The sequence below is a fragment of the Ovis canadensis genome, chromosome 21 (assembly GCF_042477335.2).
Source record: "Ovis canadensis isolate MfBH-ARS-UI-01 breed Bighorn chromosome 21, ARS-UI_OviCan_v2, whole genome shotgun sequence".
NCBI lineage: Eukaryota > Metazoa > Chordata > Mammalia > Artiodactyla > Bovidae > Ovis > Ovis canadensis.
In genome coordinates this window covers 52960814-53030076 of record NC_091265.1, presented here as the reverse complement: position 1 = coordinate 53030076, position 69263 = coordinate 52960814, and the positions used below count along the sequence as shown (strand labels likewise).

The 69263-nt window shown below is 49.3% G+C and overlaps 3 protein-coding genes and 1 long non-coding RNA gene across 7 annotated transcripts; 2 read left to right on the top strand and 2 right to left on the bottom strand.

Annotated features, from left to right (window-relative positions):
- Nucleotides 1–14742: 14742 nt before the first annotated feature.
- On the top strand, nucleotides 14743–30466 carry SLC15A3 (solute carrier family 15 member 3). Its single transcript, XM_069565397.1, has 8 exons — nucleotides 14743–16000; nucleotides 19381–19670; nucleotides 23420–23567; nucleotides 25538–25648; nucleotides 26391–26559; nucleotides 28663–28821; nucleotides 29617–29772; nucleotides 30250–30466. Exons 1-8 carry the CDS (start codon nucleotides 15443–15445, stop codon nucleotides 30402–30404), a joined length of 1746 nt encoding a protein of 581 aa, XP_069421498.1. The 5' UTR covers nucleotides 14743–15442; the 3' UTR covers nucleotides 30405–30466.
- A 1-nt stretch (nucleotide 30467) lies between these two features.
- On the bottom strand, nucleotides 30468–43500 carry TMEM132A (transmembrane protein 132A). Of its 2 annotated transcripts, none has more exons than XM_069565396.1 (11): nucleotides 43232–43500; nucleotides 40431–40645; nucleotides 40005–40223; nucleotides 38784–39115; nucleotides 36887–37036; nucleotides 36308–36506; nucleotides 36081–36224; nucleotides 34364–34566; nucleotides 32759–33035; nucleotides 32179–32370; nucleotides 30468–31755 (listed from the first exon to the last, which is right to left on the bottom strand). In XM_069565396.1, exons 1-11 carry the CDS (start codon nucleotides 43329–43331, stop codon nucleotides 30700–30702), a joined length of 3087 nt encoding a protein of 1028 aa, XP_069421497.1. In that variant the 5' UTR covers nucleotides 43332–43500; the 3' UTR covers nucleotides 30468–30699. The 2 variants fall into 2 exon arrangements, with proteins under 2 accessions (XP_069421497.1, XP_069421496.1); XM_069565395.1 differs by having other exon boundaries at nucleotides 36308–36503; nucleotides 43232–43477.
- A 936-nt stretch (nucleotides 43501–44436) lies between these two features.
- TMEM109 (transmembrane protein 109) lies at nucleotides 44437–53799 on the bottom strand. Of its 3 annotated transcripts, none has more exons than XM_069565402.1 (4): nucleotides 53167–53799; nucleotides 47467–47711; nucleotides 46457–46559; nucleotides 44437–46040 (listed from the first exon to the last, which is right to left on the bottom strand). In XM_069565402.1, the coding sequence occupies exons 2-4, from the start codon at nucleotides 47701–47703 to the stop codon at nucleotides 45649–45651; spliced, it is 732 nt and encodes a 243-aa protein (XP_069421503.1). In that variant the 5' UTR covers nucleotides 47704–47711; nucleotides 53167–53799; the 3' UTR covers nucleotides 44437–45648. The 3 variants fall into 3 exon arrangements, with proteins under 3 accessions (XP_069421503.1, XP_069421501.1, XP_069421500.1); XM_069565400.1 differs by having other exon boundaries at nucleotides 53101–53271; XM_069565399.1 differs by lacking the exon at nucleotides 53167–53799 and having other exon boundaries at nucleotides 47467–47815.
- Nucleotides 53385–65495, top strand: LOC138426697 (uncharacterized). The gene is made up of 3 exons (XR_011251720.1): nucleotides 53385–53472; nucleotides 57228–57273; nucleotides 65243–65495. It is a non-coding gene; the product is annotated as an uncharacterized lncRNA (long non-coding RNA).
- Nucleotides 65496–69263: the final 3768 nt, after the last annotated feature.

Here is a 69263-nt window from a genome sequence, read left to right as displayed (position 1 = left end):
ACAAGGAAAATAATCTTGGAAGGAAAGCATAAGATTCAAGTAGGAATTGTGATCAAAGGAATACGTGAAAACGGACATAAGTTAAATAAGCATCAATGATATAAAATAATTGTAAGAACGTCTAATTTGTTGGATTAGGGAAAAAAAACAAGATGAAAAAGAAGCAGGAAATAATAACAAAGGAATCAGTAAGGAGCAATCAGAGTTTAAAAAGGCCTGTCATTTGCAAGAGCACGAAATTTTGACTGGCTTTTAACTTTGTTGAAGTAAATGTACATGTTAAATTAGTGGAACGATTAGTGGGGAAAGCCTTATATAAAACCAAGAAAGGAAAGAAAAAGAAGTCAAATAAGAAAGGCAGGACACACAGGATGGGTAGCTTTCAGCGGACAGAAACAGGTGTAGGGAGCTCCTGGCAGAAGGCACAGTGTAAGAGGCAGGACCAGATGGCGGGAGCATCAGCGGGAACTGATGTGATACACCAGAAGCAGCTTGTGTTCTGTGGACACAAAATTCCAGGAAGCTGGAAGGTACACAAGCTCGGGGCCCAAAGCCAAGCGCTCATTTTTACAACTCTGGGAGCCAGGACTTCTTTAAATTAATCTTTTCCTTTTTTAAAAAAGTATTTTTAATTGAAGGATAATTGCTTTATAATATTGGTTTGATTGAAGTGCAGTTGCCTTACGATGCTGTGTTAGTCTCTCCTGTATGGCAGAATAAACACCGCTCTGTGTTTACGTGTATCCCCCCTTTTTTTGGATTTCCTTCTTATTTAGGTCACCACCGAGCACTGAGTAGAGTCCCCTGTGCTATACAATAGGTTCTCAGTGGGCTTCCTTGGTGTCTCAGATGGTAAATAATTCACCTACAATGCAGGAGACCCGGGTTCAGTCCCTGGGTCAGGAAGATCCCCTGGAGAAAGGAATGGCTACCCACTCCAGTATTCTTGCCTGGAGAATTTCATGGACAGAAGAGCTTGACGGGCTACAGTCACACTCTTTGGTGTCACAAAGAGTCAGACACAACTGAGCGACTAACATTATGTATTTTATACATAATATCAATAGTGTATTATATATGTCAATCCCAATCTCCCATTCACCCCCTTCCCCTCTTTCCCTCTTGATATCCATATGTTTGATATCTATGTCTGTGTATCTATTTCTGCTTTGCAAATAAGATCATCTGTACCATTTTTGTAGATTCCACATATATGCATTATTATATGATATTTGCTTTTCTAACTTACTTCACTCAGTATGACAGTCTTTAGGTCCATCCGCATCTCCACAAATGACCCAATTTCATTCCTTTTTATGGCTGAGTAATTTCTCACTGTATATATGCACCATACCTTCTCTACCCTTTCCTCTGGGGGACATTTGGGTTGCTTCCACGTCTTTCTTCAAGCCAGAACACCAATTTGCAAGAACACCTCAAGTTTTGGCATCCTGTGGACAGTCCAGGCATTTTTCATCCAGACTGCATCTCTCTCTTGACCTTGGCCCAGCAGAGAGGAACAAGCCACGTTATTGAGGAAAACCTGACTCTGACTGGAAGGAAGGGAGGCCTTGGGGCTGCACCCCCTGCTAAGTGGCACAGGGGAAAGTTCAATGCCTGCTCATACTTGGTGAGCACTTCCTATTGTGCTAAACACTTGACGTGGGATTCCCTCCTCAATTCTCACAACAACTCAACTAAATAGGTACCATCCTTAACACATCCTTGAAGACAAGGAAACTGAAGTTAAAGAGGTGGTTTGCTCAAGTTCCCACAGCGAAGAAGGAGTAGGATTAGGCTCTGAACTCAGGTCTGTCTGACCCCAAAACCTGAGCTCTAACCACAGGCAACTCAGCCTCACTGGGGGTTGGAGTGGGGGAGGAAGAAGTTGCCAGAGAGGGTTGCAATCTTAATTAGGTAGTATCTTAGCCTGCCCCTCCCTCAAATAGAGCTTTGCGTGCAGGTAGGTTACTTGGGAGTGGGATCTCAGGGAGCAGAGAGAGGAACAAGAAGCAGTGAGACAGGAAAAGAAGGAACATCAGTAAAAGGACGCACCGTTGAGTTGGTCACACTATGTGCGACTAGTGCTCATCTTGGACTTATGAAATGGTTCTCAGAAATATCTGACCCATGTGTAGGCTCCATTCCTGCCACACCAGTGTGGCCAAAGGAGGGGCAGGAAAGCCCCGCAGGAAAAGCCAGCATGCCCCCTTGCTTGTTAGATCTCTCTCTGTGTAGCCTTTCTCTGCTGGCCATTAACACAAGAAAAAAAGATTTGCTTGCTTGGGACTTTCCTGGTGGTCCAGTGGTTAAGACACTAAGCTCCCAATGCAGGGGTCAGAGTTCAATGCCTGGTGAGGGTACTAGATCCCATATGCCACAGCTAAAGATATCATGTGCCACAACTAAGACACAGCACAGCCAAATAAATACTTTTAGAAAATTAAAAAAAAGAACTGCATGCTTTGTGCCCACTCCCACAGACTCATCCCTATGCGTCTACCCCAAGTATCCTTTTCTTTGATTTTCCAGTCTGGCTCCTTCCAGCTTGCTGCCTAGGAGTCCTTGTGTATCCTCAGCCCCAGCCACTTTTCTTTCCACGGGCAGTGGACGACCAATTGTACTCTCACATTTTTTCCACAGGAGTATTTCCTTTCATCGTTACCCTTTAGAATTACCTCTAAGTGAGGCTGTTTCTGTCCATTTCTCGTTCGTAACAACCACTGTACTCTCCCCTTTTGTGAAACAGTCTTAAGGTTTGTCGCCTTTAAGAAGGGCAGCCCCCTTGAGGCCAGAAGTTTGAGTTAAAAGAGAAATGTGGAGACCACAGAGGTGGGAACCTTCTGTTTGTGTAACTTACTTGCATCTTCTGGGCCTGGTTGGGCCCAAAGCTGTTGTCCAGTGAATCACTGCTACCCTTCCTCCAGATCTCACAACCCAGTGTGTATGATAATACCCAGACCATGCTGGGTGCTCAGGTTGCTTAGGCATGGGCGTGGTGTTATTTAGTTACTAAGTCAGGTCCAATTCTTTGCAACCCCACGGACTGCTGCACGCCAGGCTTCCATGTTCTTCACCATCTTCTGGAGTTTACTCAAATTCACATCCATCGAGTTGGTGACGCCATCCAACCATCTCATCCTCCATCCATGCTTCTCTTCCTGCCCTCAATCTTCCCCAGCATCAGGGTCTTTTCCAATGAGTCACTGGCAACTCATCATCAAAGTACAGTCTCTACAAGGGCCCAGAGACATATTAGGAGATGATTTTCAAATGACAAGTGATTCTCTGTGGCAGGAATTATGGTATTCCAGGATCCTAAAGTTTCGGGCTGCAAATTTTCCTCCATTAGAAGTCTCCAGAGACTTCACACAGCATCCTTATCCATCTGGGTCTTATGGCCAGGATGGCACAGTGGCTGGTACCACTGCCTGGACCTGATGCAAGAATCTTCTCTTGTGGGACTTCCCTGGTGGTCCTGTGGTTGAGATTCTGTGCTTTCACTGTAGGAAGCATGGTTTCAACCCCTGGTAGGGGAACTAGGATCCTGCATGCCTCAAGGTGTGGCAAAAAAGTAAATAAAAAATAAAAGTTGATACAAACAAAGAGAATCTATAGGCAAAGTAAAAAAAAAAAAAGTTAATACAAAAAAATATCCATAATGAGCAACAAAAAACAAAACTTCTCTTCTCTGAGCCCCACTCAGAATAAGCAGCCCCCCAAGTCACATGATAAGTAGTCAGAACAGAATCCTCAAATGTGATATATGTACCAAAACCCAAAGAAGCTTACCATATACTGCCCCATTCTTACAAGGAGTAGATATAAGGTGCAAAAGATTGCTCTTCATCTTAGAGGTAATGCCCCAGACCTCTGGATCCCCTGAATCTTCCTTAGTTTGGCAGCCACCTAAATCTTCGTGTGGTTATCTCCCACCTTTCAGCACAAATAGCAACTCTCAACTTTTCTGGTCTCAAAGCCTCCTGGTAGTCTTAAACACTATCAAGGACTCCAAAGAGCTTTGTTTATGTGGATTATATCTATTCATATATGCCATATGAGAAATTAAACTGATAAATTTAAAATATGTAATTTATTAAAAAATAGCAATACTGAAAAAGAATATATATGTATAATTAAATCACCTTGCTGTACACTTGCAGTTAACACAATATTGTAAATTAACTATACCTCAAGAAATAAATACATAGCAACAATAAGCTTGTTACACATTAACATAAGTAACACTTTTTATGAAAAATTAATACATATTCCAAACCAAAAAAGTTATTGGGGAGAGTAGCACTGTATTGAATGTTTATCAGTTTCTCTAATGTCTCACTTTGTAGAAGACACTTGGATTCTCATATCTGCTTCTTCATTCATCCTGCTGCGATGTCATTTTGGTTGAAGAATATGGGAAAACTCTGGCCTTCTGATATGCAGTTGAAAAAAGAAGGAATATTTTAATTGCCTTTTTAGGTAATTTCAGATAGTCTTCTCTGATACTACTACAAAACTTGACAAGTGATCATTTCTAAAGGTTAGTTGTAATTTGGAATCTGGAATCAGATCAATGAACTTTAATGCACTGTTAAAATTCATTGGTTTATCTCGCACTTCTAATGGATCTTTTATCTGCATGTGATTCTGAAGTAACATACATCGGTCGTTCCAGACCATGTTGGTTCACAGAGTTATGGTAGATCTTCCAAATTTTACATATTTCATCATACGATGTTAAAAAAAAATCACACTCATTAATGTCATCTCTGATCCCATCAGGAAACTAAGTATAGGGAATCTGTCAAGATGATGGTGGTAAATACAAGTTTTCTAAAATTCCAATTTTTCACTTAAAAGCTCCAATCTTATCACTGGCAACAAATACTGTCAGTTGTTTTCTTTGAAGTGACAAACTCACATCATTGATTTTCAAAAAATTGTCTGCCAAATCCTTAAGTCTGAGTAACCATAGTTTCATAATAAAAAAACTCAACCAGTTATCTGGCAAAGCAAACAATAGCACAGCTGCTCTTCCTGGAGGCAACCTCGATGGTGCAATATTCAGCAGAAGTGTTCTGTGCATGCTTCTCATCTTGTCACATAGAATATTAAAAATTTGTGCACCTAAGAATTGTGATTTAATAATATTCATAATTTTAGAGAGTATGGGTTCAACCCCTAGTCAGATAACTAAGATTCCACATGCCCAGGAGAAACTTGAGCCCTTGCACTGCAACAAGAAAGCCCATGCACGGCAATGAAAGATCCTGTGTGCTGCAACTAAGACCTGATGCAGCCAAATAAATAATATTAGTGATGCTTATTACTTCCTTCAGTTCAGTTTAGTTGCTCAGTCGTGTCCAACTCTTTGCAACCCCATGGCTTGCAGCACGCCAGGCTTCCCTGTCCATCACCAACTCCCAGAGCTTCCTTAAGGACATTCTTAAGTAAAGCTAGCAATTTTTTGGTATTTTTTACTCTGGGTGGATGGGAGTGAAGCATTCAATGGCGACTAGTAGAGTATAGGGCTTCCCTGGTGGTTCAGCTGGTAAAGAATCTGCCTGCCATGTTGGAGACTTGGGTTCGATCCCTGGGTTGGGAAGATCCCCTGGAGAAGGGAACAGTGGCCCACTCCAGTATCCTGGCCTGGAGAATTCCACGGACTGTGTAGTCCATGGGGTCACAGAGAGTTGGACACAACTGAGCAACTTTCACTTTCAGTAGAATATAATGCCCTCACTTTGATTCATGCTAAGACCAGCAGTTTTACCCATCATTGCTTTTGTACCAGCCAGGTTAGGTCAGGAGAAAGGCAAATTATATCTTCATACTTTTGAAATTTAATTAAAATTTTATTTTATACTGGAGTATAGTTGATTTACAATAGTTGTGTTAGTTCCAGGTGTATAGCAAAGTGATTCAGTTACATATATACATATATCTCCTCTTTTTCAGATTCTTTTTCCACGTAGGTTAATGCAGACTAATGAGTAGAGTCCCCTGTGCTATATAGTAGGCCCTTGTAGGTTATCTCTAAGCTACTTCCTTTATGAAAAGAGTTATGACCTCACAGATTCCTGAAAGGGTCTCAGGTACCCATTAGGGTTTCATGGACCTCACTTTGAGAACTGCTGGTTTGACCAGAAGGTCTATGGTACCAAGAGTTGAAACCCAGCATCCTGAGCATCCTGGTTCTCCTCGTAAGCATTGCTGGTGACACATAAGCCCTCATGGAGGAACAGCCTTGTGGAGATTTGACATGCTGCCCCATTGTCTTTCCTCTCCCACAGGCAATATTTCACTGATCACTCCCCAGTGAACCTTGCAGTGTGGTACCTGCTGAACCCAACACTCCATATCCGGCCCGATCAGCCCAGAATCAAGCAGAATGATACCCCAAGTACCAAATTTAACCTTTGTGAACAATCAAAATCTTAGAAGCACTGTAGAGAAGCTCTCTGGAAAATGAAGAAAAGGGGGGGAAACTATAATCTCATCATCTTGACAATCACTGTTAGGTTGTGGCCAAGGGTGACCACAAACAATGTCATTTCATTCTGAATTTACCAGTGATGAAAATCCCCAAGCTTTTTTTGTCCTACTAGTGCTAAGCCACGTCATCCTGGTCCTTTCTAGCTGGCTCTGGGACCCCAAGAAGAGGACCTGACATTCAAACGTGTTTACTTTATCCATATAGAACTGCTCTGCGGACACATGCGGGGTCTGGAGTCCAAACTGGCTAAAGGTTTCACAGTTCTGTGTGATTTGCAAATGGGGGTCACCTTCATGCATATCAACAGCCTCTTTCATAAATTCTCAAATGGAAATGTGAACTTTGGATTGTAACATTTAACAGTGAAACCACACTCACTGATGACATGTCCTTTCTATATGTGTTTCCTGTGGTTAATGTGACAAATTCCCAAAGATTTGTTAACTTAGACAACAGGAATTTACTCGCACAGTTCTGGAGGCCAGAGATCTGACATCGAGGAGTCAGCAGGGCCACACTCCCGCTAGTGGCTCTAGGGGAGAATCTGTCTATTGCTTTTTCCACCTTTTGTTTCGATTTGCTGGTTTGCTTTAATATTTATTTATGTGGCTGCCCTGGATCTTAGTTGCTGCACTCAGAATCTCTAGTTGCCTCATGTGAACTCTTATTTGCACATCCAGGATCTGGTTCCCAGAACGGGTATCAAACCCCAGCCTCCTGCTTTGGGGCATGGAGTCTTCGCCAGTGGACCACCAGGGAAGTACCATCCACCTTCCCGTGACAACAGGAGTTCCTTGGCACTCTTTGTTGCTTCCAGCATCACTCCAGTCTTTGCCCCTCTCTTCCCAGTGCTGTCCCCTCTGGGTGGGTCTGTCTAATCTCCCTCTGTCTTTCTCTCTTTTTTTAATTGACCACCTTCACCCATTTCCCCCACTTCCCACCCCTCTCCTCTGACAACCACCAGCCTATTCTCAGTTTCTATAAATTCTTTTTCTTTTTTCAGAATCCACATATAAGAGGAATCATATAGTACTTGTCTTTCTCTAACTTATTTCACTTAGCATAAGGCCCTCAGGGTCTAGCCATGTTGTTGCAAATAGCAGCATTTCCTTATTTTCATGGTTGAATAACACTCTGCTGTGTGTGTGTATATATATATATATCTATCTCACATATGTGTGTGTATATATATATATATATATACCCCAAGTTTTCTTTATCCACTCATCCATCAGTGAACATTTAGGTTGCTTTTTAAAATTTATTTGTTTATTCTTAAAAAAATAAAATAAAATAAAATAAAATTTATTTGTTTATTCTTTATTTATTTTGGCTGCTCTGGGTCTACCTGTGACTCAACAGTTTCTCTAGTTGTGGCGTTAGGGCTCAATTGAGATATGGGATCTTAGTTCCCTGACCAGGGATCGAACTCAGGCTCCCGGAATTGGGAACATGGAGTCTTATTCACTGGACCACCAGGGAAGTCCCTAAGTTGCTTTCATGTCTTGAGTAATGCTGCAATGAACATGGGGGGTATAAATATCTCTTTAAGACAGTGATTGCATTTCCTTCAGATAGATACCCAGAAGTGGAATTGCTAGATAATCCAATAGTTCTATTTTCCACTTTGTAAGAATACTCCATGCTGTTCTCCAGAGCAGCTGCACCAATTTACATTCCTACCACCAGTGCAAGAGGGTTCCCTTTCTCCACATCCTCACCAATGATTGTTATCTCTTGTCTTTGCCTTTCTCTTATAAAGATACTTGAAATGGCATTTAGGAGCCACTGAGATAATCAGCCCTGGGATTTCTTTGGAAGGAATGATGCTAAAGCTGAAACTCCAGTACTTTGGCCACCTCATGTGAAGAGTTGACTCATTGGAAAAGACTTTGATGCTGGGAGGGATTGGGGGCAGGAGGAGAAGGGGACAACAGAGGATGAGATGGCTGGATGGCATCACTGACTCAATGGACGTGAATCTGAGTGAACTCCGGGAGTTGGTGATGGACAGGGAGGCCTGGCGTGCTGAGATTCATGGGGTCGCAAAGAGTAGGACACAACTGAGTGACTGAACTGAACTAAGATAATCCAGGTGGGTCATAAATGCCATCTTTTGCCCTATGGGATAATATTCACAGGTTCCAGGGGTTAGGACGTGGACATCTCTTTGAAGGGAGGCACCATTCAGCCCACTACACCCTCTCACAGCAGACATCTATCTATGGCCATAGTTCCCAATCAGGGATGATTGGGGCCCCCAGGGACATACAAAACTGTTTGGAGACATTTTTGTTGTCACAACTTAGGGGGAAAGATTCAGCTAGCATCTTGTTGATAGAGGCCAGCGATATTGCTAAATACCCTACAAGGCAGTGTGAGTGAAAGTGCTCAGTTGTGTCCAAACACATGGACTGTAGTCCACCAGGCTCTTCTGTCCATGAGATTCTCCAGGCAAGAATACTGGAGTGGGTTACCATGCTCGCCTCCAAGAGATCTTCCCAACCCAGGGATAGAACCCCTGTCTGTTGCATCTCCTGCATGGGCAGGCGGATTCTTTAACGCCAGCACCACCTGAGAAACCCCATGGCTCAGCAGGTACAGAACTCACCTGCAGTGCAGGAGACACAATGCATAGGACAACTCTAAAGCAAAGAATTAACCAGCCTAAAGTGTCAATTGTGTTGAGGTTGAGAAACCCTGGTTTATAATGAAAGGGAAAGTGAAGTCGTATCTGACTCTTTGCAACCCCCTGGTTTGTAGCCTGCCAGGCTCCTCCATCCACGGGATTTTCCAGGCAAAAATACTGGAGTGGGTTGCCATTTCCTTCTCCATGATTTATAATAAATTATTATTATTGCATATGCTCTAAGAAGCCTCCACGGTCAACTGTATCTCTTTATCCAACTTTATTTTTCATTATCGCCTTTATTATATGTGACACTAAATACTTCCTATTCTGTTTTATTCTATTTTCTTCTATTCATTTGTTTGTTGTCTGTCTCCCTCAACACATCAGCTCAACGAGGGCAGAGATTTGTGTCCGCTTTGTTCACTGCTATATCCTCAGCCTTTTGAACAGCACCCAGAATGTAGTAAGCAATTTCCAAATGTGTATCTAATTAATTTATTAGTTAATTAAAATGAAGACATTTCCTGAGCTCTTACTGTACATGAACATAGTGCTAGGTTATCTCATTTTGATGTTCATAAAAAAAAAAATTCTAGAAGGTAGGAAGTATTGTTATTCTCCTCCATTTTCCAGATAAAGAAACTGAAGAAGTTAAACAGCTTACTGAAGATTACACAGCTCTTAAGAGGGCAAGACAGGAGGCTTCCCTGGTGATCCAGTATCACACTCCCAATGCAGGGGGCCTGGGTTCAATCCCTGGTCAGGGGGCTAGATCCCATATGCTGAAACTAAGAGTTTTCATGCCACCATGAAGACACAAGATCCCACCTGCCACAACTAAGACCCCGTGCAGCCAAATAAATAAATATTAAAACAAAAAAAGAGGTAAAGGAGAGCCTTTCCTCAGGTGTCCAATCCCAGGGTATATTCCCTTGGAGAGGTTGGGCTTACCAGGTGCCAGGCAGGGTACCAGGGAACACAGAAGTGAAGAAGATGCGATCCTTGTCCCCAAGTCTCTAGTCCAGTGGGAGAAAAAGACAAGTAAATAGGCACTTATGACACCAGTCACTGAAGGGGACTCAGGGCTGAACCAACCTCGGAAAATCAGGGGAGACTTGACTGGAGGTTCAGTCAGTAAAGAATTCGCCTGCACTGTGGGGTTGAAAGATCCCCTGGAGGAGAGCATGGCAACCCACTCCAGCACTCTTCCCTGTAGAACTGCCGTGGACAGAAGAGTCTGGTGGGCTGCAGTCCATGGTGTCTCAAGAGTCGGATACTAGCGAGTGGCTAAGCACAGCACAGCACGTCATCTGTGATGCTTTGCCTCCCAACCCATGGATGTTCACACTCATGAGTGCTCAGGGGACAAGAAGACAACTGGAGGACGGATCCTCTACACCATCTGCCCCCTGGGGGCCATGGCCATTCACAGACCAATCTGCATCCATGCCAGACCTTCAGCCCTGCGAATGTCCTGCTTTCATTCATGGCCATGGGAAGGCACCCACTCTGTTCCACTCCTTTAAAGGCCCCTGGCTCTCTTGGTGGTCATGGGAATAGAACAAACCAGCAGTTATCAACCTTGTCCTGAAAAAACCCAACAGAACCAGGGCCTTCCATGTGCTGCTACCCAGTTAGTGGAGAATGCAAGTCCTGCACGAACAAGTCAGCTGCAGGTTACAGGCCATTCCTGAGGTGCCTGCTACACCCCAGGGTGTGCTGGGCGTGGCCACCCCTGCATAGGAAGCTGCTGTGGGTGGACACCTGCACAGCATCCAGGAATCGTCCTGGGCTGTTGCTGTCCTTTCCTCTGCTCCCCCCCTTCTCCACTTTCATCCAGGTCTATTTTGATTCCTGTGTGTGTTCTAAGTTTCCCTGAGCATGCATGCTCAGTCATATTCAACTCTTTGCAACCCCATGGTCTATAGCCCACCAGGCTCCTCTGTCCACGGGATTTCCCAGGCAAGAATACTGGAGTGGGTTGCCTAGGTGAAGCCACTGCCTCTAAATATCCCCAGCTTGCAGACAGAGCCATCCTCCCCTTTCTCACCTTCACCAGTAGCTGTGGCTCCATGCATAGGTGAAAGGCTCCATTAGCAGTCCCCGACGGAGGCATCTGCTGAGCCACTTCAGTGATTCAGTGGTGGCCTCTCTAGATGGGTAGGGGGACTGCCACTTGGCTCCATTTGAGCCTGTGGGCCCAGCGTTGCCAGACTCTCCCCAACTTCAAGAACAGCCCCAAATCCTGATTTTCTTATCTTTTTTATAAAGCAGTCTGTTAATTTATTTACTAATCTGTGTGGGGTCTCAGCTGGGGCTCACAGGCTCTTTGCTACAAAGCAAGGGCTTAGCCGCCCTGCAGCATGTGGGATCTTAATTCCAGTGCAGGAATCAAACCTGCATCCCCTGCACTGGAAGGTGAATTCTTAACCACTGAACCACCATAGAAGTCCCCAGAAATCCTGATTTTCATGTGACCATTTCTGAATTTTTTAAGGATGAAACTCAATTTAAACATTCTTTTTTTAATTGAAAGAAACAAGAACAAAAACTTTGCACCATGGGGCCAAATGCTATTTGGGTCAAACCACATATGCTTATGAGACATGGACATGGGCTCTGAGACTCTTCAGACTAAAATTCTGCTCTCCAGACCTTTATACAGGTAATTGATGTTGACTCATGCCAGGAAAGTAGTCACGGTTGTCTTCAGAACACTATTTCTAGTGTCTGCAGGACACAGATCACCCCGACCCAGCAAATTAGGTCCCTCATCACCTCATCCTAGTTCCTGCCCCCTGTGCACTTCAGGGACAGACACTGGATAGCAAGGAAAAACCGGCACTTTTTTTGTTGTTTTTTTTTTTTTTTTTTTTTTTTGCTGCTTTCTTCTCTTTGTTTTTCTCTGCTAGCCACATTGTTGGTTTCAATTTGTTTTTATTTCGGCTGCTCTGGGTATCACTTGTGGCTTGCAGGCTCTTCATTGTGGCTTGCAGGCTTTCTCTAGTTGCAGCACATGGGTTTCTCGTTGAGATGCTCAGGCTCAGTAGTTGCAGTGTGGGCGCTTAGTTGCCCCCATGGGAAGTGGAATCTTAGTTCCCTGACCAGGGATCGAACCCACGTGCCCTGCATTGGACGGTGGATTCTTAACCACTGGAACACCAAGGAGGTCCTGCCACACTGTTTTTAGGAAATTTCCTTTCACCCACCTCCTCCTGAAGGTCACAGGTGGCAGGTCGACACTCTCATCTGCAAGGCTCAGCTCTCCTGAGCTTTGTCACACCTGCCACCCTAGTGACCTTGTCAAGAGAGGACAGAGTCTGAATGTGACATGCATGTTGTCACCACATCCTGGTGATCCTGAGTGTCTTCCAGGTAGAAGCAGAAGAGTCCAACTATCTGGGAGGGACTAGGAGACTCCAGTCTCTGCCCAACCCATCCACAGCGCTTGCCCCTGACTAAAGTGGCTGAATCCTGGGTGGAGAGCTCTGCTTTCTCTCCATCACCCTCCATTACTCTTATCTCTGCATGGGGTTTTCCTATCCATCACAAGCTTGGTTTCTTGCCTGATAGAAAATTTGAATAACCAGTTTTTTGTGTCATCTACAGCTTTTGCAAGACTCCATTTATTTTAGTTTTGAGCCTTCCTGAGACTATATTAGGCTTCCCTGATGCCTCAGATGGTAAACAATCTGCTTGCAGTGCAGGAGACCTGGGTTCGATCCATGGATTGGGAAGATCCCCTGAAGAAGAGCATGGCTACCCACTTCAGTATTCTTGCCTGGAGAATCCCATGGACACGAGCCTGATGAGCTACAGTCCATGGGATCGTAAAGAGTCAGATATGACTGAGTGACTAAGCAGGCTCACAAGCATGCAAGACTATATAACCCAGTACCAAGTACTGTGCAGTCATTAGGTTAAAACAGTGAAAAGTTAGACAAGTGTCTTCTACAAATAGTGCTGGAACAGCTGGATATATGATCCAGCAATCAAGCTCCTTGAATTTTAACCCAAAGAAGCTGAAAATGTACATCCACACAAAAACCTGCACATGGATGTTAATAGTAGTTTTATTCACAGTTGCCAAAACTTGGAAACAACCAACATGTCCTTCAGTACACGAATGAATAAGTACACTATGGTCCATTAGACAAGGGAATATTATTTAGCACTAAAAAGAAATGAGCTATTAATCAAGCCTTGAAAACATATGGAGGCGCCTTGAATGCACATTACTGAGTGAAAGAAGACAATCTGTAAAAATTACATATTGTACGACTCCAACTATATGACATACTAGAAAAGGCAAACCTATGGAGACAATAAACAAGACCAGAGGTTGCCAGGGCTTGGGGAGTGGGGTGGGGATGAATCGGCAGACCACAGAGGAATTGTAGGGCAGTGAAAATACTCTGTGTGATGCTATAATGATGGATGTATGTCATTATATATTTGTTCAGACCCACAGAACATACAGCGCCAAGAATGAGCCCTACAGTAAACTATAGACTCCGGGTGACTAAAATACTTCAATGTAGGTTCATCTTTGGTTTAAAAAAAAAAAAAGTATTATTCTGGTGAGTGATCTTGATAATGGGGGAGGCTATGCATGTGTGAGAGTAGTGGTGTGTAAGAAATTTCTGTACCATCCTCTTGATATTCTTATAAACCTAAAACTACTCTAAAAAGACAAAGTCTTTTTAAAGAGGTTCAACAAGTTCCTTGACCCAGTGGAACAGGTTCCTTCTACTTCACTGGAGGAGACAATCAGTCATAGAACGAGTATTCTGTGCCCTGAAGACATTAAAATGGGACAATGAGACAGAAAAAGGATGGTGAGAATCCGGTAGACAACTTCTTAGACAGGTAACCAGGGAAGGTCTTCCTGAAGAGGAGATGAAACCTAAATAAAGAGAAGAGACCAATCATGCAAAGAGCTGGAGGAAAAGCAGTCTGGCAGAGGTAAGAGCAGAGACCAAGGTTCTGAGGCAGGAAGGGGCTCAGCGCCTGAGAGGAACAGAAAGGTCAGTGTGGCTGGACGTGAGTGGACGTGGGGCTGCGTGATGTTGGAGGAGGGCAGGGGCCAGACGCCGTGGGACTTTTAGGTCAGGGTGAGGGCTGGCCTTTAATCCAAGGGTTCTCAGGTCTCCAAGGAGGGGAGAGCTGAGGCCTGATTTTGATTTAGTCTGAGGCCAGGCTCTCTCAATCTCGACTCACTTGTGGGACTTCCATGGCGCAACAAGCTTCTTGAAGGTGCCCCCACTTCCTTTTCCACAATAGCTTTTGCACAATCTGAACTGCATTTGAGAGCTTCCTGTGTCTCTCAAGAGACCGGTCAGTGGTTTACCCCTAGTTCAGCTACGGTAAGTCAGTCATTCCCAGACCTTCCTTCCTCTCCCTTCCACCGGGGCCTCAGTCTCTGCATCCACCAAGTGGGAGAGCAGGATCTACGGATACAGGCTGCCTTTCCGGTTCTGTATCTCTAGTTTTGGAAGTGACTGGAAGAGGATGCAGCGAAAGTGGGATCCGAGGGAGAAATGAAAGTGAAAGATGGGAAAACATTCCTCCAGCTTCCAGAGAATTGGGCAGAGCTGGGAGAGAGGCTGATGGGCGGGGAAAGGAGGATTTTAGAAAGCTGGGCAAGCAGGGTCCGTGTGACCCAGGCTTTCGCTTCTCCTAAACAGCCCCGGGGCACCATGTGACGCAGCCGGGGCCACAGAAGCAGCGAAAGGGGAAGCTAGGGGCTCCCCGAGTTTCTCAAGAAGCGGAGAGCAGGACCGAGGCTGAGCTCGGAGGGAGAGGGGCCCGGAGGGCCGGGAGTGGGGGACAGGCTTACAGTCTTGGGACGGGAGGCAGCGGGCGGTGGAGGCAGAGGCAGGCCCTTTGAGGACCCCTCTCCGCGGAGCGCAGGCCAGGTGTCGCCAGGGAAAGGGACAACGGTTAAGAAAGGCAGCCAACCGGGGAGACCGACAGGAAAGGAGGGGGAGGGGCAGAGCAGAGGCGAGATAAAGGGTCGGCAGGGGGGATGGCTGGAGGAAGGAGGAAGAGTTAGGGGCGGCAGGAGGGGAGAGGGAGAGTTAGGGAGCACAGACGTAGAATCCGGGTAGTCCCCCAGGCCCCGTGGGGGCGAGAAAGGCTCCCTTGGGGGGGAGAGGGGACGGGGGAGCAAAGAAGGGGAAAGGGAGAGGAAGGGGGACCGCAAGGGGCTGAGAAAGGAGGGAAGGGAGGAGAGGAGTGAGGCCGCGGGGCAGGGGCGGGGGCTCGGCGGGGGAGGAGGTGGGTCCGAGTCGCGCCGCAGGGGGCCCAGGATGCCCGGGCCGAGCGCCCCCGCGGCGCCCTGGGAGTCGGAGGAACGCCAGCGGCTCCTGGCGCGCAGGCCGCGGGGGCCCCGTCGGTGGTGGCGGGTCGCGGCGGCCGCGGTGCTGGTGGTGGAGATGCTGGAGCGCGCCGCCTTCTTCGGCGTCGCGGGCAACCTCGTGCTTTACCTGAACAGCGCCGAACTCAAATGGGCGGGCGAGCAGGCGTCCCGCGCGGCGCTTGTCTTCCTGGGTGCCTCCTACTTGCTGGCGCCGGTGGGCGGCTGGCTGGCCGACGTGTACTTGGGCCGCTACCGCGCCATCGTGCTCAGCCTGCTGCTCTACCTAGCCGCCTCTGGCCTGCTGGCCTCCACCGCCTTCCCCGACGGCCGCAGCTCCTTCTGCGGAGAGATACCCTCCGCGCGCCTGGAGCCCGCTTGCCCCTCGCCCGGATGCCAGTATACCTCTCGCGCCACCTACTGCGCCCCCACCCTCTACGCGGCGCTGCTGCTGCTCGCCCTGGCCGCCAGCTCCGTCAGGAGCAACCTCACCTCTTTCGGGGCCGACCAGGTGAGTGGCAGAGGGCCGGGGAGTGTGGGGGGAGAGGGAGTGATCTGGGAGTCAGGAGGCTACGACTGCCAGCGTGACCTCGGACAAACCACTTCCCCTCCCTGGGTCCAGTTTCCTTATTTGAAAGAAACGGGGGTGGGGGGTCGAGGTTTGCTTATTCCAATAACTAAAACGACAATAGTGACAACCCAAGGTGGCCTTCTTTGACGATGTGTCACTTTCCGTATTTTAATTCATTTCATCCTCTGAACTACTTACAGGGTAGGTATTATGCCCATTTTACAGATGAGGACACTGAATTTTCAGGACATTAATCAACCTTTCCAAGGTCTCATAGAAAGCAGCTCAAAAGGAGGATACGACTACCTGGACTTCAGGCCCCATCAGGAGCCCCAGCTTTGTGTGTTATAGCGATCTGGGGCCTGCAAGAGGAGCAAGCCTTTTCCTGCCAGCTGTGCCAGAGATGGAGTCAGGCCTGTTTGTCCAGATCTTAGCTCTGCCGCTCTCAAACCCTCGGCACTTGGGCCAATATCCTAACTTCTGAGCCTTTTTCTGTACGCTTTTGGACAGAAGATGGCACATAGGAGAAATTCAATAGATATTTGCTAACTGAATGAGTAATCACCTGATTTATTGTTGTTCGGTTGCCAAGTCGTGTCTGACTCTTTGCAACCCCATGAACTGCAGCACGCCAGGCTTCCCTGTCCCTCACTATCTTCTGGAGTTTGCCCATATTCACGTCCATTGAGTCAGTGAAGCCATCCAACCATCTCATTCTCTGTTGTCCCCTTCTCCTCCTGACCTCAATCTTTCCCAGCATTAGTGTCTTTTCCAGTGAGTCAGTTCTTTGCATCAAGTGGCCAGAGCTTCAGCTTCATCATCAGTCCTTCCAATGAATATTCAGGATTGATTTCCTTTAGGATTGACTGGTTTGATCTCCTTGCAGTCCAAGGGACTCTCAAGAGTCTTCTCCAGCGCTACAGTTCAAAAGCATGAATTCTTGGGGCCTCTGCCTCCTTTATGGTCCAACTCTCACATCTGTACATGACTGCTAGAAAAATACCTAATAGCACAGCTGTATTTTGATAGCTCTACTCAGTGGGATGTTAGACAGTAATTTTTTAAAATATGTAACATGATTTGAAAAAACTCACTTACAATGTTAATGAGCAAAAGCAATGCAGAACTACACACAGAATATGATCACAGCCATATGAAAAGACCAGGTGTCCACAAAAGGAAGAAACTGGGGAAAATCGTAACAGTAGTGGGAACAGGCCACTGGACTGGTTAGTTGTGCTTTTTTTAACCTGTCTGTTTTAAAATGCTCTTTAATTACATGTGTTACAATCAGAAAGGGGACATTTTAGAAAGAATCATTGCATCCAGCTGTCATCCACAGTCCAGCATCCAACATAGTCTCCAGTGTCCTTGCCAAGGAGTGACTCACCCAGCCTGTTTGGATTCCTTTGCTGATGGGGGATTCAGTGCCCCCAGGACAGCCCTCTCCATTTCCCAGCCCCCACTGACCTTCCTTCAGACCAGGAGACTCCCACAATCTGCCACTGGGAATCTCTCATCTTCCCTTAACTCTCCTCTTCACTGACATCCCACCCCATCCCCAGGTGCCCTTAACGTGTGCCTTGACCTCATTGACCTCCAGAGGCCCTCAGCCATCTACTGCCTCTTGTCTCTCCCACCTCTTGGTGGCAGAATTGACTTCTCAGAAGCTCGGCCACTGGGCAACATGGACTTTGGGTCGGGCCAGGCCAGGCTGGAAGACTGCCTGGGGGTCTGGCCTGACCCCTAGGGCAGTTCAGAAACACTAAAATGATTTGAGGCAGGGATGGACATGATTAGATATGAGTACTTTAAAATGGCTCTGGTCACACGGTAGACAGTTGATGGGGGTCACAAGAGTGGGCACACCAGAGCAGTGAGGGGGCTGTTGCAGAATTCAGGGGGACAGTCAGATGGGCAGTGAGGGTGGGAAGGGTTGGTATCGTCTGTCAGAACAGCCATACACAGGAGTCAAGTGTTTTAAGACACTTGCAGGTTTCAGAATGGGCCATCCATCATTCGCAACAAAGTGGCTGTGCATTTTGGGAGAACTCATTTATGTCCTGAATGGGCTGTCTGCTCTTCCCCTTAGAGTTGCAATTGTCATATTCATTTACATCCAATTAATAAATGGAGTGACTGCTCGTTATGGGACTTATTCGATTTTCTGCTTGAAAGCAAGGATTTTCAGTGAGCGGACAGGCCTTTCCCTCTTTATTGCCAAGAGGATCCCTCAAAATCTCCAAAGGGATGCAGTTTTAAATGCATCTGTGTGAACGCTAATCTTACATTTGGAAAAGGAACAAAATATCTAGTTATCTTTTTCCTAGTGCAATCACAGAAGTTAAAGCTTGACAAAATCTGCTTAGCTAATGGATATATGTATATCTGGGTAGAAGAAGAATGATAGGTTCTGAGATTTGGGGAGTTGTTGAAGGGGTGATGGGGTACAGAATTGCTTATTTAGAGAGGTGACTTCCAGAGCTCACTGCTTTTTCAGATTTCAGATGTCTGGGCCCTGCCCCAGACCTGCTGAGTCAGAATCTGGACCAGGATCTAGGAGCAGGACAGCTGCCAGTACAGTTGACCCAAGCCAGCAGACCGGAAGTGGGCCTGGGGCTTGGCTGTCGCAGATTGATCCAAATCCTGGGTAAAGATTTTTCAGCCCTTCTGCCCTTGCTGGGGGGCCTGAATTTTTTTTTTTTAATCAGGCCAAAGTCTGCTCTTGGGGCTGTGTCTGGGATCACTTCTGCTTTCCCTGATTATGCCAACTTTGTTTGACTGGGAGGCAAGTGGGGGTGGGGGTACAATTGAAAACACTATTTGCATCTCCAAACTGCAGAGGAAATTCTCCATTGGACTTTTGTTCTTCCAGTAATACACATGAATCATATTTAATAATGTGGAGCAGACCTGAGATCTTGACTGGCTTTTTTCTGACTGTGAAGGTTATGCACACTATGGTCTGCTCAAACACAAAGGGATAAATCGGCTAGAAATGAACAAAGTGGCATCTGAGACATCTGTTGTGTGCACCACTTAGTGACAATAAAAAAGCAATGTGTGTCAAGGGCATGAAGAAACAGCTGCGCCAAAATGTCCTTATCATTAACAAGTGACTCCCAAGGGAAGGGTTTATTCATTCATTTGACAAATATTATTGGGCATCTACTTAGTGATCAGGGATTAGGAAAGTGCTAGAATGCCCACCCACTGATGCAAGAAGTGTCTCTGTAGGAGGGTCATGCAGTCACAGAGAGTATGTCATGGCAGGGTGCCACCACACCTCCTTGGCCTTCACTCTTACCCCTGCCTGACAGGTGATGGATCTTGGCCGCCATGCCAGCCGCCGCTTCTTCAACTGGTTTTACTGGAGCTTGAATGTGGGTGCCATGCTGTCGTTGCTGGTGGTGGCCTTTATCCAACAGAACATCAACTTCCTGCTGGGTTACAGCATCGTTGTGGGCTGTGTGGGCCTGGCCTTCTTCATCTTCCTCTTTGCCACCCCCAGCTTCATCATCAAACCGCCCACAGGCAGCCAAGTGTCCTCCATGCTCAAACTTGCTCTCCAAAACTGCTGTCCCCGACTGTGGCACCGACACTCTGCCAGGTGAGGAGGGGGCTCTGGGGGGAGAGGCCAGGTGGTCCAGTTTAAAGATACTCTGGATCAGCTCCAGTGATAGCCCTTCATGATGATGGGCACCTCTATGCCTGAGGATGGTGATGGAGATGAGGGGGGTGGTAATTTGACAGTGAACTAACTGTAGAAAGTATGCGGATGTTAACAGTCTTGACAGTGATGGAAGTGGTGAATATAGGGATGACGGTGTTATAAGTGATGTTATAAGTGATGGAAGTGGTGAATATAGGGATGACGGTGTTATAAGTGACAATAACTTCTGGCAATAAATGCTGACCGTGGCAGCAGAGCTGGCGGTTGTGGAGATGATAGCACCAGTGAAGGCACCTGGGACAGAATTCCATACCACCTTGATAGTAAGTATAAGAAAGACTAAGAAGTCAGCCAAACCAGTTTCTTTTCCCAAGGGAGGAAAACCATCCCCAAGAAAAAGAAATGCAACAAGGCCAAATGGTTATCTGAGGAGGTCGTACAAACAGCTGAGAAAAGAAGAGAAGCAGAAGGCAAAGGAGAAAAGGAAAGATATATCCATCTGAATGCAGAGCCCCAAAGAATAGCAAGGAGAGTTAAGAAAACCTTCCTAAGTGAACAAAGCAAAGAAATAGAGGAAAACAATAGAATGGGAAAAACTAGAGATCTCTTCAAGAAAATTAGAGATACCAAGGGAACATTTCATGCAAAGATGGTCACAATAAAGGGCAGAAATGGTATGGACCTAACAGAAGCAGAAGATATTAAGAAGAAGTAGCAAGAATACACTGAAGAACTGTACAAAAAAGATCTTAATGACTCAGATAACTGTGATGGTGTGATCACTCACACAGGCCAGACATCTTGGAGTACGAAGTCAAGTGGGCCTTAGGAAGCATCACTACGGACAAACCTAGTGGAGGTGATGGAATTCCAGTTGAGCTATTTCAAATCCTAAAATATGAAGCAGTTAAAGTGCTGCACTCAATATGCCAGCAAATTTGGAAAACTCAGCAGTGGCCACAGGACTGGAAAAGGTCAGTTTTCATTCCAATCCCAAAGAAGGGCAATGCCAAAGAATGTGCAAACTATTGCACAATTGCATTCATTTTTCACATGCTAGCAAAGTAATGTTCAAAGTTCTCCAAGCCAAGGCTTCAACAGTACATGAACTGTGAACTTTCAGATGTTCAAGCTGGATTTAGAAGAGGCAGAAGAACCAGAGATCAAATTGCCAATATCTGTTGAATCATAGAAAAAGCAAGAGAATTCCAGAAAAACATATACTTCTGCTTCACTGACTACACTAAAGCCTTTGACTGTGTGGATCACAACAAACTGGAAAATTCTTAGAGATGGGAATACCAGACCGCCCTACCTGCCTTCTGTGAAACCTGTATGCAGGCCAAGAAGCAACAGTTAGAAACAGACATGGAACAACAGACTGGTTCAAAATTGGGAAAGGAGTACATCGAGGCTGTATATTGTCACCCTCCTTATTTAACTTATATGTAGAGTACATCATGAGAAATACCAGACTGGATGAAGCACAAGCTGGAATCAAGACTGCTGGGAGAAATATCAATAGCTTCAGATATGCAGATGACACCATCCTTATGGCAGAAAGCAAAGAGGAACTAAAGAGCCTCTTGATGAAGGTGAAAGAGGAGAGTGAAAAAGTTGGCTTAAAATTCAACATTCAAAAAACTAAGATCATGGCATCCAGTCCCATCACTTCATGTCAAATAGATGGGGAAATAATGGAAACAGTGACAGACTTTATTTTCTTGGGCTCCAAAACCACTACAGATGGTGACTGCAGTCATGAAATTAAAAGATGCTTGCTCCTTGGAAGAAAAGCTATGACAAACCCAGACAGCATATTAAAAAGCAGAGACATTACTTTGCCAACAAAGATCCATATAGTGGTTTATCCAGTAGTCATGTACAGATGTGAGAGTTGGACCATAAAGAAGGATGAGCACTGAATAATTGATGCTTTTGAACTGTGGTGTTGGAGAAGACTCTTGAGAGTCCCTTGGACTGCAAGAAGATCAAACCAGTCAATCCTAAAGGAAATCAACCCTGAACATTCATTGGAAGGACTGATGCTGAAGGCAGGAGGAGAAGGGGATGACAGAGGACAAAATGGTTGGGTGGCACCACTGACTACACAATGGGCATGAGTCTGGGCAAACTCCGGGAGATGGTGAAGGGCAGGGAAACCTGGGATGCTGCCGTCCGTGGGGTTGCAAAGAGTCAGACACGACTGAGTAACTAAACAAGAAGGGAGGAAAGTTCTGAATAACCTTGCATCGGCACCACGGCTGCCTTTTGCCCCTCTCTTCCCTGAGTTTACTGACTACTTACGCTAAGCAAACCTGTCTCTAGACCGTGGACCCAGTTACAGCTCCTATCTAGAGTGGCATCTAGACAGAAAAGGTATACAGCATGCTTTCTCCCAACCTGGTACATTGCTGTAAAGTTTTGTTTGAATGATCCGTTGCTGCCTAACGAACCACCCCAGAACTTAATGTCTTAAGCAACCACCTTTTTTGCCTCTCAAAATCCTGTGGTTCACTGAACTCACCTGGGTAGTTCTGCTTCTTGTGATGCCATGGGGGCTGCAGTCACTTGGGGGCTTGTAAGGGTTAGAACAGTCAAGACAACTCACATTCCTGGTTGGCAGTTGATGCTGACTGTCAGCAAGCGCACCTTGGTTCCCCTTTGTGTGGCCTTGTCCCCGGGTGGTAAGGTGTTTGGGCTAGGAAAGAAAGGAAGCATTCCAAGAGAAAATGTCCCAAAGGGCAGGAAGTGAAGCTTCGTGTCCCTTGAAGGCCTTTTGGAGTTTCAGAGCATCACTTCTTCCTCACTCTGTTGGTTAGCACAGTCACAGGCTTGCTCAGATTCAAGGGCAGGGCAGATAAACTCCATCTCTCAGCCAAGAAGCGGCATCATAAACTGGGAGGGGAGAAGCTCATGATGACCATCACACTGCACTGGTATGGTCCCTTTGGGCATCTCAAAGGATGAGCCAAGGCTCTTGGGTGAAAAGGGATTAGAAACTTCTCAAGACAAAGGGCAAAGGGTAAAAGTTGATCTTTCCTGCCTCCTAATAAAGTCCCCTCCACCCCTACCTCTCCATTCCTTGGTCTGTAGGGAGAGGGCTTTCACGTTGCCTGTTAAGGAGGGTGGGCTTGGAGACCACACCTGGGGAACTGGAGTGTCTCAAATTGTAATACCTCTTTCCCTGAGTCAGGCATGAATGGGGGCTTCCCTGATTCCCGAGCAAATCAGCACTATGAGCCAAAAAATCTCCCAAGACTCTGCTCGCCACAGCCTCTGGTCTTACTTCCCCTAGGACCCAAAAGGCTGAAGCTCTAGGATGGAACGAGTCTTGATCACCACCTCTGCTTCAGGGATGATAGTGATCATAGCGACAGTGGCAGTGCCAACACCAAAAAAAATTAATGGCGATAGCAATGAGAACTCCGTGGAGAGGATGGCTTCGGTGGCTGCGGTCACCGCACTAATGATGCTGGTAGGGGTGCAAATGTTGATAATGTCGGTGAAAGTGACGCTGATGGTGGAGTGGAGGAGAGGAGGGCAGTGATTTCCGAGATGGTGGCTGTGATAACTGGTGATAGGGGAAGGGGGTTAAAGTAGGGGATGATGGTGGAGGTGGGAAGGTAGCCATGGTGGTGGTGACGGTAGCTGCCATTTAATCTGCTGCCTCTTTGGCCCCTTAGAGACCCTCCCAGTGCCCAGCTGCTGCCTGACCAGAGGTTGCCCCAGCCTGGCCCTTCCCCCAAAGAGGACATTGCCAACTTCCAGGTGCTGGTGAAGATCTTGCCCGTCATGGTGACTTTGGTGCCCTATTGGATGGTATACTTCCAGGTCAGCACCCGTGCCCTTTCACTCGGGAAGAAATGGCTCCCTAGGCCCCTTAGTAGTCTCATCTCTCACCATAGATGCTCTGGGCACATGGAATGAGTGTGGTGTGGTTCAGTCGCTAGGTCATGTCCAACTCTCACGACTCTATGGGCTGTGTAACCTACCAGGCCTCTCTGTCTGTGGAATTTTCCAGACAAGAATGCTGGAGTGGGTTGCCATTTCCTTCTTCAGGGGATCTTCCCCAACACAGGGATCGAACCCCCATCTCCTGCTTTGCGGGTGGATTCTTTACCATCTGAGCTACCAGCCCCTCCCCCCATCTCCCCTGTGGAATGGGGAAAGGGCTTACAAAGTGAACTGCTGCTGCTGCTGCTGCTGCTAAGTCGCTTCAGTCGTGTCCGACTCTGTGCAGCCCCATAGACGGCAGCCCACCAGGCTCCCCTGTCCCTGGGATTCTTCAGGCAAGAACACTGGAGTGGGTCACCATTTCCTTCTCCAATGCATGAAAGTGAAAAGGGAAAGTGAAGTTGCTCAGTCATGTCCGACTCTTAGCGACCCCATGGTCTGCAGCCTACCAGGTTCCTCTGTCCATGGGATTTTCCAGGCAAGAGTACTGGAATGGCGTGCCATCGCCTACTTCAAACTGCAAGGAGAGAGCCTCACAAAGTGAACTGCTGGCTTGTAGCAGCCAGGTGGGCCCTGATGCAAAGCTGTCCCAATAATTAAATTCACTGAGTGTACAAGGAGCTCTGGAGACAGGTCTGAGGCCCAGTGACTGAATAAATCACCCCATCCCTCCCAGCCTCAGTTTCTCATGTTAGACTAGAGGCTCAGACAGCTCTGAAGCATTCTGATTCTCCGACTTGGCAATGAAGGCCCAGAGAAGGTGGGTCAGTTACCTGAGACCCTACAGCAAGTCTGAGCCAAGCTCAGCACCTCGAGTGCTTTGCAACAGAAGTTCCCAGCCCTGGCTCTGCCTCAGAATCCCCTGCAGAGTTTTTTAAAAATATACAGATTCCTAGGTCTCACCCCCAGATGTGTGAAAGAGAATTGCCAGGGGAGTCTCTAGTGTAATAAACTTCTCAGATGATGCTAACTCTCAGCGAGGTTTGAGAACCACTGCTTCCTCCTGCCCCGCAAAGTGTGTGAGTATGTGGAGGGTGGACAACTAACCCCAATCTCTAAGCCCCAGGCCCCAAAGTCATTGCCTCCCACATCTGCTCTCTAGGAATCTTGTTTCTAGATGCAGAAGATGGGGGTCATTCAGGGTCCGCCTGCTACTTGGGGACAGCACAGAGGTAGAAACTGTCTGGGATGGGACGTGTGTGTCCACGGTGAGCCCCAGTCACACCAGTTGTTAGAACACTGACATCCTTCCATACCAGTCAGCAAACAGCTGCTGCCTTGGTCAACACAAGGGCCCTCCGCTGCCTCCTGGCCCTTCTGTGGGATTCTCTCAGATCCCCCTCCCTCACAGAGCAACTAACAGGGTAACACCTGGGATGGCAGAGCCCCCTGGAGTTTGCTTCTGCCACTGTGTCCAAGGACACTCCGGTGGATCAGTGGCTAAGCATCCCCAGTTGTGTCAACCTGTGTGACTCAGCTTGGCTTCAGTGTCAGATAAGAGCTCCCCATGGGGCCAGCCATGTCATTATCTTACCCATGTCAACAAACATTTATCCACGAGTACTCTATGCTGGCCCTGGAGACATGAACATGAGCCAGACCAGCTGGGACCCCAGCTCTGGAGCAAAGCTGGGCACATAGCCCTCAGGCCTGGGAGCAGAGTGACAGAAGCTCCCCAGGAGCGAGGAGGGTGGTGTGGTCTCTCCTCCCTGAGACTAGGAAAGGGGACAGCTCCTTGGCCGCCCTGTGCTACTGCAGAGGAGTGCCTGACTTGGAGCTGGGAGTGTTCTGGGGTGGAGGTGAGGTGGCCAGCTCTGTTCCAGCCTCAATTCTAGCTCTCTCGGCAGATGCAGTCCACATACGTCCTGCAAGGTCTTCACCTCCAAATCCCGAACATCTTCCCCAACTGCCCTACCAACAGATCCGAGACTCTGAGAGCCCAGGGTAGTATCTACAAGGTGAGAGACACGTGCATTCAGCCCCAATCTCGGGCCGGGCTGGGGGATTCCTCTGAAAAAAGGAAGACTGAAGCGGCCTCCACACTCCCGTCCCCCAGTGGCAGAGCATCCTTGGAATATAGGAAATGCACCTGGAGGTCCAGGCATCCTGCCCCAAAGCTCAGCTGTAGCTTGTATAAGACTTCAGGCCAGCTTCACTCCACTGCTGCTCTGAAGTGGGCCTCACTGCCCAGTTTGCATCAGATCCTCCAGATACTCAGATCTCTGCCTTGCACCAGGACTTTCCAAATGAGTTCCTTGCCATCTCAGAGACTCTTACAATCAAAGACTCTTCAGAACTGGCAGATAAATGACATATTAGGTGGGCAAAAAGTTCATTCAAGTTTTTCTGTAACACCTTATAGAATAACTCCGATGAACTTTTTGACTAGCTGAATATTTGCTACTAAACCTCACTCCTTGCCCATGGCAGACATCACTAATCAATCTCGACATTCTTTCATGCTAAGCCCATGAATGTTCCAGGCAGCCACAGCTAACTGATAGAAGTTAAAGGAAGCTGTTTGCCATCCCTGATCTAATCCATCCTCTAATTGCACAGCCGAGGAGTGTGCATTCAGGGAAGGGGAACAGACTGACTCCGGGTCACGCAGGGACAGTCTGGATGGAGTCCAGGTCTGCCGACTCCAGTCCAGAGCTCCTTCTGCTCTGCTCACCTGCCCCTCTTGGTTTCTTCTTGCAGATTCCAGAAGCCTGGCTGCTCCTGGCCAATGTCATAGTGTTGCTGATCCTGGTGCCTGTAAAGGACCACCTGCTTGACCCTTTACTGCTGCGCTGCAAGCTGCTTCCCTCGGCTCTGCAGAAGATGGCACTGGGGATGTTCTTTGGTTTCACCTCAGTCATTGTGGCAGGTGCAGTGTAGGGCCTGGAGGAGTGGGATGGCCTTTGTCTGGGGCTGGAGGGAGGCTGGTTCCCCCAGGGGCTGATGCTGGGGCTGTGAGTCTGGGCCAAGTACACCCTCCACCTGTGGGTGCCAGTCTTGGTTTCTGGAAGATGTGAGCTGAAAGAGACCCTCCTCCTTGAGTCCAGCCTCCTTTCATTTTTGACAGATGAGGAAGCTCAGGTCAAGAGAGGAAAAAAAGATTCTCCCCAGTGGTATGTAAGCCCCCTGAAGGCAGGGAAATTTTTTTTCTTTTTTATTCACTGCTATGAATAATGAGGGCTTCTCTGATGGCTCAGATGGCAAAGAATCTGCCTGCAATGTGGGAGACCCAGGTTTGATCCCTGGGTCACGAAGATCCTCTGGAGAAGGGCATGGCAACCCACTCCAGTATTCTTGCCCAGAGAATCCCATGGACAGAGGAGCCTGGCAGGTTACAGTCCATGGGGTCGCAAAGACCCCATACTTTGTTGAGCGACTGAACAACAACATGTATAATGAACATAGGTACTCAGTAAGTGTGTAGAATGTGTTTTCCAAAGACACACAGCTGTTCAGTGGTTGGGGGACTTTTTTCAAAAAGTATTTACTATTTATTATCTTCCTTCTTCCATTTCAAAAGGATTTGAAGCTGCGAAGTTGCTTACAAGAAAGGGCTCTGGTAAAAGAAGCTTTGCATGCTACCGTACTGACTTCAGCCCTTTCACTTTGTGACATAATGATCCTGAAGTTTCTTAGTGTCTCTGAACTTCATCTTTAAAAAGGAGAGAGTAATTCATTCAGACACTGTGCAGGGCCTGAACTCTGCCTTCATGGAATGTGGTCTAACAGGAGTGTTGTGAGGATTAAACAAGATGAAGTCAGTAAATCACTTAGCACCATGCCTGGATCATAAGTAGGAGCCAGAGGAATGAAAGCTCAGTAAACAGAATTGTGTTTGTTTACTGAGGATGAAAGGATGAAAACCAAACTAGATTGTTTTTCAACTAGGTACTTTGGTCAATTTTGTCCTGTATCACCCTCGCAAGAATCCTGGGATTTTTTATTCCTGCGTGCGTGCTCAGTCGCTCAGTCATATCCGACTCTGTGACCCCATGGACTGTAGCCTGCCAGGCTCCTCTGTCTGTGGTATTCTCTAGACAAGAATACTGGAGTGGGTAGCCAATACCTTCTCCAGGGGATCTTCCCAACCCAGGGATCGAACCAGTTTCCTGCATTGCAGGTGGATTTATTGCCACTGAGCTTCTTGCATAAAAGTACTGGGTCTCAGAGAGATTAAGTGATTGGCCCAAGGTCACACAGCTAACCAGTGGCAGGGCCTTGACTGGAACCCAAGTCACTTAATTACATAAATGGTTTTCATTCCATCAGAGCACAGCTGTCTCCTAAGCAATGAAGGGAGAGAAAATAAACTTGAAAGCCAGGTTAGAAATGCTACTGTAATACTTGATGCTGCCGCAGAGGAGTCATGTGATATCATGGCAACGGGCCAGCTTTGAAACCAGACACAATGAGGCACAAGCGCAGCCCCAGTTACTTATCAGCTTTGTGACTTGGGTCTGATTGCTTGAAGTTCTTTCTCATTTATAAGAATGCATACTAGGTGTCTCACCCGTAACAGGCTCTCAATTAATAAGAGCTGTTACTGTTATTGAGTGCAAAATCTAGTTCTGAGCTTTCTAGCAGCCAAGGCAAAAAGGGACTAGCTGGAGGGCCAGTATTAATTTCCTTTTCTGATGCCTGGTCAATCACTAGCTACTTAGTGAATACCCACTACCTGCCAAGCTCTGTCATGGACAAAGCTGCCTAAAGGCTTCCCAGGTGGTGCTAATGGTGAAGAACCTGCCTGCCAGTGCAGAAGACATAAGAGACATGGGTTCGATCCCTGGGTTGGCAAGATTCCCTGAGGAAGGGCATGGCAACCCACTCCAGTATTCTTGCCTGGAGAATCCCATGGACAGAGGAACCTGGTGGGCTGCAGTCCATGGGGTCGCAAAGAGTTGGACGTGACTAAAGAGACTAAGCACAAGCTGCCTCCAGTGGATCTGACTGTATTCCTTCTCTCTGCCACCAGGAATCCTGGAGATGAAGCGTTTAGAATACATCAGTAGCAACCAGACAGTGTCCCAGCAGATTGGGCAGGACATGTACTACGCAGCACCACTGTCCATCTGGTGGCAGACCCCTCAGTACCTGCTCATCGGGATTAGTGAGATTTTTGCCAGCATCGCAGGTACCCTGGACCCCTCCCCCGCTCTTGCACAGGTGATGGGCTCTGCCTGGTGGTGCCTTGAAGTAAGAGGTTTCACGGGCTCAGCCTCTGGAGTTTGTCTTCATGGAGGCAGGCAGGATCTTCTAAGCAGGGCTGCAGTCACCCAGTGGGGACTTGTCAGCACTAATTCCAGTGGGGATTAGAGGTGAATAAGACACTTCCCATACCAACTTCCCCCCAGTCCCCCTGGTGCCATGTTCCCCACCCTCTGTGTCTTTGCACTTGCTGTCCCCTCTACTCCCTATTTCACAGATTGGATGTGAACTCCCATTTCCCCTTCAGTCTAAGGGGACTTAGACTTCCCCTCCCAGTCTAACTGCCATCTCCTCCGAGTCCCTCTCCAAGGCTCCTGGGCAGACGGGGGTCCTCTCCGCCGTCCCTTTGTTCATGTGGCCCAGGGCAGAGGGAACAGGGGCAGGGACAGACTTTGGGAAGACTTATGAGGTTGAATCAAAATGATGTTGTTGATGATGTGAAAGCTGGGCAGAGAGGGTGGAGGAGAGAGAGGGTGAAGACCGGGCTGGCTCAGCGGTGCCATCACTGAGGTGGGAGACCCAGGAGGAAGGGGCAGAGGGGAGACAGCAGTATGGGAGCAGCTAGGAGGACAGGTCCAGACAGGGAAGATGAGCCAGGCAGAGTCAAGGGGCCATCTCGGGGAGGCCAGGAGTGGGGTTTGGTGGGGGTGGGTTGGGGGCTGTGGCCCAGTTCTCTGCTCCTTCCCCAGCCCCTTGGGTAATCCTTCCTCCCTCTCTGCAGGCCTGGAGTTTGCATACTCAGAAGCCCCACGCTCCATGCAGGGCGCCTTGATGGGCATCTTCTTCTGCCTTTCCGGGGTGGGCTCGCTACTGGGCTCCAGCCTGGTGGCACTACTGTCACTGCCAAGGGGCTGGCTGTACTGCCCGGAGGATACTGGTGAGTCTGGGGGGCTCCCCGGGAATGGGACACTGTTGGAAGGAGGCTTAGAAAGGGGGTGTCAACTGCTAAGTGCTTTGACCCCAGGCAGAAGGAAATGGCACATTAGACTTAGGAAAATGGGGTTGGAGCCCAAACCTAGCCCACTGCCCACAGCGTGGCCTCCCCTCCATGGGCCTCCATGACCCTAACTATCCAAAAGGAGTCTATGAACTCAGCAGACCTCCAAGGCACCTTCCTGCTTCTGGAACCCTGCCAGTCTAGTTAAGGTCACCTTTCTTGGTCTGTTTTAAGCCCCTAAAAGAACAGCCAGCTAACAGGACATTGTAGACACCACAGGAAACACCCAGGGCAGCCCAGTGCTAGAGGACCATTTGCCCAGTGTGTTCAGATCCCACCCATTGCCCACTGTGACTTCAGCTGCCAGCCCCTTGAAAGCCCCACCTTGACCCAAATGCCAACCCCTCCTTTCTCCAGGGAACATCAACAAATGCCGAATGGATCTCTACTTCTTCCTGCTGGCCGGCATTCAGGCTGCCGCAGCCCTGCTGTTCATCATAATCGCTGATCGCTATGAGAGGGCAGCCAAGAGCCCAGCCCCACAAAGCTGTCCCAGGAGGGACAGTGGCTGAACAGGGCCCCCATCCCCCACCCTCGCCTCTCTTCCCCCAACACAGACAGTGGCAGTCCCCGGCTGGAGTTTCCTTCTCAGTTTATTCCGACGTTAGGATGAAATGGTTCTCATAAATAAGGGCCACGAGCCCTTCCTCATGACCACGGTCCATGACAAGGGGCAGGGTAGAGGGGTCCTGGGTGGGAGTCCCGGCGAGGGACTAGGCAGGGACTCGGATCAACAAGCACCAGAAGATGAACGGGAGGCTGCCCGGGCTGGAGGCCCACGGCGCCGGGCCAGGCAGGCTGGGAGGGTCAGGAGCTGCCCCGGATCCGCTCCATGTAGCTGCGCAGCTCCTCAGGGTCCTTCAGCCCCATGTCCTCACACACCCAGCGGATGTCCTCCTCTCCCGCCACCAGGATGGACTGCACGGCCGGAGCCCCCACCGGCTCCTCGGGCAGCTGGGCCGGGGGCGCTGGCGCAAACGTCACAAACTCCACGCGCTTCCTCCGCCCCCCGGCTTCCTTCCTGGCCAGGGTGCCCGAGGAGCTGGTGGTGCCCCCAGCGGGGGCCTGAGCCTGGGCCAGGGTCAGGGCCTCCCCTCCTCCCCCACTCTCACAGGGGCAGCCCCCCTCCCCCTTGGGTGGGCCAGGGGACTGCCGGTCCAGCTGGCGACTCAGTTCCTCCTGGTCAGTGCCCAGCCAGACCCAGTTGTGGGGCTGGGGGGAGGCAGGGTCAATGGCACCGTCGGGAGGCTCCTTGCGCTGGTAGCGCAGCACGAAGACCACACCATTGACCAGGAAGATGAGGATGGCCAGACAGAAGATGCCCAAAAGGGCATACATGCCCAGCTCTAGGTCGGTGACCCGCTGAGGGGCGGGGACCATCTCCTCCTCTCCTTCCTCCTCCTCCTCCTCCCTAGCTTCTGCCTCCTCCTTCCCAGCTTCCCCCTCTGTCTGCTCGAACTTGCCCCTCACATCCCCACTGCCCCCCATGCTGCCTGCTGCCCATCGTCCTCCACCCACACTGGCCCCTGGGGCTGGCGATGAGCTCCGAGCTGGGCTGGATGGGAGGGCAGGGGCTGAGGTGGGAGCAGGGGGCAGCCCCAGCCAGGCAGTGCCAGAGGCCAGGGGCACACGGTGGCGGCCGCGGCGGCAGGGCTCCGGGGGGTGCAGAGCCACGTGCAGGGGCAGCCCCTCAGTGCCTGCCCCACTCACCACCACCCGGAGTTGGGCACCCTGCTCCTCAGCTGGTAGCACAGCACCAGGCTCCTCGGCCGAGACGGACAGTCCCAGGTCATGGTGGTCGTAGAGCTCAGCGGGGGCCAGGGTGTGATCAGAAAAGGACAGCCACAGGGAGAGGGCCACCTCCTGCGGGGCACACAGACACGGGCAGAGACATGCGAGGGCACGCACGCATGCACACAGAGACCACTCCCACGGACACAGGCCACACGGAGGAGGAGAAGAGACCAGAGAGAAAACAGACACAGGCAGAGAGGGACAAGACACAGGGAGAGAGGGGACATGCGTCAATCACCTGTTTGCTACCTGGCCCGGGGTCTGAGTCATCGGGAGGGTCCTCAGTTAGAGCCCTCTAATAACCTCCCACTGCCACACTCCTGCCAGCTGCTGCTTGATCACCGCCAGCCGCAGAGTGCTCACTACCTTACAGGGAGTCCGTCCTCATCCTGAAAACCCTAAGGTGAAGGGTGGAGGTACCTCCCATCCCTCTGGTTATCAACCCCCAGCTGGAGATGTCGACCTCAACCCCCTGACCCCGCAGCGTGTCACCTGCTTTGGGGCGGGAAGGGCGGACTGCGCCCAGCACGTAGCTGTGACCTCCCCAGGGTGGGCAGTGCCCCGGCTTAGGGCCAGTGAGATGCCCATCACCGGCTGCACTCGCAGCTCCAGCACCGAGACCTTGTCATCCGTCACAGCCAGTGCCTGCTCCCCGAGGATGGAGTCAGACAATGGGGAGCGCACCTGAGGGTGAGAGGGAGTTGGAAGTGGGGGAGAGTTATCATCCACAGACAGCCCCTCCCCTCTAAGAGCCCAGCACCCCTACCGAGGGATCTGGTTTATGAGCTAGGCAGCTTTCCCACTTTCTGCACCCCAACCACACACCCTATACATACCTGGACCACAATCCCACTCCTAAGGGACAGTTTCCTCCTCTCTCAAGACCTGGCCCACACACACCCGACCCCCACCCTTCGTACTTTGAGGACTTCACCCTCGTTTGACCCAATCCCCCGTCCCCCGGGGCTCATACTTCCCCAGGTGCACTCTGGGCCTTTCTGACACTCTTCGCACCTGCCCATTAATATTCTGGGAGTCACCTCCATACACCCTTTTCAGGGCGTCTGCTCACCTCGATGGAGGTAACACCGGGCTCCCTGCCCACCAGGACCCGGCCTCCCTCCAGCGAGGCTACGCGCGGGTCTTGCACGCGAGCGTGCGGCGCCACGAGGTGGGACACGTCCAGCAGCCAGTCCGGGCCGAGCAGATGGGTGAGGCGGCGACCGCCGTCCAGCGGATGGGCCGCGAAGGGGACGAGGAAGCGCACGCCGGCACGCTGGTACAGCAGGCGGCAGCCGCGGGCGCGCCGCTCCGCCTCCTCTACCCCCGCAGCCTCTGGCTCCGGCGCCCTGAGGGAAAGGGCGGCCCGGGGGTGGGGCGTCAGCGCGGGCCTCGCCCCCTCGCTGGCCGAGGGCCCCGCCCACGAGAGGCCCCGCCTCCAGGTTGGGGGGGGCAGGTTATCCAAGCCCCGCCCACAGTCGCGCCTCAGTGGTCAGGTCGTTCCACCTGCTGACGCTGCGCTCCAGTCCCCTCTGGCTCCTAACTGGAACTCTTTGACTATGCGTGAGGCGAGGGAAACAGTGACAGACTTTATTTTGAGGGGTTCCAAAATCACCGCAGATGGTGACTGCAGCCATGAAATTAAAAGACGCTTACTTCTTGGAAGAAAAGTTATGACCAACCTAGACAGCATATTAAAAAGCAGAGATATTACTTTGCCAACAAAGGTCCATCTAGTCAAGGCTATGGTTTTTCCAGTAGTCATGTATGGATGTAAGAGTTGGACTATAAAGAAAGCTGAGCACCGAAGAATTGATGTTTTTGAACTGTGGTGTTGGAGAAGACTCTTGAGAGTCCCTTGGACTGCAAGGAGATCCAACCAGTCAATCCTAAAGGAAATCAGTCCTGAATATTCATTGGAAGGACTGATGTTGAAGCTGAAACTCAATATTTTGGCCACCTGATGCGAAGAACTGACTCATTTGAAAAGACCCTGATGCTGGGAGGGATTGGGGGCAGGAGGAGAAGGGGACGACAGAGGGTGAGACGGTTGGATGGCATCACCAGCTCAATGGACATGAGTTTGAGTAAACTCCAGGAACTGGTGATGGACAGGGAGGCCCAGTGTGCTGCAGTCCATGGGACTGCAAAGAGTCGGACACGACTGAGCAACTGAACTGAACTGAGGCGAGGGACGCTCTGTTATTGGAGGAGACCTAGGAGTGCTCCATCTCTAGAGGGCCTGGGAGGACAGATTCCTGAGGCCTGAGGCCCCCTCACCCTTGGGCTCTGGGGGGATTCCCTCAATACTTACTGAGCTAGGTGCTATCTTGAGGACACAGCAGGGAACGGAATAGACAAAGCCCTCACCTTCGAGGGAAGGAGTGCAGAGGGCGATAGTCAGACCACAAACAAGATTAACCTGACCACGCAGTATATTAGAAGTGATATGTACTATTAAAGAGGCAGGGAAGGAGGAGAGGAGTGGAGGTCAGCAGTTATAAACAGCTGTCAGAGGCTGTGTGAAGGGCAGGGAGGGGCAGAAGGAACCGCAGACCACAGGGCAGTTTTTCACACTCCAATTCGGGTTTATGGCGGTATCCCACTCCGCTCCCCACACGCGCAGTCCCAGAGGGACTTCGCCAAGGTCAGCCAGCTTTCCCAGGGCTCCACTCACCCTTCCGCTGGGCCGGGTACCCTCCAGCCTCGGACCTGCTCGAGGGTGGTGTCAGTCACTTCGATGCGCAGGGGCAGCAGCGGGGCCCACACGGTCATCCGCAGGGAGGCCCGCAGCCGGCGCCACCAGAAATCCACCCGCACCCCCCGAGCGCCCCGGCTCTCCTTGCCAGACACAAACACAGCGTCACAGGCCTCGGACACCTGTGGAAGGGCAGAGGGCAGGGGGTGGGCTTAGCCACAGCGGACAGATGCAGACCAGAGAGTATTCCTGACTCCTGCCGGTAAGAAAGAGTAAGGCTGAAATTCATTCTGTATTCTACTAATAAGGTATGGCTTCCCTGAGATTTTCCCATGCAGCCAAGATCCATTGCCCAGGGAGGTACCGCCCTTCCCTGAGTTTACCTGGAGCTGTTGGGGAAACTGGCATTTTGCATACAATAAAATCTTTACCCCAATTGGTAAGGGTTTGAATGCACAAGTTTGGCTCCTCATTCATTAGTGCTGTGGTAGAGAAAGGCTGAGGGCAAGGCAGGCCTATCCACCCAAGGACCCTCAGGTAGGAACCATTTACATAATGCTACCTAGCACAGGTAGCAAAGGACACCTTCTCTCAGGCAGCCAGGACTTAGGAAGTAAAGTCTCTGGGATTCCCCCACTTAGAACTTTGATTGGGGAACGTTGCCCTGCCTTTTTTTTTTTTTTTTAACCTCACAGATTATTTCAAGGCTCCAATAATGATAGTTGTCATTATTTTATCATTCTACAACAGAGGATGAGATGGTTGGATGGCATCACTGATTCAATAGACATGAGTGAGCGAACTCTGGGAGATAGTGAAGGACAGGGAAGCCCAATGTGCTACAGCCCATGGGGTGGCAGAGAGTTGGACACGACTGAGCGACTGAACAACAACAAATGTAACAGCAGGAGCTGCTGGTGTTTCAGCCCCTGATTTGCTGAATACAGTCCTAGAGTGCCTTTTTTTTTCCTCTTTTGATGTGGACCATTTTAAATTTTTTATTGAATTTGTTATAATCCTGCTTCTGCTTTATATTTTGGTTTTTTGGCCGGGAGGCATGTGGGATCTTGGCTCCCTGACCAGGGATCAAACCCACACCCCCTGCATTGCAAAGAGAAGTCTTACCCACTAGGCTGCCCGGGAAGTCCCTCTTAAAGTGCTTTTAATTCTTACAACATCCTTAAAATATATTTTCATTTTAAAACTTAGGAAACGGAGGCTCAGAGAGGTTGAGACTTGCCCACAGTTACACAGCTAGTTGATAACAAAGATGGGTTTCAAACGAAAACTTTCCCACTGTAAAGTACATGCTCTTAACCCTCCCATGTCAGTTCATCTGCCAATGCAGTAATGAATGGGAAAATGCCTGAGTTGGGGGCTTTGGAGTGGTACAGCTCCCACTTGACTCTGGAGAGAGTTGGTGGGACCAAAGCTGTGGTTCCCCTCATGAGGTCACTGGTATCAAGAAGAAGCTGCTCTCTGGGACTCCCTTGGTGATCCAGTGGTTAACACTCCATGCTGCCAATGCAGGGGCCACAGGTTCAGTTCCTGGTCAGGGAACTAAGATCCAACATGCTGTGCAGTGTGGCCAAAAGATTGAAGTAAAGAAAAAGAAGCTGGTCTCTTGGGGACCTGATTGGGGAAGGAGGAACGCTGCATGTGCATCAAGCAGGCACAGCCCTCACATGCCACTCACCTGCAGGACCTGTGTGTTGGCCGACTCACAGCCGATGTGCTCTGTCACCTCCACCAGAGCTCCGCCACTGTCCACGGTGACAAGGCGCACAGGGACACGCCGCAGCACTCCAGTCAACGGTGCCGTGTTCACGAGCTCCTCAGCCTGGGGGTGCAGGAGAGGCTCAGCCCCAAGCTCTCCACCTCTCATGCCCCCAGCCTGGCCAGGAAGAGCTGCGGACCCCTTACCTTGGCCAGTGGGACGAGGGCTCTTATGTCCCGCTCCGACACCAGGATCTCCCACACCATTTTGTCCTTCTCTGCTTCGGGGGCCTGGCCTGGGTACTCCAGCTGCCAGGTGACAGGGCGAGTGACCGCCACACCCCCACTAGTGCCATTCTCCACCAAAAAGTCCACCCACAGGAACTCGGACAGTTCAAGGGGGCTGCTGGCCAGAACAAAGAGAATCTGAGTGCTTGCTAGCAGCATTAACAGCCTGGAAAAATGGACACACGTAGTGGGAGTGGAAGATGGGGTAGTGGCTGTGAGGACTGTGACTGGGTGGCCAGGACAGGTTGATGTCACCTGGAATAAGACTCACAGACACTGTACCTGGCATGTGCCAAAAGATGGATATATAGTAGCTGAGTGAAGGAAAGATATCTGTTTTGTGCTGCTTCCTTGAAGGAGGCTGCTCTTGTGCCTGACTACATGCGAATACAGGGGGCCACATGGCAGCCTCCTCCCCTCCAGCCCCATAAATCTGCCCACTTGCACTCTAGGACCATCCCTCCCCCACGCTACCCCTCATGGAAAGAAAGTACCCACCTGGACTTTGGCTCCACTGGCCCGACTCTATGGCAGGTGATGAGCGTGGTGTGGTGCTTGGAGCCCTTGAAGCGGTCCAGCTTGGCAGTCCAGTGGGTGGGCTGGGCCAGGCGGGCAGCCATCACGTGCAGCCCCTTCTTTACCTTGATCCTGGAGGAGGGGACATAGGTACAATTTGTCAGGGGTGAGGTGGTGTATGTTGAAGTGCAGGCTGGATTGCAGCAGGAAGATAAGGAGCTCTGGTCTGAATCTTCTCGTCACCACCCTCCAACCCAGGGGGACCCATCTCCATGCAGGTCCTGTCTGTCACACAGCTCTCCTCATTCACAGAGCACTTATGACTCCCCACGGTCCACAAGGTCAAGTCTTAACCTGGCATCTGAGGCCCTCCAGGGTTGGTCGGTCCAGTTTCTTCTTCAGTTGTGACATCTCTTCATTGCGCCCTTAGCTTCAGCTGCTCCCAAAGTACACATCCACCATGCCCCTTCCTGCCTCTCAGCCTTTGCTCAGGTTGTGCCTTCAGCCTAGTCTGCCCTTCCTTCCTTAATTCTTTTTTTAAAAAAAAATTTATTCATTTATGCTGCACTGGATCTTAGCTGGGCTTCCCTGGTGGCTCAGATGGTAAAGAATCTGCCTGCAATGTCGGAGACCTGGATTCAATCCCTAGGTTGGGAAGATCCCCTGGAGGAGGGCATGGCAACCCACTCCAGTATTCTTGCCTGGAGAATCCCCATGGACAGAGGAGTCTGGTGGGCTGTATAGTTCATGGGGTTGCAAACAGTCAGACAGGACTGAGCGACTAAGCACAGCACAGCGGGTTCTGGATTGTAGCATGCAGGATCTTCGATCTTCATTGCAGCATGTGGAATCTTTAGTTTCAGCCTGAGATCTCTTTTACTTGTGGCAGGAGAGATCTAGCTCCCTGACCAGGGATGGAACCCAGGCCCCCTACATTGGGAGCATGGAATCTTAGCCACTGGACCACCAGGGAAGTCCCTGCCCTTCCTCTTTTCACCTGCTCATTCTTCAAGCCTCCAGCAACACAGATACCATTTTCTTTAAAAAGCTTTCCTGGTGACAAGATGAATTTCCCCTGCCTCCACCCTCTAACCCCTGCCCCTGCAGAGCTGGGTATGGTATGATCTAGTCCATGTCCATGCAGCCCCCTTCCCTACCACTAGGGATCCCTCAGGGCCGGGGGGAACCAGGCCTTGCTCTATCCTGAGCTCCAGAGTGGAGACACAGGGCTTGGCATCTTTTAAGAGTCTGGGAAAGATCTAATGATGGTGCCAGTAAGCAGAAGAGAGTGGGAGACACAGGGGTGGGGCACACACAAGCAGTAACAGTGGGGTGGGGGGAATGGCTGGGGCGGAGTGGGGAGGACTTCCTAAAGAAAGGGACATGAAAAGGAGGGCCTTTCTATGGGAAGGAACCAACTCTGTCCAAAGGCTAAGGACCATGGTGAGGGTGGCCAGCAGGAAAAGATGTAGATGAATGGGACTGGGGCAAATACCTCTCCTGGGGCATCTAAGCATTAACCACCCCCAGGCACTGCACCTCCCAGTTTCTAAGTCCTCTTCCTGTTTCTCCTCCCTGGAGACACAATTGTGGGCAACCTTAGCCCACAGCTGTAGCATGCAAATGTAGCACTCCTACAAGGAGTCTCAGAAAAGTGCTGGGGGGAGGGGAGCTTCCTACTTCCAATTACAAGTTCAAGGTCCTGCCCAATGGCAGAGTCTTGCCTACTACCAGTGCCTAGCCTGGAGGGGGTTTGATGGACCCATGTTTTGCAGAGGTCAGGGATTCCATAAGGACCCCAAGAAGAGGGGGCACCTGCCCAGTTTTCCTGCAGAAGTTCCCTGCCTCTGACCCATCCTCAGGGACACAGGCAGCTCACCGCAGGGTCAGGACACCAGCTGTGAAGTTGTGCCGAAGCAGGAGGGTGGCGCTGAAGAGCTGGCCAGGCCGCACAGGCACATCAGGCACCCGCAGAGTCACTGCCTCATCCAGGGGCACCTCTTGGTGCTGTGGGGGGTCCGCTGGGCGCAGCTCCACACTGCCCACTGGGAGGGCCTGCTCCCCGGGGTCTTCCTCCCCGCCGGGGCCACAGCCCCCAGGACCCTCAGCTGCTGGCTCCAGCGTGTAGGCCAGCTCTGCCCGTGTGGCTGAGCCCTGGGAGAACCAGTGTGAAGGGAATTCCAGCTCCACCACGCAGGCACCCAGTGATGGCTGCCAAGACACAACAGTCATGGTCAGAGTGGTTGGGAAGGGGAGCCCCAGCACCCATCCTCTGGTGGGAAACCCAATGCTGGAGCGGTCCACGGACACAGGGCCAGCATGGGCCAGAGACGCAAGCAGGGGACACAGCCAGCTGGTGACACGACAGGCTAGGTCTTAGAACACCTCCCATTGGCCATGTTTCTATCTTTGGGAACATTCTTATTCCAAAGTGAACCAGCCTCAACACCTCCCCCTGATCATGCCCCAGGACTGCCCTGACTACAGCTCAGGCTTCTCAGAACCCACAGCCCACAGAACACCTCTCCTCAGTGGAATCCCATGCTAGGCTGCCAAAGAGGGGAAAGTGCAACAATAGAAGCAATACTAGCAATAATATAAACACTCGCTGAGGGATTGCTCTTGCGCCAGGCATTGGGCCAAAAGCTATTCTTGCATCCACCTCATTTATTCTTTTTTTTTAAAATTACTATTTCTGTTTTGTTTTGGCTGCACCACACTTCACAGCATGTGGGATCCTAGTTCCCTGACCAAGAATCAGACCTGTGCCTCCCGCATTGGAAGGGCAGAGTCTTAACCACTGGACCACCAGGGAAGTCCTCATCTCATTTCTTTATTCCAGCTCCATATGAGGTAAGAATTTCTATTATCTCATTTTACTGATGAAGAAACTGAGCCTCAGAGAGATTAAGTGACTTGCCAAAAGTCATGTACAATGGACTGAACTCCTCAAGGGGCCCCAAATAACATGGAATCAGGTGGTCTGTGACCCCTAAAAGTGGTGGCCTCCCAGAAGTGGTGAGCCCTCTCTTTCCTTTTCTGGGATCACCCTCTGGCAGGGACAGCAGCAGGGCTAACCCAGGTTGGGGCCCCCACTCACCTGGAAGCGGCAGGCTCGGTGAGCAGTGCCTGCCGGGTGTGTGGCATGGAGCCGGGCACAGGGCAGGCTGCCAGGCCCTGGGGGCCAATCTTGCCCTCTGAGGTGGAAGAGGACACGGGCGTGGGGTTCTGCTGGAGTCACGGCCACTTCCACTGACACGGCCCTCACGTCCCATGGGACTGGCCGTTGGTGTGGCTCAGTGACCCGAGGAGGGACCACCTGGAGGGAGAACGGGGGTGCTCAACAAAACAGGGGGTGGGGGGAAGCGAAATCTCAGGCTAGTAAGAGAGATCCTTGATGGGTCTACTTCTCCCCCTCTGGAAAAGGGGGAGCGTGGCTAGGGCTGTGGAAGGGCCCTGAGCCACACACAGCAGACCTCAGCTCTGAGTCCCGGTAGCCCAGGAGTCTCTGGTGGCGCCTCCTTACCTGCTGAGTGGCGAAGGGTGGGTAGGAGGCCCGGAGAAGTGGCTGGGCCCTGGGCCAGGGCTGCAGGAGCAGAAAGGTCTCAGATCGGGAGCCCAGAGAGGAGTTGGCAGGGGGGTAGCGGCCCACCTGCTGCACACGGAAGTGCTCAGGGGCATCCAGGAGTCCCAGGGCTGCCGGCAGGTAGACTGGGTCCAGGGGGTCCTGGTCACAGTCCACTAAGGAGGGAGAAGGGGTAGAGGTGGTGGCAGCTTCAGAGCAGGCAGGGGCTGAACCCAGCTTTGTCCCAGGGCACAGCAGTCGTGGGCAGTGGAGGAAGAAAAGTGTTGTGAGTCCCATTCTCCCAGGATGTTGGAAGGGGGAGTCTCCCTATTTCACAGGTAACTGGGGCTGGGATTTGAATCTCCATCCAGGACTGACTGCCAGCTTCTGAGTCACTCCTGCCTTCCACAGACCCAGGCCTTCCTCCCACCAGCAGAACTTCTCAATGTCTCCTCTTCCCCGAATCGCTCCTGCCCTCTACCTACCTGCCTCTGACACCAAGGCATTTGTGTGACACCAAGCCCTCCCCAGACAGGGTCCATGTGATAATAAAAGATGGTGACGAGGTGAGCTTTGTAGAATCAGAGACCCTTCCTCTGCCCCTGGGTCCTTGGCAAGACTTGGCTGGGCATCCACCCTTGCTGCCACTGTGTCATCACTATGGCAACCTTGCACTGGTTTCCCAAACTTGCTCCTTTCTATGCCATCCCAACCGGGTATTGGAGTACAAGCCCAGAATGGGGTAGGGGGCAGGAACCCTACAGAAGCCTGGGGAGAGAGTCAAAGTAGTCAACACTCAGAAGGGCAAAGGGCCCCTCAGAGCATATCTGGTTTGTATCAACTGACTACTAGCTAGCCCTAATAATAATTTTTTGAAAGTTAACTGTGTGCAAGTTACTATTTTAAATGCTGTGCACATGTGAACGCTTCCGTGTTCTGTAATAGCTCTGAGAACTAGGTTTATTACTATTAATGCCATTTTATGGTTGTAGAAAATGAAGTTGAGAGGTTCAGGGACTGGCCTGAGGTTCCATAGCTGGAGTGTGGTAGAGTTGGGAGTCAAAGAGCCCAGCCACCCACCATTACACACCCTGTCTCTCCACCCTCCTCTTTCCACCCTGAGCTGCTTTCCACTGTGCCCCTGCGGGCTTCACTCCCTAGACTGTAGGTCTCTTGTCCTCGCCTCCCTCCTCCTTCAGGGCCAAGAGTAAATGTTGCCTCCTTCTTTCGGAAGCCCTCCTTGATTGTTTGCCCTCTCACCCTGGCTGCCTCCTCTGATTTAGTTTTCCTGTCTGTTGACCAGGGGGCTTGTCACACTCTTCCCAGAATCCCCCATTCCTGGAGAGCCTGGGAACCTGATGTGAAAGTCCCTCAGTCCTGTCTGACTCTTTTCGATCCCATGGACTATAGTCCATGGAATTCTTCAGGTCAGAATACTGGAGTGGGTAGCCTTTCCCTTCTCCAGGGGATCTTCCCAACCCAGGGATCAATCCAGGGCTCCCACACAGCAGGAGGATTCTTTACCAGCTGAGCCACAAGGGAAGCCCTCTGGGAGCCTGGAGACCTGCATTTACATCCTAACTCTGCCTTGAGAAGCTTGGGTCAATATGCTCCTCACCTGTAGAAGGAGCATTTGGTGACAGGATAGCCAGGGGAGGGCTTTGTAAACCGGTGGCACACTGTCTGGAGGGGGGGTTGTTGCTGCTGCATAACAGATGTGACAAGCCTTTCCTCTTCTCTCTGTGTGAGGGGTTATTAGGGCTCCTGCTGGGTCCCCAGGGAGGGGAGCAGGTGGCTGAAAGGAGCCCTAGAGCCAGTTCACTCTCAGTTCCACTGCTGGGCTGGGGGACTGGATGGTTTCAACGTCCTTCAAGACCCTGTGGTGAGAAGCTTCACTCCCCCCTCCCCAAGTGTAACAGGTGAGTGACTGTGGCTCCCTGGGGTCAGACCCTGGCTTCTGGTCCTCTTGTCTACTCCACTGCCTGGATAATTACAACATGCTCTTGTGGCCTGACTCCCACGGACTCCCATCACTCAGAGTTCAGCTCCCTTGTGAGGGAGGGGGGCGGGGGCAGAAAATGTCTCACTATCCTCCTTCTCCCTCGCCCCCCTCCCCCCCCACCCCCCACCCTCCCCCGCCCGCTCTCTCTGGCATCATCCACCTAGCAGCCTCAGTCCACGCCAGGGGCAGTCTGACTCCCACCCCCTGGGGTCCAGGGGAGACTCTGCGCCTCCTCCAGGGATCCCCATACTCAGGAAGGCACGGATGGGGCAACCCCTGGAGACTCCAAGGTCAGAGAGCTCCTTGGCACAGGGGGAAGGCAATGAGGATCTCTCAGGTCCTGCGCAGAGGGGAGGGGGTTAGGAGCCACAGGGCTACAGCTCTCTGGACGGCCAATTAGGGAGTTGGTGCGCGCGGGGCAGGGGGCGACCAGGTTAGACGTCCCGGCTAGAGGGGAAGCTCGCGGAAGGTGCGGGGACTCCGCAAGGGTGGGAGGATGACGCGCGAGAGCCCGGGGACCGTGCTGGTCCTGGACCAGGAAGGAATTGCCAGGTTATGCAAGTGAGAGAAGCAACAGAGGCCCGCGGCTGGGGGCCAGATCCCGGGGGTGAGACCTCTCCACCCTCAGGACACGCTGCCGGGCGACCCGGCTCGGGGCTTCTTCCCAGAACTCATAGACTCCCGGCTCCCGAGCATCCCTCGTCCCCGGCCTCAGTCTGGGCCCGGCTGCCCCTCGCCCCGCCCTGTCCCTCCCGCTGACCTCTCACGATGTCCAGGGCGAAGGCCACCAGGAGGCAGAGCCAGGGGCCGTAGGGCCCCCGGGGAGCCGCGGCCGCGCGCCCCGCCATCCAGGCGCACATCCTTCCCAAGGAAGGCGGGGACTAGGCGGGCGGCTCAGGTGGCCACGGTCCGCCCGGCATCTCCCGGCCGGGTGAATCCCCGGTGCTGCCTGCCCGTCCGCAGGTCCGCCCGCCCGGCGGCTGCAGTTCCCAGACAATGGAGCGGGAGCCGGAGCTGGAGCAGGAGGGTGGGAGGGAGCGAGCGCGGCTCGCGGGCTGCCCCTCGGCCCCGCCGGGTCCTAGTGCCCCGCGGATCCCGATCCCAGAGCGCCTCCTCGCTAGAGGCTGGCCAGAAGGCCACTTCCCTGGGGACTGATTTGGCTGTGCCAAGGGACAGGATGAAGTGTTCGGTTCGATCCCTCTCTGGGAAGCTCCTGATCAAGGAGGAAAGAGCCACGTCCTCTGCTTCATCCTCACTCCACAAGCAGCTCACCTGTAAAGGCATCTGACACCAGAACCAGAATTCAGGGATATAAGGAACAGAGCTCAGGAATGGAGAGGGGATGAAAGAGGGCCCATAGGGCCAGGGGACCACCGCCTGGGTTCACGCAGCCCCATCCCTGCAGGAAGCCTGTGGGCCTAAAAGTGTGAGGGCTCCTCTCTGCCCCAGGAAGGCCTGCCTCCCAGGTCCAGTCTCCTGGCCCAACTTCCTCTGCCAAGCAGTGTTGGGAGTGAGTGGTCTAGAGCAGGGCACCTGGCTCCTGGGCAGTTTAAAAAGGAAAACCCACACCAGGACCCCTCCATGAAATAACTGATCCATTCCATGGGCCCGGTTGAGAACCACGTTGGGGATGCAGGGAGGGCAAGCCAGTCTCTCTCTGGCTGGGGGCCAGCCTTTACTGCTCCTGCACACAGGGATAGAGGCGGTGCCTTCCCTCCTCCCCTACAGGCACACTATTCTGTCGAAGCTGGTCAGTCCCAGGAAGTTTGGGAATGGGGCATGCCCTCCTTATTCCTCAGCCCAAGAGGGAAGGGTCCCTGGTACCAGCTTTCTTTCTCACTCCCTTTCTCCCTATTTGGCACCTGCAGGGAGAAACTGAGCAGCTCCGAAGAAATGGGTTTAGCTGGAGAGGGAGCAATCAAGGGAAGCCAGACTTTTAGCAAATACATTTTATCCAGAAAGAGATAATAAAATAGCGTGCACTTTATTTAAAACCAACCAAGCGCCAATAAAAATATATATATATATCACTGCAGCTGTGATTCCATTTCAACCTCAACAGTAAGAACTGGGCATTTCTTTACTCTTCACATCCTGTGCAGGGCCTGGCAGAGGAGGCCACCCACCTCCACCAGAGCCTTGGAGGAAGAAATGAGTGGCCCCCCTACAGTGGGGACATCTCAGCTGCAGAGCATGAGAAGGGGCTGTGTGGTACATCTCTGCTGTCTGTGCTGCACTCCTCCTGGGCCGCTGATCAGCGACTCCTCGGTGGCAATGACAGAGAGATGGAGAACCGCCTGGAGCTGTGCAGACAGGAAGATGAGTCCTCCTTCCTCCTTTGGGGTCTCTGAAACCCCCATGGGGATCTCACAACCATCGCAGGGTCCTACTTGCAGGCACAAGCCTACAAAGAAGTCATCTTTTGCTCTGGCTGAAGGGGAATCAAGAATCCGAGAGGAACCACTTTGCTCTTGACACAAAGAAGCCACAGGACAGTTTCTTACATACAGTATGGCAGCAGCAGGCAAACAGAGGACCCCGCTGGCTCGGATTAAGGCACTTGTAACAGACTCAAGGTACGTTCCAGCCTCAAGTGGGAACTTCCTCACTTCTGTTTGCCCTCAGGCCCCATAGGCCTTACCTCTCCCCAACCCCACCACAGGGCAATGAAAGGGACAGGAGTATGCCTTGAGGGACTGGGGTTTGGTTGGAGTACAGGGCTGGGAGGAGAAGACAAACAAGGATGGAAGCAGGGGACTCGGCAAAGGAGGAGGTAGAGAAGGACAGGAGGGAAAGAGCACTGGAGGAAGGCAAGTTGTGGCTGAGTCATGGAGGCCATCGGCAGTGATCGGGGTGTTCGCTGAGAGCGGGTGCAGAAGCTGGCAGGAACCCCCACCCCCGCCAACTACCTGCCCTGCTAAGACAAGCTGGGAGCAGAGAAAGAATGGGGAGAACCAAGCCCAAACAAGAGAACCTCAGAGGACAGGGGCCCTGAGGACAAGTCGGGGCATGGTCTTCCTCTCTCGGCTAAGGGGGCTGCAGAGAGAAAGGTCTGAAAGGTTCAGAGACAGGGCAAGGAAGGGGCAGGGGGCTGGAAGGAGGGTTGTGCGACCCAGAAGCAGCTCGGCTCTTTGGTATGATGCAGGGGGCGGCATCTGGTGACCCTCTCACTCCTCCTCACTCCTCCTCCACGTTCCGGGGCCCCTTGACCGCTCGCCTCTGCCGCCAGCGCAGCTCCTCCACCTGGCGTTCCAGCCCCCGCACCTTGGCCTCCAGCTGGGCTCCCGAGGCGCGGGTGCCAGTGAGCCGGCTCAGCAGGGCATAGAGAGTCAGCAGGGCCAGGAGGAGCAGCGCCCGAGTGGAGGGGTCGGGCACGGATCTCACCAGGGCCACAAAGGCGGCCAGGAAGAGGGCAAGCTTCAGGCCCCACAGGATCCGCCCCAGCAAGGCCAAGACCAAGCCGAGGAGCACTGACAGCAGCCAATAGGCAACCAGGGCGCCTGCTCCCCACAGCAGGAAGGTCTGGACTTGGCCGGGGCTGAGCTTCAGGCCCTGGGTGATGTGATCTCCTGGAAGGGGAGAGAGTCATAGAATCAGCCACCCTGGCACGGTGAAGGGAGTGGGGAGAGCTGTCAAGGACCAATAAAAAGGGGAAGAGCCAAACCCCCTTAGCCAAGGAAAAACCCCCAGGTCATGGAGCTTCAATCCCAGCATCGGGTCCAGCTGACTGTTGGCAGACTCCCTCCCTTGGTTGAGTCTGTTGCATCTGTGAAACGGGACTGAGCCTCTGTGGGTGCTGGTTAGAAAAGACGCTATGGCTTAGCGCGATGCCACAGTTAGTAGCCTGCTCTTAGGTTTGCCTCTGGAGAGAGCTGGGAGGAGTTAAACAGCTAGGGAAAAGTCTAGACCTTGAAAAGATAAAGTCTCATAAACAGGAAGTGACACCCTAAGCTCCAGCTGACCTAACCAGTTCTCTGCCACTCACCTTCTAGCCCCAAGGCGTTCAGCAACTGAGCAGCGATCCCAGACAGCGCGAAGAAGGCCACGGAAATGGCTGATGAGATGGCCCACATTATTTGCGCCAAGGTCTGTGGGAAGAAGAGGGCACGAGATGAGTCCATAACTAATGATCATCTTCTTCTCTGAGCCTCACCACCACCGGCCAGGAACGCCTCCACCTGCTTCTCAGCCTGGCCAAGGGGTCCCTTCCACAGCCACCTTCCAGTGCATGGCGACGGGCCATTTCTCCTTCCTGAGCTGGAACCCATGACACTGGGGCCCTAATTCAACTGATGTGCTCAAATACTTCGGTGGTAGTAGCGGGTGAATGTGGGTATGTGGGAGAATCATCAAATCCCTGAAGCAGTCACCCTGTAAAATTTGGTGGGGAGTCCTCCTAGCCTCCCAAGGATTGAAGGTCTGGGAAGCAGCATCCCTGAAGGGCTAGGATATTTCAGTGACAACGAAGTCAATCGGCTCTTCTGTATTATGGATCTTATAAATGGTTAAGATCTTTGTTTCAGGTATTCAGTAAGACCTATCAAAAGTATGTGGCAACATGCTTGGGATGCCACTGGGTAGAAGAGAAAGCCCTACCTTAAAGCCCTGAGTCATCCCCACTCTCGCCTCTCCAGGTGAAAATATGGACTCAGGTCTTGATATTTGGCCAATTTAAGACTTTAGGTCAGATTTAGACCAAAGACAGACACATCTTCATCAGTGACATAGGTTTACAAAGACGGCTCATTTCCCAGTCTTTCTGGCAAGAAAAGGCAGGGGTAAGGGAAAGATGAGGGTGAAGCTAAAGGCTCTGGGGTAGGAATGAAACAAAGGGGGTGCAAAAGGCAGGGGCTGTCTGGCTTCATTCCATGGAACTGGGGGGCTGTCTGTCCCAAGGATTATGATACAGAGGATGTGGAGTCAAGACAGGTGGCCGTGAACAACGGCTACTCTGTCCTCAACGTGCGTGGTCACAGCAGGGAACACTCTCCTTACCTCGGAAACCAGGTGCATGGTTTCTGCCCCAATCCAGGCGTCCAAGGTTCCCCGCACAGAGCCACCGATCTGGCTCAAGAGATCAACCGGGGCCTCCCTCTTCTGCTGTCCTGGCGTCACGAAGTCTCGATGTGACTGCGAAGACGCTGAGTGCAGGAGCAGGAGGGCCACGAGCACCATCAGGACAACTTTGAACAGATGCTTGCCCCATGGCGAGCTGCTGCCTAAGCCTGCCATGGCTGGATCTGTCAGGGTTGAGGAGCATGACATGAGCGAGGGCCTGAACTGGCAGAGAAACCCACTGTCCTGGGCATGACTTGCCCCAGCACCCTCCTCCACCCCTCCCTGTTAGTTGAAACGCAGAACTGAGACTTTCAGCCTCAACTGGGTACAACCATCTGATTCACAGGTTCCTCTTTCACTTTCTTTACTGTTTGCATATTAATAAACCAGTAAGTATAGGCAGCGCCTTAAGGTGGATGAGAAGATCTCTCTGAGGCTTACTCCAGTTCTAAAAACCTAAAGGCCTGCCTTTGTGTATTAGGTGCTTTGGGCATTAAAAAAAAATTATAAGACTATAAAGCTTTGTCCCCAAGGAGGTTATAATCTTCTTTAGATAAAGCTAATATATATATTTTACAAACTTAAAAACTGCACTCAAATAGGATTACCACTGCATAAAGATACACAAGAACACACTGTACACAGGCCATTTGTTCTGCAAGAGTATCATGTGAGATGGTCCTTATCCTCCTCACCACTATGGGTAGAGAGGAGAAGAGACTAAGACTTAGAACTTAAGCATCTGCCCAAGGTCACTGGGGCTAAGAAGAAAGGCCAGGATTTGGACCCAAACTTCTGCTTCCAAATCACAGAAGTGAAGGTGGATCACAACTGTGGTTGCTCACTGAAAACATCTGGAAGCTTCACAAACTATTGATGCCTCTGCCCTAAGACAGGAGGTTCTGATGTCACAGTGAGTATGGCCCGGGGTTAGACCTGCAAAAGCCCCCCAGAGGATTCCACTATACAAAGTCAAGATCCACTCACAATGAATGACCTCAACTCCCCAGCCCCCAACGGAGGCAAAGAGTTAAAGCACAACTTTTAAGGAATAATATTATTAATAATAAAACGTTAACCATGGGCCACCTATCTCATTTAATCCTCACAACAACCCATTAGGTAGGTACTGTTCTTATCCCCCATTTAACTGATGAAGAAACTGAGGAGGGATAAGTAGTAAGTAGGGGAGCCAGAATCTGAATTCAGGCACACCTGACATCAGGCTTCCCTGGTGGCTCAGCGGGAAGGAATCTGCCTGAAGTGCAAGAGACAAGGAGACACTGGTTTGATCCCTAGGTTGGGAAGATCCCCTAGAGGCGGGCATGTTAACTCACTCCAGTATTCTTTCCGGGAGAATCCCATGGACAGAGCAGCGTGGTGGGCTACAGTCCATGGGGTCACAAAGAGTTGGACACTGAAGCAACTTAGCATGCATGCACGTGACATCAGCACCCTCACAAATACCATGCTGTATCCTCTCCAACATAAATCTCACAAGTGATTTGGAAAGTCACACAAGAGATTATTCATGAGCTAAAATAGACTCGGCATCTACCAATCCACTCCATGAATTACTGGTGATAATTCACTTAACTGCTTTGTGTTTTATGCTTTGATCTCTGTAATGTGATGCTGTAGGCAAGTTAAGACCCAACAAGTATCAACTCATTGAAGTACCAGTGGATTTAGCCAAGAAAAACGTTTTCAGTTCCAACTTCTATTCGCTACCGTGCTTGAGAAAAGTCAAACAGCACCGGCAAATTCCCTGTTCTCTTCCAAGCTCAGAAATGAACCTGCAGCTCCTGGGAGTGTCAGAGATTTAGACTAGAGAAGCAGAGGCTTAGCCAGGCCCCTGAGGCAGGAGCAGTCAGGTGTTTGAAGTTTTTGTAGCTACCAGGGCCCTCAGGTAGTCAGCCAGAAATCAAGAAGGAGAAGATATTCTCATTCTTGTTTAGTGGGAAGGAGGGTCCAAGAACCAGTTATAAAAATATCACATTTGGGGCACTTTCTGGCACAGAAACAGCTGCTCTAAATCCTTCCTGAGACCTGTAGGATCAGGCAGGCTGCAAAACAGGCAGTTCAGAGGGAACAACCTCAGGTTGGGAAGCCTTCTACTCTTTTTCTGGCACAAATCAAGAACCAGATGGTTCCTGCCTGCCCGTGGTCAGAGATGAGGAAAGCACAGGTCAGTTCCTGGTCTATCTGGGTCATGACCACACTGGGGACTTAACGAGCAGGGTTGCTATCTTGGGTTGGATTCTATATCCAAGGACCTCCACCCAGAGGGATCCAATGACGTCTCCTCCTATCTAGAAGGTCAAGGTGACGTGAATTGCTCCCCACCCCCACCCCCAACTGGAAGCCTCCTGCGTTCTGTGCCAGCCTCAATCTTCAGGCAGCCATTTGCTTCAGTCCAGGGGAGTTGTGTGTGCTCAATCGCTCATTCGTTTCTGACTCTTTGTGACCTCATGGACTGTAGCCCGTCAGGCTCCTCTGTCCATGGGATTCTCCAGGCAAGAATACTGGAGCAGGTTGCCATTTCCTCCTCCACGGGTTCTTCCTGACCCAGGGATCGAACATCTGGCTCCTACATCTCCTGCATTGGCAGGCGGACTCTTTACCACTGAGCCACCTGGAAATCTGAGGAGACTTGGGGGACCTTGAAATAAACTCTCCACAGTGAGGCTGGCATTGCCTGCCATTCAACCTTCGGCAATATACCAGAAACCAAATCTAACCCGATTCTGGAGTGAGCCCTTTGCAGATAAGAAAGATTACTGGCTACTCCCTTTCTTCAAAGGGTTCCCTGGTGGCTCAGATGGTAAAGAATCTGCCTGCAATGTAGGACACCTGGGTTCGAACCCTCGGTTAGGAAGATTCCCCTGGAAAAGGGACTGGCTACCCATTCCAGTATTCTTGCCTGGAGAATCCCATGGACAGGAGTCCGGCGGGCTACAGTCCATACGGTCACAAAGAGTTGGACACAGACTAACACTTTTACTCTTCCCTTTCTCTTCAAATTGTTTTCTTTAACAGGATTCCTCCTCATTTCTCCTTCAGCAAGGGTCTAATCCATCACCATGATACCTCCTCACTTCATCACAACCAAATACTTTTGATAAAAAGAAGCCATGGGAGTCAGGGGCTGCAGCAGCCATGAGCTTTGAGAGGAAGGATGTCTTAAATGTCTCAGCAAATAGCAGGGACTCAACAACAACAAATTGTGTGTGTGTGTTGCTTTATAATTTACAAAGTACTTGTTCTTTCACCATCTCATTTAAGTCCACAACAATCTTATAAGATACTGCTATTTCTCCACATTTACTCAGAAAACTATGGTTTAGAGAGATCAAGTGTTGTTCAAGTTCACACAGCAGGATAGGGACCTCACTCCAGAATCCAGGGTCTAAACCGTGCCCTTTTGCTCCTTCCACACCCCACCTACCCTGCCTCATTAAGACATGGTCGCTGCCCTCAAGGAGCTTATAGTTCTGCCCCCAAATCAACCACCTCACAGACGGAGGACACCCAGATTCCCACAAGGAGACCACCCACCAGATGATGAGCCACCTGCTGGACTCACAGGTCACCCAGATTCCCACAAGGAGACCACCCACCAGATGATGAGCCACCTGCTGGACTCACAGGTCACGGTTCTGCAGCAAAAAGCTGGGACTAGACCTGCCACTTTTGTTTAGGCAGCAGCAATATGGCTTGGGCAGGGACAGGCTGAACTGGGGAAACTGCTTCATTTAACTGTGGTAGTGAGAAGGAAATGGCAACCCACTCCAGTGTTCTTGCCTGGAGCATCCCAGGGACGGGGGAGCCTGGTGGGCTGCCGTCTGTGGGGTCACACAGAGTCGGACACAACTGAAGTGACTCAGCAGCAGCAGCCACAGCAGCACTGAGAAGGCATTGTATGTTTAGCCGTGGTTTGCTAAGAGGGTAGGGTGGGGCGGTCCCCAGACTCCCTGCCAAGGCTCCTTCCTCCTGGTTGCTTCCTCTCACTATAAATCACAACGTGGCAGGAGGGGCAGCTGATTTTATGCCTTCTGCCAGTCCTGATTTCCCCATCATTATAGAAACTGCCCCCATGGAGCAGCAGTTCTCAATTGTGGTTGCCATGAGAAGGGCTTGAGCCTCCTCAATCTGGAGTGTCTGTCCCACCTGCACCCTCCAGCCCCCAGGGCTTCTTTACTAGGACTCTCCCCAGTCAGGTTCAGGCTTTTGTTTTCAGAGCTCCTTGGGGATTTTTGATGCATAACAGGACAGCTGCCACAAATGATCAGCAGCACAGGGGAAAGTCTACTGTTCAGGCAAAGCCCCCAAAATGCAGCAGTGTACAAAGCACTCTAGACTTTTCTGTCCCAGGCTCAGTTCTGCCACACATTAGAAGCCACTACTGGACTCCTCTGGCAGTCTAGTGGTTAACACTCCATGCTTCCAGTGGAGGGGGTGTGGGCTCCGTCCCTGACCAAGGAACTAAGATCCCACATGCACTGCAGCGCGGCAAAAAAAAAACAAAACTTAGAAGCCACTACCTTCTACCTTATTACTTAACTGTCTGAGTTTCAGTCTCCTCAAATCTAAAATGGGATCAAATGAGGTTAAGAGTTAATGCAAGTAGTTAACATGTTTCTACAAGAACTTTGTAAACTATAAACATCTATAGGAAAGTTGTAGCCCACAAATTGCCAATTTACCACTCATTGCACTTAGCATAATTTAGCAGTTTTTATGCCTGCCTTCCCCAATAGACTTTGAACACCTCCCCTTCAGACTTGACAGCTAACCTTCCTTGGAATCCCCAGCTCTAGCACAGAACAATGACTAATAAATGTTCGTTAAATGAGTGTCAGAAGCCCGCCAAGAAGCGGTGAGCACGACAACGGAGAGCCAAGGAGAGGTACGAAGAGGACTATTTTAAAGTTGATCCAAATATGCAGCAGCCACTCAAAAAGCACAGCTGCGTGGAAAGGAAGCTCCTAAACCGGGCGAAGCTGCTACTCGGGAGTATGAAGTCAGCATCCTGGCAGGTGGGGGCAGCCCCCGCTAAACCCCTAACAGCTGCCGCCCAGCAACTGTTTGGGGGCAGGGCGACGAGCAAAGGGGCAGCTTCCCATGCGCACGGCGCCTTTCCCAGGACCCGGCCTCCCCGAGCCAGGGTGTCAGTGGCACGCTTGTGCTATTTCGAACAGCGTGTCCCCTGCCAAGGCTGCTGGGTGACGTCGCCGGCAAGGGACGCCGCGCGGCCCAGGGGTTCGGGATACCCCCAAAGGGTTCGGAGCGAAGCCGCGGGAAGTCGAGTCGTAGCCAGGAGTCGGGGTCGAGGGGCTCAGCGCTGGCCTCGTCCCGCAAACCTGACAGCCGCGTGTCCTCAACAGGACCTTGGAGCAGCACCGCGAAGTCTTCTCCCCGGAAACGCGCGCCTCTCCTGTTACTTAGTAACGACGCCCCCTGTTGCATAGCAACGAGGATCCGGGTCTATAGTTAAAAGACTGTCCGCCGCGCGACTTCGGACCCCTCCCCACAGGCGCTCTCCAGGCCTCGATGCCGCCGGGCTCCCACCTGTAGCGGCCGCCGCCATCCAGTCCCGCGTGCAGCCCCCGAGCCCCAGTCTCAGCTTGCACTCACCGGGCTCTGGCCACCGCTGCTCTCCACGTGCGACTTTACTAAAACGCGGCACTACACCCGCGTTTTACAACACACTCAACTCTGGGGCGTTGGTTTATCGTCTGCGCACGCGCAAGGCGGGACGCGCCCGGACCTGCGAGCCGCCCAAAAGGCCTAAACCCGGTGCCGGTCAGCGCATGCGCTCTACTCTCCGCTTGCGTATTTATCCTTGGCATTCCCACCGGGAGAATAATGGAGTCGGAAGTTCGAGCTGGGAACGGAAGTCTCTGGCAGGAAAGGGGAAAGTGACTATATCTGGACTATAGAGTGGGTAAACTTCATTTTTAAATTTGGAATGGAAGCTTGCTGCTGCTGCTGCTAAGTCGCTTCAGTCGTGTCCGACTCTGTGCGACCCCATATATGGCAGCCCACCAGGCTCCCCTGTCCCTGGGATTCTCCAGGCAAGAACACTGGAGTGGGTTGCCATTGCCTTCTCCAATGCATGAAAGTGAAAAGGGAAAGTGAAGTCGCTCAGTCCTGTCTGACTCTTCGCGACCCCATGGACTGCAGCCCACCAGGCTTCTCTGTCCATGGGATTTTCCAGGCAAGAGTACTGGAGTGGGGTGCCATCGCCTTCTCCGAATGGAAGCTTGCTGCTGCTGCTAAGTCGCTTCAGTTGTGTCCGATTCTATGCGACTCCATAGACGGCAGCCCACCAGGCTCCCCCGTCCCTGAGATTCTCCAGGCAAGAACACTAGAGTGGGTTGCCATTTCCTTTTCCAATGCGTGAAAGTGAAGTCGCTCAGTCGTGTCCGACTCTTAGCGACCCCATGGACTGCAGCCCACCAGGCTCCTCCATCCATGGGATTTTCTAGGCAAGAGTACTGGAGTGGGGTGCCATTGCCTTCTCCACGAATGGAAGCTTATCTGCCTCTAAAAAAAAAAAACCCTTGGCATATGGGGCATTGTAGTTCTTCAGCTACGTGGGGGGCCCCTGAGGCATTGTGGGAAATGTAGTTCTAAGAAAGGGGAGCCTGAGCGCACCTGGTCTTTTGAGAAATTTTTTCGCGCTTAAAAGACACAAAGGGGAAACGGTGTTAGAAGAGCAGTTAAGAGGCGCTCAACCGGGAAAATGCATCCTTTCCCTCTGAGATCATTTCCACTCCTGAACTCTGCAGATGGTTCCTAAATGTCCTCTCAGTTTTAGAGAGGGCTTGGCACTACCAGACCCATTTCAATCAAAAAGGCAGCATTGTGAGGGAGAACGCCGCGGGATTTGGAATGAAGAGGTCTTTTGCCTGCTTTGTTATTCTGCCAGGTCACTTCATCTCTCTGGATGTCCTTATTTCAACTTTATTATTGTTTGAAAGAAAACTATAGGCTTGAAATGGAGTCACTTGTTAGGACAAGTCCCTAATCCGGGAGTTAATACCTGTCGTAGCTTAAATTTCAACGTCACCCAGAAATGTAGTCTTAACGAGTTAGTCAGGAATTTTTTGGTCAGCACCAACGGGCTCTCAGCTGTCCCCAAAGGAAACTGAAATAATCTGCCATATAGATCCCTTCAGTTCCCCATAAAATATGTTACCTATGCCTGCAGGGCCGGAGAACTGGGTTCTATCCCTGGGTTGGGAAGATATCCTGGAGAACAGAAAGGCTACCCACTGTAGTATTCTGGCCTGGAAAATTCCATGGACTGTATAGTCCATGGGGGTCGAAAAGAGTTGGACAGGACTATGCAACTCTTCACTTTCACGCCTAAAGTAATCTTTTTTTCTGTTTATGGATTCTATGTCCTACGTTTGAAAACCTTTTCTTTACTATAGCTCTTTGGAGATATGGGATGCTGCCTAATTTATGAATCTTCCATAACTAATTAGATATTTGAAATGTATTTGGCTGAATTTTGTTTTTTAATTCTATAAAGTACTAAAAGTGTTCCAGTGAGAAAAAGGAAAAAGTTTTCTGTTAGGTTTTGCAAGAAGTCTCATGACAGAGATGGGATTAAGAACGGCATTTCTGGCAGTTCTGAGGGTGATGGGCAGAGAGGGAAGGGTCCTGTAGAAGGGGGCTCATAGGGGAAGCTGTTTTTGGTGTCTGGGATTGGAGGTGGTCAAGCTGGATATTGAGGTGGAGCCAAGGGAGTGAGTGGCAAGAGGCGTAGTCACCAGAGGGCTGGGCTGTGAGGATGGTGGGAGAGGGGAAGACATGGGAGAAGTTGGCAAGGGCAATAGAGGGGGGGTTGGTGTGGGGGAGGTCGGTGAAGCTGGGCATGAAGGGAGGGGTGGATATAGAGGCGGCTTTGTCACAGGAGGGCTGGGTAGTGAGGGCAGTGGAGGAGGGGAAGACATGGGAGAAGTTGGCAAGGGCGATAGAAGAATTTCAGAAGGGGAACAGTGGGTTTATAGGGTGGGACGGGAGAGCAGCAGCCAGAAAGCCTGTATGCAGGGTACCTCAGACCATTTTCCCGACTTCTGTCAGTAATTATCTAAGTCACGGAGGATGTTAAAATAGAAAGTTCTGATTGGTGGCCATTGTGAGCTGTTATCTAAAGAATATTGGGGCCATGCCTCAGAACAAAGGAAGGTTAAGCGTTTGGAACGAATTTCTCCGGAGATATGTAGAGTTCTGAGGTTGGTGAGTAGACATTCTAGCGGTGTAGACCAGGGCTGGTCAGCCTTGGAGGCAGCCGCCCCCATGGCGACTATGAAACGAAGGTCCTGGACCAGTCATTAACGGGGCTGGGAGTGGTCCGGTCAGGCGTCCCCGAACGGGCCATCAACCCAGCGAGGAGAAGGTCACTCAGCCAAGATGAACGTCTCCAAATTGACAGGCGGCGAGGAAGCAAGCCTGGCTTGCAGAGGAGGGGTCCAAACGCGGCCGCGATTTACAGGAACCAGGACACCCTAGGCATAATCGCAACGGGAGCAACAACCCCCAGAGCCCAACTGATGGAACTTACCCCGTATCCTGCCAGACGGTTGAATGGTCCCGGAGGGGTGACGGGGTGACCTGGTCCGGTGCGGGCCAGACCCGAGGGGACCGCAAATCCCACTCGTCGCGGGATGGGCCCTCGCCTCGGGCCCCACGTTGGGCGCCAAATGTTAGGTAAAAGATCAAAACACCAAAAGAGTGTCTAACAGGGTTTTAATGGCGAAGCACTCCTGGGCGGGGTTCCCTGACCCGAACGAGGCAGGTCGAGGTAGTCCGTGCCGGACTGTGTTGGGGGTGGTTTTTATACGTTCGTTGCGAGGGATGGTCAGGCTAGATGGACGGCAGTTCGGATAGGTCGCCAGGCCGAGGCGTCACGGGCTGACAGGTCCTTCTACGTGGCTGGGGTGGGGCAGCTTTAGCTGGCGAAGTGTGCTGTCATTGGTCCCCAGGATCTGGGAGGCTCCTTCTGTTAAAGACCTCTCCTGCTGGCGGGGGAGAGAAAGGGGCAGCCCATCATGGCCCCTGGGGTCCGACCTTACATTTTCTTTTTTTCTCTTGCCCTTTTCTGAGCACTTTTTGTACTTTGAATGTTCCTATCTGTAGTCAGTGCGTGCCTGCATGCAAAATTCGTTCAGTCCTGTCGGTTGGAACTCTGCGACCCTGTGGGTTATAGCCCTATGGGCTCCTCTGTCCATGGGATTTTCCATGCAAGAATCCCAGTGGATTGCAATTTTCTCATCCAGGGGAACTTCCTGACCCAGGGATCAAACCTGGGTCTCCAGCATTGCAGCCAGATTCTTTACCAACTGAGTCACCAGGGGAAGGCTCCAGTACAATTCAGGAAAGACAATGGACCCAACTAACAGGCTGCTTGACTCCAGTCTATAACTGTTTTTGAAACAGTGCAAGAGGAAGAAGAATATAAGATTCTTACACCTTTGTTCTTTGTCACTGACCGTAGACTGTGTGCCCTCACCTATATAATCCCTTGATTTCTCGAGGAAGGGAGGCCCAGTGCCTGAGGATTGGAGCCACCATTCTATTTCCTCCAAACCTTGTCTCCATATTTTATTTGGCTTCAGTGGGCAGAGAAAGCCAAGATTTTTGGACAACATCAGAAGATCCTAACATACATCTTCACTTAGCAGGTATGGAGATTCAAGGAAATAAGTGGAGTGAACTTTTTCTGATGAAGTAAGTGGAGTTTTTTTGTTTTTTAAATTTAAGTTGCTGTCTAAATGCTTTTATGTAGGTAAGTTCCCCTTTGATGTTCCTGAAACAGTTCTGAAACTCAACACTCTAAAACAGAAATCTATTTTTTCCCTCTCCCTCCCTGAATCAGCTTTTTGATTCTGCCTTCCATAGCTCTGAGGAACTACTCCCAAGAGGTAGAGGAGAGGCCAGTATATCTGTAACTTTGGTAAGCGGTGTGTGCAATCCAGCTTACATCTTAGTAGAAGGTTACTGCTGGTCAAGAGGAACAGGTATCTCAGTTCATGATTTTAATGCTTTTCTAAGTATGGAAAAATGCAAGAATTGGGGTTCACAAAAAATGTTCCTATCGTATCTAGCTATCTAAGGGTCTGTTTTGCCTGTTTTCTCAAAGCATAGTGGCTCAACCTGTTCATGCTGAATTTCTTTCAGGGTGTATTGTAGGTCAGTGCTGAGGACTTAATCTAGGTGAAACTGGATGGTGAGTGACATTCCTTGTTTTATAGTGCCACCTTGTGGTACTAAATTTAACCAAGGTTTGGGAGTCGTTTCATAACCAAATTGTCCCATGGTGCCAGGAAGGCTTATTCCTAGGTCAAGTGAGGATTCCCTTGATATGCCACTCAGTGCATTATTAATGTCCCTGTTAATAGTAGCATAAAAGTATCTGAACCACTTGTCTCACTGGTCTGCTGTGTTTCAGGAAATGATTCCCTTTTGTTGCCTCTTCTGTGGCTCAGTGGGTAAAGGGTCTGCCTACAATGCAGGAGATCCGGGTTCCATCCCTGGGTTGGGAAGATCCTCTGGAGAAGGAAATGGCAACCCACTCCAGTACTCTTGCCTGGAAAATCCCATGGACTGAGAAGCCAGGTAGGCTACAATCCATGGGGTTGCAAAGAGTTGGACACAACTGAGCGACTTTCCCTCCCATATCTAGATTTACACTATTGTTCAGTTGTTAAGTGGTGTCTGACTCTTTGTGACCCCATGGACTGCAGCATGCCAGGCTTCTCTGTCCAGAGTTACATTATTACAATTATTTTAATTTTATATAGAACTATATGTTTGGCCAGGGCTTCCCTGGTGGTTCAGTGGGAAAGAATCTGCTTGCCAATGCAAGTGACTCAGGAGAGCCAGGTTCAATTCCTGGGTTGGGAAGATCTCCTGGAGAAGGAAATGGCGACCCACTCGAGTATTCTTGCCTGGAGAATTCCATGGACAGAGGAGCCTGGTGCAGTGAGTCTATGGAGTCGCAAGGAGTCGAACACAACTTAGGGACTAAACAGCTGTATATTTGGTCGACTGTCTCAAGCTGCTTAGTCATCAAAATATTTGTCAGAATCTCAGTTGCACTTTGGGTAATATGAAAAACAACAATCTTGTAGAGTAAGCAGAATACAGGGAGTACAGTTAGTAGCATTTTTTAAAATCTTAAGTAAGGATTTTTAAAATTTATTTATTTGCCCGCACCAAGTCCTAGTTGTGGAGTGAGGGATGTTTAGTTTCGGCATACAAATTCTTAGTTGCAGCATGTGGGGTCTTGGTCCCTGACAAGAAACAGAACCCTGGCCCCCTGCATTGAAAGTGTGGAGTCTTAGCTGCTGGGCCACCAGGGAAGTCCCTTAAGTTAGCATTTAAACCAAGAACCTCCACTGGATGTGAGCCCTGGTCACCTGACCCATCTGTTCCATACCAATCACTATCTTTAAGGGTAATGATAAGTTGACGTTGTTCATAAGGCACTCAGCCCAATTTCCTAATGTTATTAAGCTCATTATCCCTAGTATAATTTAATTGTTCCCACCATAAGGAAGCCTTTAAATTTAAATGACTATAGCCTGGTATTAACAATATAAATCCATCCCATAATTGAGGGACGGTCTCTCCCAATAAGCAGGAGGTTATGATTTTTGACTGACATTTAGCTCATTGTTCTGATTGAGCTTGAGTGATTAACCTTTAAAGAAAAATTGTATTTATGGCCAGGGTCAGAGCAGATATGATTGATTAGCCAAGTGAGGGAGTCCCATCTAGTAATATCAATAAGGGCTTGAACAGAACTATATAACTTTTTTCTTCTAGAATAAATTTCCTAAGGGCTATCCAAGCAAGCCTTGGAGTGGAAAAATCCACCAAGGTAAACCAAAAGTACTGAACATGGATAATTGACCATAAATACAACAATTGGATTGATTTTTAAACTCTGCATAGGATTTGTGTATCCGTGATAGAAACCAAGAAAACGCTATAAATGATCACACAGGTCAGGCCCAGCATCTTGGAATAGCTGTTCACTTCTCATGTCATCTTCTCATCCTGGTATGGGTATTCTTTAAGGTGATATTGAGGTCAGCAGTCCTGTCTTTAGACCAGTCTGGTACAGGGGCCCTTTTTAAAGTGGGAGGAATAAATGCAGGAGTTAATTCTCTTTGGTTTCACTGTACACGAGCTAGTTAAGAATATGATAAAAATCCTTTCATCTAGGTTTGGAGGCAGTTCTTTAAATGATGTCTTTTCCAGTTTGAAGTCTCCGTGTTTCAGGTCATGACACATCTGATCTTCATCCAAAGATAGATTACTAGGGTAAACATCAGAAACAATTTTAGATTGTCCTTTTAATAGTTCATTAAACCTTACAATAATGCAAATTGGTGAAAAGGAGTCATCTGGGAAGTGAGTCTTAGGCAGTAAGTATCAAAACTCAAAGACAACTATAGAACTTAATATCAAAAAAGTTATATTACTGAAACATAATTTTTCTTTTGAAAACTATCCTTGTCTGTACAAAATATAGCCAGATTAAGACTAATTTGCTTGCAAAATGAGTCCAGTTTCAATAAACTTAACCTGATTATATAAGTATAATTGACCATATATGGTTAAAACTCAAAATTTTGGGGTCCCATCAAGATCATGGCAAATAGAAAGGGAAAAGTGGAAACAGTGACAGGTTTTATTTGGGGGGGCTCTAAAATCACTGCAGACAGTGACTGCAGCCATGAAATTAAAAGATGCTTTCTCCTTGGAAGAAAAGCTATGACCAACATAGACAGCATATTAAAAAGCAGAGACATCACTTTGCCAACAAAGGTCCATATAGTCAAAGCTATGGTTTTTCCAGTAGTTGTGTACAGATTTGAGAGTTGGACCACAAAGAAGGCTGAGTGACAAAGAATTGATGCTTTTGAACTGTGGTGCTGGAGAAGACTCTTGAGAGTCCCTTGGACTGCAAGGAGGTCAAACTAGTCAGTCCTAAATCTGAATAGTCATTGGAAGGACTGATGTTGAAGCTGAAACTCCAGTGCTTTGGATACCTGATGCAAAGAGCTGACTCATTGGAAAAGACCCAGATGCCGGGAAAAATTGAAGGCAAAAGGAGAAGCGGGTGGGAGACGATAAGATGGTTAAATAACATCACAGACTCAGTGGACATGAGTTTGAGCAAACTCGAGGAGATAGTGAAGAACAGGGGAGCCTGGTGTGCCTCAGTCCTTGGGGTCACAAAGAGTCAAACATGACTTAGCTACTGAACAACAACAAAAGCTCTTTTAAATTGGTTTTGCAGGAACTTTTCATAAGGATTCTCAGATTTGAACTTTAAAAGGTTTCTCAAGGCCAGAAAAGTCATGTTAAGGACTTGCCATCAGATTCTGTTTGAGATACCTATAAATTTGGGTGAATCACTCTCTTCTTGAGGATCCAAAATGTCTTGAGGTTCTTGAACCTGCCAGGAAATGGCTTGAATTATTCACCTGATAAGGTTGCAAGGTACCAGAGTATTTTTTTCAAGGAGTTACTGGCTCCATAAAGTCAGTCTTAGTTCCTTAATGCTATCTTGTCATATCTGAGTCTATGCACATGTCTCTCAATTATGACATTCCAATCAAAGCCTTGATAGTATAACTAATGTTTCCAATTGTGTGCTGTTGTAAGGAGAATAGGTTCTTATTGAACTTATGCAAATAACAGTATTGCCATGAAAATAAGAATACTCACTAAGAGTTTCCAAATTCCGGACAGATCAAGTAGAGAGAAAAGGTAAATGTTTCAGTTCTGCTTACAAAGATATAATTCATCAGCTTGCTGTAAATCACAGTTAGCTTAAGGGGAAAGATTTCTTTATATCTGGAAAGCAAAGATTAAATTTCAATAACATTTCAGACAAAAAGCCATACTTGTTAATCTTGATACTTCATAGGTTTATGATGCCATCAGGTTTTCCATTCAGTTTAGTTCAGTTCAGTCACTCAGTCGTGTCCGACTCTTTGCGACCCCATGAATCGAAGCACGCCAGGCCTCCCTGTCCATCACCAACTCCCGGAGTTCACTCAGACTCACGTCCATCAAGTCCGTGATGCCATCCAGCCATCTCATCCTCTGTCGTCCCCTTCTCCTCCTGCCCCCAATCCTTCCCAGCATCAGAGTCTTTTCCAATGAGTCAACTCTTTGCATGAGGTGGCCAAAGTACTGGAGCTTCAGCTTTAGCATCATTCCTTCCAAGGAAATCCCAGGTCTGATCTCCTTCAGAATGGATTGGTTGGATCTCCTTGCAGTCCAAGGGACCCTCAAGAGTCTTCTCCAACACCACAGTTCAAAAGCATCAATTCTTCGGTGCTCAGCCTTCTTCACAATCCAACTCTCACATCCATACATGACCACAGGAAAAACCATAGCCTTGGCTAGACGGACCTTAGTCGGCAAAGTAATGTCTCTGCTTTTCAATATACTATCTAGGTTGGTCATAACTTATCTTCCAAGGAGTAAGCGTCTTTTAATTTCATGGCTGCAGTCACCATCTGCAGTGATTTTGGAGCCCCCAAAAATAAAGTTTTCCATTAGAATTCTTTTAACTTTTTATCCAGTTAAACAATATAATCTAAACATTTTCAGAAACCTGTACTTACCAGAAAGCCCTTTCTATGAGTCTTCTTGAAGATGAAGCATTTTTACAAAGCATCAGAGCAAAATAATAATTGTCTATAAATGACAAAAGATTTTAAAAGGCATGGCTAAAGACCTGATTACAATGTAGTTGTCAAAGAAATTTAGTTATTTTTGTGACATAGAGTATTAAAATAATAATTAGAATTATGACTGATAACATTTTATCAGGACACAGTCAAAGTTTAGACATGTCATACAATTTCCAGAACATTTATGTTAATAACAATAACCCATAGTGGAGAAGGAAATGGCAGTGCACTCCAGTATTCTCTCCTGAAAAATTCCGTGGACAGAGGAGCCTGGCGGGGTACAGTCCATGGGGTCCCAAAGAGTCAGACATGACTGAGCAACTAAACACAACATACACTATAACCTAAGAAAGGTGACAGTGCTTCTCCTGTAATTTAATATACCAAGTAAGCATAATTAACTTATTATTTTTCTTTGAGATGTTTTAGTATCCTCTGAAGTATCCCCAAGTTAGCTAGAGGTCAAAAGAACTTCATTTTAAAATTGGTTTAAGGAAGTTTGTCAAAGATATCAAAAAATTGGGGGGACTTCCCTGGCGGTTCAGGGGTTAGGAATCCACCTCTCAATTCGGGGGACATGGGTTCATTCCCTTGTCTGGGAAGATTCCACACGCCGAGGGGCAGCTAAGGCCATGTGACACAACTACTGAAACCCATGCGCCTAGAGGCCATGCTGCACAATAAGAGAAGCTGCCACAGCGAGAGGCCCGGGCACCGCAACCAGAGGGTGGCTGCTCCTCACCGCAGCTAGAGGAAGTCCACAGGGAGCAGTGAGGACTCAGTGCAGCCACAAATAAATAAGTAAATAAATAAATAATTTTTTAAAAAGGAAAAAACCTTAAAACTCTTGGTCAAATAGGATCATAGGTCACTATGAAAAAGTATTTATTTAACCAGGTGACAATTGTTGTTGTCGTTCAGTCGCTAAGTCATGTTCAACTCTGCGACCCCATGGACTGCAGCACGCCAGCCTTCCCAGTCCTTCACGATCTCCCAGAGCTTGCTCCAACTCATGTCCATTGAGTCAGTGATGCCATCCAACCATGTTCATCCTCTGTCACTCCCTTCTCCTCCTGCCCTCAATCAAGTGACAATAGAATATTTCAGAGGCAAATACAAAAGTTTACAACAGGTTGTTTAAAAGGTAAAGAAACTCGACAATCTGCCATCAAAAGCAGATCAATATTCCAAGAAAACTTTGTCCCTCTTAGCAGAGAGAGAAAAACAAATTCTAATTTTGTACCAGCTTATTTTTAATAGTAAAACTCAACCAACTAAGTTAATTCTAATCTTAGCCAGTCCTGCTCACATACAAAACTCTTTTCCTGGAATTTCTTTTCCATAACCTTCTGTAACTTTCTTGTTTTACCTTCAGATTTTGTCCTGTGCTGTCCCTTTTCTCTCTCTGTCTTTAACCTTTTTTAGGACAAAATTATTTCCTTTTCCCCTAACAAAGTTCACTTCCATTCTTTATACTTTATTTTTCCTTTGCATACAAATATATATTTTCCTTATTAATTTTTGAAAGTTTGAGTTATATATTTTAATTATAATCTTAAACCGTTAAAACCTTAATTTCTATTAAGTTAAGAAGTAAGCAATTATGAACTAAACTAGCATTATGTAGAATGACAAACTTATTAGCTATAATTTCTAAAATCATGTACTTTCTTATAGAAAATGCCTCATATTAACTAATAGTCCTAAATATCATTAGTTTCTCTGTAAAATAATCTTTTTATTAATTATCAGTATATTATTTTACTTATAAATGACCTGCTGCTGCCGCTGCTGCTAGGTCGCTTCAGTCGTGTCCAACTCTGTGCGACCCCATTGATGGCAGCCCACCAGGCTCTGCTATCACTGGGATTCTCCAGGCAAGAACACTGGAGTAGGGTGCCATTGCCTTCTGCAGTAAATGACCTAGATATTCAATAAACTTCTATCATTTAACTTAATTTAGTGAAACTCCAAAGTTTCAAATTACCAAAACTCTGCAGAAACTATTTTTAAGTAAACATACTGTAAAACATAATTATTCCTAGCTCAGTAAAGAATCTGCCTGCAATGCAGGAGACCCGGGTTCGATTCCTGGGTCGAGAAGATCCCCTGGAGAAGGAAATGGCAATGCACTCCAGTGTTATTGCCCAGAGAATCCCATGGACAGAGGAGCCTGGCAGGCTACGCAAGAGTCAGACACGAGTTAGCAACTAAAGAGAGAGAATCTCTTCTCTGACTGCTTGCCTTGTTCCTCTCCTTCAGTGGCAGTTCCTCTTTCCATATTCAAACGTGATCATTCTTCAAATTTAGTGCTTGGTCTTGTTTGTTCATTCCTAAAGAATTTACCTAAAAACTCTTATTTACACTTAATTTACTTGTAAAAATCTCACTATAGCAAGTTATTTTTCTTGCTGACAAATTTTGTAATAGAGATAATCAGGTCTTATTTCATTATCTGACTTGATTATCTGATTACAGATAATCAGATCTCTTTTAGCAACCCTACATACAATAAAAGGATTATACATAATGCTGATTATGTCATCTCAATATTATTTAAATCAAAAGGCTTAAACTTGTTTAACACCAGATATTAATGTAATACTGAATATTTCCCAGATTCATGTGAACATGAAATCCATTTGGGTTAGTTTCTTTTATATTTCTGAGAACTTATATAAGTGCTCAATTTCATTTTAGCCAATTATATAGAGCTCCTTTACAAATTAATTTTGGCTCTACTACCCAGAGGTAGAAATATCTCTATAACATATACACAGACATATAGACATACACAGCCAGATATCCCATAGCTTCACTGAAAAGCTTAGTCATTAAAAAATAAAATAAAAACTAAAAACTTAGTCATTAATCAGTTATGATGATTAAAACTCATTTGTTTGTAAGTAAGTTAACAGAATAAGTTAAATTTACTTGCTTGAGTTTAAAAAGTTTTCTGTTTTTCCCTTCTGTCTCAGAAATTGGAGGTGGTGTAAATCAGAGTTCCTGAGAGTCATGGTAGAGCATCTTATATCTCAAGGCACAAGGAGAGAAATGCAAGCTCCTCCTAGAAGGACTTTTGTTACCCTAGGTTCAGATTTTTGAAAAGATGTTTTATCAAACCAATTTCTTTATGCAAAAACCAGTTTTGGAATGTGAAACAACCTCATCTTGGCCATTTCAGGGTGGGGTTTCCTTGAGTTCCCAAGTAAGTAAATACTTACGGAAGTATTTGTTGGCTCCTCTCTCCTTCTTTTTGGGAAACTCTATTCCCCATTTTAAAGTTCATTTGCCCAGATAAAATTACTACTGAAAACCGTCTGGTGGACACATGTGCTGTTGGTGAGCTTAATTCCTCTAGGTGTCACCCTGGAGACATTTCAGCTCTTTTACCTGCCTTGCTTTCTCCCTCCAGCAATCTAAACCACCCCCCCACCCCCGTTTCTCACAGCACTGGATGGCCAATCCTTATGTGTTCATCTTTCGATGAGCAACTTTTCTACATTGAGTGAGTTTCCCTATGGGACTGCTGCACGGTATAAGGACTCACCTTCCCCACTGCCATAAATGTCTCGCCTGAGAAAGCTGAAACCGGAAGGAACTGTGTCCCTTATCTTTGGAGCTGAAAGCTCTCATGTGGTAGCTTCACTTTAATTCCAATTAACCCTGTTAAAGTTTGGTGTTCCCTAGTGGCTCAAATGGTAAAGAATCTGCCTACAATGCAGGAGACCCCGGTTGGATTCCTGGGTTGGGAAGATCCCCTGGAGAAGGGAATGGCAACCCACTTCTTGCCTGGAGAATTCCACGGACAGAAGAGCCTGGCAGACTACAGTTCATGGGGTTGTAAAGAGTCAGGCATGTCTGAGCAACTAACACTTTCACTTTCTGTTAGAGTTTATGAAGCTGTCAGCTTTCAACCTAATCACCCAGTCCAAACCTCCACAATGTCTTTCTTTTTAAAATATAATTGTATTTATTTATTTATTATTTTTGGTTGCACTGGGTCTTTGCTGCTGCTCACAGGCTTCCTCTAGTTGCAGCAAGCGGGGCCCACTCTTCATTGTGGTGCGCAGGCTTCCCATTGTGGTAGCTTCTCTTGCAGAGCTTGGGCTCGGCACAGGAGCTTCAGTAGCTGCAGCCCATGGACTTTGTTGTGGCCCATGGGCTTTGTTGCTCTGAAGCATGTGGAATCTTCCTGGACCAGGGACTGAACCCGTGTCCCCTGCACTGGCAGGCAGATTCTTATCCACTGTAGCACCAGGGAAGTCCTCCTCAGTGTGCTTCAACTGAGAAAAATTTCCCCAATGTCTCTCAGTACGGGAAATATAGGTATCTCTTCTTGAACCTAAGTTCAAGGATAACTCACTTCTCATACCAAGGAATTTAACAACCTGTGAATAAAACTCGGGATTGTCAACCGAGATGGGAGATCTGGAGTTTAAGAGAGACTCATCTAATTCATTGGGACACACCAAGGAGGTGGATGGACACAAGGAGCTCTTGGTGGTACCAGGGCTCTGGATCATCCTAGAGTTCAGGCAAAGGAGGGAAGTCTGCTCTGGGTCCCTGTCTGTATGGTCACCAACTGTCAACTGAAAAAAAGTGCACGACATAGGAGCTGTGAATTGAGTTCTGTGCCTTATCTTACTGAGGACTATAGCCTGAGAGATAGCCTCTCTGATAGCTCTGAGGAACTGCTGCTGAGAGGGAGGGAGAGAGGCCAGTGTACCTGTGATTTTGGCCAAAGAGTATGTACAATCTCACATATATCTCAGTAGGTTACTACTAGTCATGAGGAACAGGTATCTGTGATTTTAGTGCTTTTCTATGTATAGGAGGACAGAAGAATTGAGGTTCATAGAAAATTTTCTTTTTATAGCTAACTATCTAAGGGCCTGCTTTGTGCATGTTTCCAAAGCACAGTGTGCCTTATCCTGTTCTTTGTCCTGAACTCCTTTCAAGGAGTACTTAGGGCAGTAAGTGGCTAATGGACTTAGTGGACTGTAGTGGCTAATGGCTTAATCCTTCCTTGTAGGACTGGATGGTAAGTGACATTCCTTGTTGTACACAGACTACACGTGAGTAGCAACCCGTCTGTCCCCATGTCAAATTGCTTCTTTCCATCAGACACATTCATTTTCCCCTGGACCCTCTGCTTTGGCTAAGGATCTCTTTCTTCCAGAACAAACTCTGGTAGCATCCTTGGTCACACCTCCCAGCCTTTCTAACAGTTGCAACTTCACATTTGCTTGTGAGATCATTTCTGATTCGTAGGATTATGAATCTCATGTCATGGAATTTCCTGTGCAGGAAATGTAACTATGTTTCCCCTTATGAAAAATCAGGTTTTTAAAGTTCATTTATTTATATCTGTTTTTGGCTGTGCTGGGTCTTCGCTGCTACCCAGGCTTTTCTCTAGTTGCGGTGAGTGGAGAGGGGGAGCACTGCTCCTCACTGCAGTGGCTTCTCTTGTCGCGGGGCACAGACTCTGGGGCACTGAGGCTCAGCTGGGCATGTGGGCTCAGTAGTTGTGGTTCCCAGGTTCTAAAGCACAGGTTCAGTAGTTGTGGCACATCGGCTTAGTTGCTCCGTGGCCTGTGGGATCTTCCCGGACCAGGGATCAAGTCCATATCTGCTGCATTGGCAGGCAGATTCTTTACCACTGAGCCACCAGAGAAGTCCACCTTTCTTCTTCTTTCTTTAAAAAAAAATATTTAATTTATTTGGTTCTACCGGGTCTTAATTGTAGCACTTGGGATCTTCTGTCTTCATTGTGGCATGCAGGATCTTTAATTGCAACATGGGCGATCTAGTTTCCCAACCAGGGGTCAAATTTGGACCCCCTGCATCGGGAGCACAGTGTCCTAGCCACTGGACCACCAGGGAAGTCCCAAGACTTCTTTTCAACTCTCTTTTCTATCTGAGTGGAGGGACACTCTTAGACAGTTCAAGGCTCTTCCCACCCTTGTTTCACGGTCTGGATAAACCTTTTGGAAAATTAACAGGGTGAAGGGGGAGAATCCACCTATTCCTTAGTTGTTTGAGGTGCACTGTCCTGCTTAATCCTCTGTCAGTTGTCCACAAGGTTATAACTTAATCTACCTGGGAAATGGAGCTTCTGGGTTATTGACCTGTGTGTACCCTTCCTTCTCAAGTAGCAGCGGCAGTCTTGGCCTAGGGGAGCAGGGCATAGAGTTCCGATCTCAAGAACCCACTGACAGTTATCTTGTAGGCATTCCTTCCACCTCTTTGCTTCCCAACCTTAAGTAATCTTTATCTCCTTTGTGCAGAGATTGAGACTGGGGGGAGCAAGGAGGAAACAGATCTAATTCTCACCTCTAATAGTTACTCCAAAATCAGTTGCCCTGAATCCTTTCTATTTCTTGAGGGCCTGGCTTTTGAAAGTCAAAAGCCTGGAAACAACTCCCTGTTTCCTCCATAGTTCTGTCACAGCTGTAAGCTCCCTACCATAGGGACATGGGCTTCCCTGGTGGCTCAGTTGATAAAGAATCTGCCTGCAATGAGGGAGACCTGGGTTCGATCCCTGGATTGGGAAGATCCCCTGGAGAATTTAATGGCTACCCACTCCAGTATTCTGGCCTGGAGAATTCCATGTATGGTACAAGTCCATTGGGTCACATAGAGTCAGACATGAGTGAGTGACTTTCACTTTCACTTTCATGGGGACACCTGATTTTGCTCAGAGTGCTATCCCCAATGTCAAATATAATGTCTGACTGGCACAGAGTGGGTACTCAATAAAGACTGGACTTCCCAGGTGGCGCTAGTGGTAAGGAACCTGCCTACCAATACAGGAGAGGTAAAAGATGCAGGTTCAATGCCTGGGTTGGGAAGAACCCCTGGAGGAGGGCATGGCAACCCACTCCAGTATTCTTGCCTGGAGAATCCCATGGACAGAGGAGCCCGGCAGGCTATAGCCAGTCCATAGGGTCATACAGAGTCAGTCACAACTAAAGTCACTTAGCATAAAGATTAATC

What these genes read in the sequence shown, in the direction of transcription:
- SLC15A3 (XM_069565397.1), top strand. Translation starts at nt 15,443, where the DNA reads ATGCCCGGGCCGAGCGCCCCCGCGGCGCCCTGGGAGTCGGAGGAACGC. An exon ending in TGGCACCGACACTCTGCCAG is followed by an intron (nt 19,671 to 23,419) that starts GTGAGGAGGGGG and finishes TTGGCCCCTTAG; the next exon opens with AGACCCTCCCAGTGCCCAGC. An exon ending in ATTGGATGGTATACTTCCAG is followed by an intron (nt 23,568 to 25,537) that starts GTCAGCACCCGT and finishes CTCTCTCGGCAG; the next exon opens with ATGCAGTCCACATACGTCCT.
- TMEM132A (XM_069565396.1), bottom strand. Translation starts at nt 43,331, where the DNA reads ATGTGCGCCTGGATGGCGGGGCGCGCGGCCGCGGCTCCCCGGGGGCCC. An exon ending in CGCCCTGGACATCGTGAGAG is followed by an intron (nt 40,646 to 43,231) that starts GTCAGCGGGAGG and finishes CTCCCTCCTTAG; the next exon opens with TGGACTGTGACCAGGACCCC. An exon ending in CACCCTTCGCCACTCAGCAG is followed by an intron (nt 40,224 to 40,430) that starts GTAAGGAGGCGC and finishes TTCTCCCTCCAG; the next exon opens with GTGGTCCCTCCTCGGGTCAC.
- TMEM109 (XM_069565399.1), bottom strand. Translation starts at nt 47,736, where the DNA reads ATGTCATGCTCCTCAACCCTGACAGATCCAGCCATGGCAGGCTTAGGC. An exon ending in CCATGCACCTGGTTTCCGAG is followed by an intron (nt 46,560 to 47,466) that starts GTAAGGAGAGTG and finishes TTCTTCCCACAG; the next exon opens with ACCTTGGCGCAAATAATGTG. An exon ending in GAACGCCTTGGGGCTAGAAG is followed by an intron (nt 46,041 to 46,456) that starts GTGAGTGGCAGA and finishes CTCCCCTTCCAG; the next exon opens with GAGATCACATCACCCAGGGC.